This window comes from Lemur catta, chromosome 7 (genome assembly GCF_020740605.2).
Source record: "Lemur catta isolate mLemCat1 chromosome 7, mLemCat1.pri, whole genome shotgun sequence".
Taxonomy (NCBI): domain Eukaryota; kingdom Metazoa; phylum Chordata; class Mammalia; order Primates; family Lemuridae; genus Lemur; species Lemur catta.
The window spans coordinates 83,213,307-83,273,646 of NC_059134.1; the positions used below are offsets into that span (position 1 = coordinate 83,213,307).

The following is a 60,340-nucleotide window of genomic DNA, read 5'->3' on the forward strand; positions in this document are numbered from 1 at the left end:
TAAATGCTAATGGATTACTTTCTGTAATCCTCATTAAAAAAACCAAAAAAACACTCCGTGAAGCGAGTACCAACACTACTCCCACGTCAAGGTGAGGACACTGAGGACAGAGCTGTTAAGCAGCTGCGGGGTCCTAAAACTAATCCTCGGTGGGACGCGGCTTGAACCCAGCTGGTCTGCGTCGCAGGCCGCATGGGTGCTGGCGCGGACTCGCAGGGCCCGGCCCAGTGAAGTGCTTTCTACCCGGCCACCCATCGTGTCGCGACGCGCCTGAAGAATCTTGGAGCGTAGGGGCAGCCGGGTCCACGCGGCCCTGGGGGACACGTGACCGGGGCGGGCGTGGCCCGCGGGAGCCCCGCCCCCAGCCGGTTAACCGGCCCGCGCGGCGCGGGCGCTCAGTTCGCGGCGAGGTGGTGGGAGGAGGCGGTGTCCGGGCAACGAGGGCAATGGCCACAGTGCGGGAGAAGGCGGCCGCGCTGAACCTCTCGGCTTTCCACAGCCCCGCGCAGAGGCCTCCCGGTAGGTGCTGAGGACCCCACTAGGGGCGGCGCGAGGCGGACGGCGGGGCGCGGGCTGTGGGCTTGGCGCGAGGCGGGCGGGCGAGGCGTGGGGCGTTCGGCCACCCCCGCCGGGACAGCTGCCGAGCCCCGCACAGCTGTGACCGCGCGGCCGACGCCCCCGCCGTGCCGCGGGCGGCTCGGGCTCCTCTCTCGCTGGTGGGCTGCGGCCCACGGACCCCCGCCGCCCGCATAGCCCGGCTTTTTTACCAAGTTACCGAAAGTTCACCTTCACCGCGCGTTTGTGCGCCCGCTCTGTGCCAGGCGCTCGCCGTAGGTCTCGATAGGCTCTACCTGGTTACACCTGGTTACTGGTGACAAGCATGATGCTACCTGGATTGTGTGTAGGTCTTCGCCCCCCTGCCTCACCCACAGACCTTGCCTGCGCCATATGGCCGGGGGCCCAGTGCCTCCCTCGCCCACTTTGTCCTCCAAACTGGTGGAAATCGAGTCACGCTTGTCTCCCCAGACATTTACAGGGAGAGACGAGAGGTTTTTCTTATATAAGTTCTACTGGCAGGAACTTGGCCTAACAGTTATTTATTAACTGTTTCTGTATAAGCAGTATTTCAGTGAATATAAGTTTTTACTTTTTTTTGAAAAATATATAGTTACATGACATTAGGAGAGAAGTTAGTGAACTCTGCCACCAGCTTAATCATATCTTTTGGGAGCAGTTTGTTTAGGATCTTGGTCTCTTCAGATGTTCAAACAAAATGAACAGAATCGGGTGATTGGTTCTAAAATGCTGATTCTAGCATCTCTACTACTCAGTAAATAGGGGTGACTCAGATAACTGTTAAGATATCCAGATAACACTTGGCCTTTTTTTTCTTTTGGATAAGTTAACTTTTTCCTCTTTCTGGAGCTCCAAAGTGGGGTGTTACAGGAATTGGTTCCCTATCTGACAAAAGCCTTTCATTTGTAAAATGCCAACTGGTGAAACTGACTCCTTCCTCCAGGTCAAATGGGTGCATCTCAGTGGCCCACTCTTGTGTTTAACTTACTAATTAATGCTCCTTTTAATCTTCAAAATGCTAGTGATAAATTGTGATAGAGAATCATTTCTCCTTTGTACTTTTCTAAGAAACATCATGATATTGACCTTAGTCTAGTCTGCTCCCATTTAAAGGTTTCAGATAAGCACATAATGGCCACAGAGTATCTCCCTGATTTACTTTGAAAAGAGAAGAAAAACACTAAAACATTTAGGAATTTAAAACCAAATGATACTGAAAACAGTCTTGAGAAACCTTTGGGGTCACTTTCTGAGTGAAGGAAATCCCCATATTTCACCTGGTTAAAAACCGTGGTATCCTGTCTTCTCTAACACCTGAAATACCAATTCTGGGCTTTGGGGATTTGTGAACAGGTTACTAGATGGTGTAAGGGAATATGTATTCAAAAATTAAGTAGCTGGCTCTCAGAGGGAAGAGTTGTAATGCTGGTTATCTAGATTTGAATCAAAGGAAAAGACCACTGTCCTCAGCCTACCAGCTGCTGTGGGCTGAGAAGGGCCCCCTGGTGTGCTCAGTTGCCTTGCTTACTACTGCTGTAGTCCCTACCTGTTGGCATTTGTTAACCCCTCTTCCACCTTTTAGTTGCCTTGTCACAGTCCTAGTGAGCAAGGTAATGGGAGCCAACAGTTCTTGGTATCTTGCCATTCCTTTTCTGTGTGCTCTGGCAGGCATCTTTGTACTTTTGTTTCTCCACGGATTAGTAACTCTCTCATATTTTAAAGGGGCTGTAACAATCTTTAAGGGACCTGATTTATGTGGAAGAAATAAGGTCTATATATTAACCTTCTCCCAGTACTTCAAAGACACTTGTCTTTTAATGTGATTAACAGGAAAGTGGTATGCTATCCTGTTATCCCTTTATACTGTAACCTAATTCTTTGAGTTTGCCTGGTGTCACTTTTCCAGGGAGCTCAAAGTACTTCCCATTTGCCGTCTCATTAATGTGTGTGAATTAAAGCAGGGACCAATGCCTGCTTTTGTTGATAGTTCTCTTCACATATTTTAAAATTGTTCTTGTTAGTAGAGACTTATTTTACATATTTTACCTTCCTGCAGCTTTCTTTTCAGAGGCAATCTCAGCCTTCAGCATGACATCTCTAATGCCATACAGGAAAATAAACTTTGGACTACCAAAACCAATATCAGTAAAAGTGTTGCAATCTTGCTGTCAATAATACAGGAATTTTTTCCATTCCATCACAGCGCTCCAGTTTTAAAACGACAAACAAAATTCTCTTTCAATTTATCTATTTTCATGAGGTTTTGGTTACTGTCCAACAAATGTCCTTTTCCTCTGTCTTGACAATTCTGTAATGTTTTAAAACTGCCTTTGAAAAAATACTTTTTAAAATTTTCTTAAATCCTAAATGATTTAGGATTTAAAGATTTGTTATTTTCTGATGAAAAGTTAAATCCTCTGATATGTGTCACATCTTGTCTTCTCATCTAGTGGGCTTTATTTGATTGAATATGGTTCAGAGCTTGTCATTATCATCCAGGTGGTAGGAGTAGATAAAGGCTAAACTCCCAAGGGTGGAGACTGTCTTCTGAGTTCAGAGGAAGAAAGATACCTCTCTTTTCTTTCTACTTTTTAAAAACACTTAAAATTTTAGAATAGAGTTACTAAAAAGTCATGAAGTTAGTATATAGAGTTTCCATATGCCCTACACTCAGTTTCTCTTATATTAGTATGGTCTATTTGTCATAATTATTTATTTATTTATTTATTCATTTATTTTTGAGACAAGAGTCTCACTCTGTTGCCCTGAATAGAGTTCTGAAGCCTCAGCCTAGCTCATAGCAACCTCAAACTCCTGGGCTTAAGCAATCCTGCCTCAGCCTCCCAAGTAGCTGGGACTACAGGCATACACCACGATATCTGGCTAATTTTTCTATTTTTAGTAGAGACAGGGTCTCATTCTTGCTCAGGCTGGCTGCCAACTCCTGAGCTCAAGCAATGCTCCCACCTCGGCCTCCCTAAGTGCTAGGATGGCAGGCATGAACCACTGCACTTGGTCTATTTGTCATTATTAATGAACCAATATTGATACATGATTATTAACTAAAGTCCATACTTAGATTTCCTTGGTTTTTTGCCTAATGTTCTTTTTCTGTTTCAGGATCCTATCCAGGATGTTACATTTCATTGAGTTGTCATGTCTCATTAGACTCTTCTAGACTGTGACAGTTTCCCCCTTTTGTTTTTAGTTATACATCTGCTAATTGCTGGGCACTGTGCTAGCCACAATAACATATATTATCTCATGATCCTCAAAATAAGTGAGAGAAGTGGAGTTAGCTCTATTTTACAACAGAAAAGTTAGGCAGTTTGTCCAAGGTTGCATTATTAGTAAATGATGGACCCAGGAACGAAAAACTCGGGTCTCTGGGACTCCAAAGTCCATGCTGGTCCAACTCTTTGTATTCACAGTACCTAGCACTGTGTCTAGCATTAGCACAAGTTTCCATGTTAAAAAAGTATTCTGTCTACCTGAGGTTTCTTAACCTCAGTGCTATTGACATTTTCTTTGTTGTGGGGGCTGTCTGTGCACTGCAGGATATTTAGCAGCATCCCTGGCCTCTATCCACTAGATGACAATAGCACCCCCCACCCCACCCAGTTGTGACAACCAAAAACATCTCCAGACATGTCCTTTGGGGTGTAAAGTCCACCTACTGAGAACTACTGGGGCTAACCCTTTAAAAATATTTTATAGTAGTTAGCAATAATCAACAACTAACAGACATAGACTAACCAACTATATTATGTTGAGACAATCTATGAGACAATAAAATAATTTGAACCTCTGTAAACTATAAGGAAATTTGAAAGAAATAAGACATTAACTCACCGTTTCTTAGTTTTATGGAAAATCATCAGCTATCTGAATTCTTTTTTTTTTTTCAGTCTAAAGTCTGAGAATGAAAACAAAATTGTTATATGTTCATTTAGAGGTAGTGTGTTTTAGTAATTTTGTGTGTATGCCTGCCTTACATTGGGATCCATTTCTATAATGTGTATATCGGCCGGATGCAGTGGCTCACGCCTGTAATCCTAGCACTCTGGGAGGCCGAGGCAGGAGGATCGCTTGAGTTCAGGAGTTTGAGACCAGCCTGAGCAACAGCGAGACCCCATGTCTACTAAAAATAGAAAAAATTAGCCTGGCGTGGTGGCAGCTGCCTGCAGTCCTAGCTACTTGGGAGGCTGAGGTAGGAAGATCACTTGAGCCCAGGAGTTTGAGGTTGCTGTGAGCTAGGCTGACACCAGGACACTCTAGCCAGGGCAACAGAGCGAGACTCTCAAAAAAAAAAAAAAAATGTGTATATTGATCCACCTCCAAGGATTTGATATAATCTTACTCTTTGAAGTGATTATAGACTTAGAAATTATAAAGTTAGAGATTATAGAATATAGAAAACCTTTAAAAAGGTTTTCACTGTGGGACTAGAGTTGGCTGGCTGCATGGGTTGTGGTTGATGCTGGTTATTCCCTTGTAACTTTTGAGTAAATGAAATTTCTTGACATGTCTACTTTATGACTTGATTATTAAGGAATTTTTAAAGGAATTTTTGTTATAAATTAGTGTGAATTTTTAGAAGTGAAGATGATTATTAGTATTACAAATATTTATGTGTGTTCAATATTTGAAGTTTAACTTTTTTATTGTTGGTAAACTTTTTTTGGTAGAGTTCAAACACATGTGAAGGGAAGCTTTTGAAAAATAGTTATTTTCAAGCAAATAAGGTTGAGACTGTTTGAAAAATGAATGTTAACCTATATTTGTGTAATGCCTAAGAGCGTATGTAGTAAGTTACAGATCTAGTCTAAAATAATTCCTGAGCCTCTTGTTAGGCAACCTTCCAAAAAGTTTTGTATCTGATAGGGTCAAATTTGTCTCTTTGCTTCATTTCTTACTTAAAGGTCTGCCATATTCTATTTGGTGTTAAATGTCTACATCTAAAGGGAGGAGATATAACTTTAGTCTTTAAATTCCTATGATCAGCAGTTTAGACCTGAAACTAAACACAGTGTTCAACTGTTGTATCAGTAGATGAAGAAACCAATTTACAGAGTTTAAGTCTCTTATCCAGGGTTATCGTAGCTGGTCTCTAGACTCTTTGATTCCTTTGGTCATGATGCTTTTAGTAAATGCTTGACCAAGTGTATATCAGGAAGCACATGACGTAGATAGTGATGAATTTTAAAGAGTTGTTCAGCTTATATGCAAGTCAGGTTTGCGGACAGGCTGAAGCTTTAATTTTGATTGCTAGACTTACAGAGCTTTCATTGTATACTTCTGTTCTCTTGAATCCTGTTCAGAAATCACAAGAAATCATCTTACTGGGCTATAATCTGCTATACTAGTATTCATTTCAGCTGATGAGGAATAAATAGATGAGGAATAAATAAGTTTCAAATCAGCATGTGGGGAATATGTGTTTGACTGGTTAAGTCAGCATTAAAAAAACATGTTATCCTGGCGTGGGTTTTGGCACATTTACTTGTCAATTGCAGGGTACTTTATGTATTAAAGTATCTGTATGAACATGAGTTAGTTTGGGTCTGTGGGTGGTGATGCTTGAGGGGAAATATCCCAGGATGCAGTGGTTGGGAATTAATGGTCAGTGAGAACAGAGGGAACCTGAAAGTGCTGGATTGTATTATGGCTGGAGGATTCTGGAAACATGGTGTGGCTCACAGGTGCCTACTATCCTGCTTTAACCTGTTCCTTAATCTTTTTTTACAGTGTTACCCAACCTGCAAAACATCCTGATTTCCCACATTTAAGCAGCAAGTTAATATGGGGAAGTTTATTCTTTTTAATTCCCCTGTGAAGATTAGCCTTTTTCACGTCATTGAGGCTGTATATCCCCTCCCTCTCCCCCACCTTCAATTGTCTTATTGATCTCAAATTAATAAGTGACCTGGCCTTATCATTTAGGTTTTGTATGTTGACCCACTTATAGCTCAAGTGTTATATGTTTTTAATGTTATCACTAGCCTATAAATCTATTTCACTAGTACTTAAAAGGCAGTCTTATCTCTGCAAGTTTAAATCTTGCTTGTCTTCCTTTCCTGTCTTACCCCTGTGTACTGTGGCTAGTATTTATTATAGAATTTATGATATCCTACCGTATTTTAGGAGTAGTGACTACTATTTTTAAATAGGTTGGTTAAGGGTTCACAAATCTTAAGAGTTCATTTTGTTTCTTCTCATTGGCTCTCTTAAAGCTATGTCACTTAATCCAGGTCTCCAGTGAAAGGTTAATACTAAAACTACTTATCTGGTGGCTGACTTTTAATATATTTATATGTAAGTACTAGGAAAAACTCGTATATATTTATTAGCCATGTAACTGAGGGCAAGTTTGTTTAACTCACTGAGCCTCAATTTCCTCAAAATAGGATTATTGGTAACTATTTCAAGGTTTATCAGGATTAAATGAGAAGATAGAGCCTGTCCTAGTTTAGGTACTCACATGTCAGCTGTTACAAATAGAACAATGAAGATTTGAAAAAAATTAAAGAGCAGGCATTAAGTTCATTTAAATCTCATTTATAATCTCTGGTGTTTTAGAAAGTTAAGAGTATTAGCTACTAATACTCATTAGCTAGGTGTTGTGGCTAAAATTACTCCTGCGATCTGAATACCAGAAATGACCTGGACTTATTGATATTTTGAGATGCCATCAAATGCCTGATTTTGGCTCTAATGAATAGAGACTAGATACTGTACCAGTAATACCACTTTATTTATCTAGTGAATTCTCCGTAATTCAATTTTTGAAACTGCTCACATGATATTTGGAAGACTGGCAACAATTACTTCCTTCTTTATTTAGTACTGCCTTATGAGATAGCGTCAATTTTAAAATACAATTAGGATAATTTAAAAAAATCTTATTGATCATTTTAAACTAACATAATAATGGGTAGGAGGTAAGTTACTCATCTACTTTCAGTATGGGAAATATACAAATAAACAGTAAAGGTCTTTGTATGTGTGCTATTAATTTTTCATGATAAAGATGTTAAAATTGCTAATAGCTACAAAATTATGCTAAGTGAATACAACGTGGTGGTTCAGTGCACTCCTTATGTTTTCATCTTACATGTTCTATATTGGCTAAAAAAGTAGGAAGGCAATTTCAAGTAGCAGTTTCTTTAATTATAATTCCGCTTGTTCCTTACCATTGTACTGATGCATATTGTTTTCCTTTTTAGACTATCTTAAAGGAAGTGATAATTTTTCAACTTCTCTGCCAAAATATCCTAAAAATAAAGGAAGTAATATACTTCCTTTATTTTTAAAATGAGGGCTTAAATTAGGACTACTGAATTTTCAGAGGATCACTGAAAAGTATAACACATAAAAGGGCACACTCTGTGTTTATGAAAAGAGACAGCCACCAAGCAGATGATTAGCTAGACTCAGTTCCATCAGTTTACCAAAACCTAAGGCCCATTTTCTTTCCATTTGATTGCCAAATATCAGTTTATTACAATGAGGAAAAATAGGAAATTTTTGAAAGCTTATTTTCCTTATTTCGTGTTTGGCTAAAATCTTACTTTATTTCTGTGCCCACTCTATCTTGGCAATAGGTCCATAACCTCCTTCTGGGCAGGAACTAAATTGTTACTTTGCTTGCAAAGTGCTTAACTCATAAGCCTATGTGATAGGAAGCTTTAAAAATATTAGTTTATTCCTGTAACCTCTGTGTGTATGTGTGTGGGGTGTGTGTGTGTGTGTGTGTGTATACAGTCATATGTTGCTTAATGACAGGGGGTACATTCTGAGAAATGAATAATTGTCAGGTGATTTTGTCATTGTGTTAACATGATAAGAGTGTACTTACACAAACCTAGGCGGTATGGCCTACTGCAACCCCTAGGCTATATGGTATAGAGGCTATAGCCTGCTCCTAGGCTACAAATGTTACTAGTACAGCATGTTACTGTACTAAATACTATAAGCAGTTGTAATACAGTGGTATCTAAACATATCTAAATGTAGAAAAGGTACAGGAATAGATAGGATAGGAATTCCCAGTTTATGGGACCACTGTCATATATCTGGTCCGTTGCTGACCATAATTTTATTTTACAACATATGACTATGTGTGCACATGTGTGACTGATAAGTGTTTCAAAGTCATATAAACCACAAGCCAAATCCCAGTACTACCTCTTTCAATGTCCTGTCTGGAAGTTACATGTAATCTCTGTGGATCTGTTTTCCATCATCTCCAATAGAGATGACACTACCTCATAGGTAGGTTGTTATTGAAGATTAGATAATTTATATAAGTCACTTAATTGAGTTCCTTGCACATAACTGGTAACTGTCACAAGGTCCTACTTGATGTGTCCCCTGACCCACCCTCCCCACCCCCGGCTCCAACCCCAGCTCCATTCCCCTTTCGCTCTAACTTCCTGCTCTTCTCATGCAACCTTGGCCATGCTGGCCTCCTTCCTGTTCTGGCAGAGCACACTCCCACTTCAGGGCCTTGGCTCTTTCTGTTCTCCCTGTTCTTTTCCCAGTTACCTGCACAGATTGCTTCCTGGTTTGATTTAAGTTCTGCTCAGATATGGCCTTATCAGACAGGTTTTTCCTGACATACCATTTAAAATAGTATTCTTTTCCTTACTGTGCTTTATTTTCTTCTCAACACTGATCTAACAGGTATATATTGTCTGTATCTTCCCACAAAGTCTAAGTTCATGAGAACAGGGACTTTATTTTGTTTTCTGTTGTATCTTGGCACATAGAACAGTGGTTGTTAGCACATAGTAGGTACCGAATTTTTTAATATATTGGTACTAATAACAGTATTTCAATAAGCTGCTCTCATAATTGCTCCTTATCAATGACTTTAGAATTCCCACTGTTTGCCTAGGATTGTTTAGACCTTATTACAAATGACAAGGTACTAAATCTCTACTTCTCTGTGATTTTCCTCTTTCTAGGTTTCAGTGTGGCCCAGAAGCCATTTGGAGCTACATATGTATGGAGCAGCATTATAAACACTCTTCAAACACAAGTGGAAGTGAAAAAACGGAGGCACCATTTAAAACGACACAATGACTGCTTTGTTGGTTCAGAAGCTGTGGATGTCATTTTTTCTCATCTAATTCAGAATAAGTATTTTGGTGATGTAGATATTCCTCGGGCCAAAGTGGTGAGAGTGTGTCAAGCACTTATGGACTACAAAGTATTTGAAGCAGTTCCAACCAAAGTCTTTGGAAAAGACAAAAAACCTACATTTGAAGATAGTAGTTGCAGCCTTTATAGATTCACAACAATACCTAACCAAAACAGTCAATTAGGCAAGGAGAACAAACTATGTTCACCTTCCAGGTTAGTATATAATGTTAGATTATCTATCATGGGGATATTGGCAGGATTTTGTCTACTTTTTTATGAGATGCTGACTTTTTTATATATATATAGGATAATACCAGTGTTGGAGCACCAGACGCCATTAGCTTTTTCGATGAATATTCGGTTTTGGACCATGTTTCAGCACTTCATCTTTATCTAACCATTGTGCTGAATGCTTGAGGTTATCAGAAAGAATCCATTTTTCATCACATGTAACAATACAGTGTAGAAATGGTTCGCCTTCATGTTGTGACAGCAAAGAAAGGCAAGCTTTGAGATGATTTCTCTTCTGATACTCGTTTAATTCATGCGGAATCCATCTATCCAGCTTCTTTACCTTGCCCATTTGTTTCAAATGGTCCAATATTATTGAAATACATCAAACCCTGTGCTAATTCATGTGGAGGTTGAAATGGATTCGCTTCCACTACAGCTTTCAGTTCATCATAATCCACCTTGGTCTCAGGTTGCCCACATGGCTCATTTTCAAGATTCAAATCACCAGAACAGAACTTCTCAAACCATCAACATACTGTGCATTCATTAGCCACATCCTTCCCAAACACTTCATTGATATTTTGAGCTGTCTGCGTTGCATTGGTTCCATGATGGAACTCATATTCGAAAATAACATGAATTTTTGACTTACCCATGGTTTCACAAAAATTGCTCCAAAAAATTTTTGAAAAATAATCACAAGCCAAAGGGTGCGTTTGAAGGACTGAGGATGTATCTTCACAATAAAAACAAAACAGGATGTGTCAAAGTGAAATGTCAGAGATATCAACTGTAAACTTAGTACTTAAGGAAATTGGACATTTCATACTTAATAACCTGATACAGTTAGCAGAAACAACAAACTGATTTTTCTGTTTCAAGTTACAGTGTTAAACATGTTAAGAGAATTTATATACCAGTGATATGAGAACAGAGAGAAGGTGAAGGCAGGCAGGGAGAAATCCAGGTTGCAGGGTATCATTGGAATCCAAAAAGTGGCAGATGTGACGTGCAAAAGGCTTGCAGGAGGCAGAGTTTGCACTTGATCATACAGTTGTTGGGGAGATCACAGAAAGATTTTAAGCATGATGAGATTGTATTTTAGAAAGGTCATCCTGGTAACTCTATGGCAGCCTATTAGGGAGAGCTAGTTAGGAATCTATTGTAATATTGTAGTCTACAGAAGATGAGCGCTGACCCGAGTAGCAGTAGGGGGAGAAGAGGGAATCATTTAAAGAAAGACTGGGGACACAGTGACTGGATGGATGTGGGTGATGAGTACATCATGAACTTAGTTAACTATTTGTAATGAAATAAAGCAATTTTGTCTTCCCCTTTATTACCCTCAGCTAAACTATGCAGTGGTGACACAGAGGTGTAATTGAAACTCTTATAATTCAGATCTGACCTAAAGTCAGAGTTTTAGTGTATTGGCTTTCAAATACCTTTTAACTCTTTATCTAAAACATAAAATTTACCTCTATATGTGGGAAGGAAATAGGATAAGGTAGGACACAGTCGGCACTTTTCAGATGCAGGTCCATATGCTTTATCTGAAACCCTTGAGACCAGACACATATAATTAGGAATTTGGAACTCTGGAGATTTTAGAAAGGTCATTTTGTACATATGTGTTTAATACCACTAGATCTGGGACAGCATCTGGCGATCGAGCGTATTAATATTTCTGCAGTGAATAAAAGGTTCATATTAACTGGGATAAATGAAGGCTATGATAGTCTTAGGACAGGTTTTGCCACCATGTGTGTTCTAACTAAACATTTGATTTTCAAAGCTCTTTGGGTTTCAGAATTTCAGGTCAAGGAACTTAGATCTGTATTTGGAAAATGATAAGCACTATCCACCAAAGAATGCCCCAGAAATGGAGATAATTGATGAAAACAGAATGAAGTGCGATTATGTTTGATTACTTTTTTAAATTGGTGACTACAACTTTAGTCATTGAATTACTTTAAATGGTTTTTATATTCTACTCTTAGAACTTGCATTTGTCGTGTTTTTGCTCTCACATACTCAAATATTTCTGTGGACTTACTAATAAACATTAACTTATGAAATAAATTCATTTTAGGTATGCAGATGCATTATTTAAGTCATCTGATTTCAAATCGGCCAGTTTAGAGGACCTGTGGGAAAATCTGAGTTTAAAGCCTACCACTTCCCCTCATGATGTAAATATCTCTGCAACCTTATCTCCACAAGGTAGGCTAAAAGTGATGCAAAGTAAGAAATAGAAGACTAACTTCAGATACAGTTATTTAAAATTTTTCAATCTTAACATTTATTAGAATTTAAATGTTCAAAGCACAGAGAAAGAGCACACTATGTATTAAAGCTATTTATATTAAGTTTTAACAGAAGTCTATTATCTTTAACAAATAGTTCAGTGTTACAACTCTTGAACACTGACTTTTGTCCTATTAGCTGGCAGAAGTTCAAATCTGAGATGTTTTGCATGCAGATTTTTATTTAAAATATGCTCTTAGATATTTCTTTCCCTAAGATTTTATTAGGTCAAATAAAATTTGAAAGTTACATTAAACCACTAACAGAATTCTTATGTTTTTCCTTATCTGTGGCCGTGGAATGTAGTTTAATGACTTTGATTTCCACTCTCCTTCCCCATCCCAGTTATGGAAACCCTGAGTGGAATAATCTGCAGCCAATAGTTTCAAACCAGTTTTTAGGTTGAATGAGTCATTCTTCCAGGGTCCTTATTAACATGTTATATGACTTGATCTCTTATCTCTGACAGATTGCTTTTACAGTACAGAGAATGAAAAGAATTCCTGTTGTCCAAAGTCTGTTCTACACTCTAAACAAATCTTGGATTGTTTTATTTTGGTATAAGAAAGCATTTCATAAGGTTGACTTTTTCTTATTTATATTTTGGCCACAACTTTATTAGCTTAGACCTGCCTAGACAAATATTGTGGTGAGCATATAGTAACTAATTGTTAACTTTTCACCTTGCATTTTTCCTGTGTAGTTATTAATGAAGTATGGCAAGAAGAAACAATTGGGCGTCTACTACAACTTGTAGATCTTCCACTTCTTGACTCCTTACTCAGACAGCAAGAGGTTGTACCTAAAGTTTCTCAACCTAAGAGGCAGCCTGACATGGTCAACACCAGTAACTATCTGGATCGAGGGATTCTCAAGGCTTATAGTGACTCTCAGTACGTGGAAATACATATAATAAATTGAATGTGTTTGTAGATAGATTATAGATAATGGTTTTAGGATAATCTTTTGAATTCTGTTTTCCATAGGATTAGATATGTATTATAAGTTGATATTATCAGTATTTGAGAAACTGAAGAACAAAATTATATTATTCAAAATTGGAAAAAGATTTTAAATTTCATTTTTCGTATTCATTTTTGTTTCACATGTAACTTGCACATTAAGTGAAGAAAATGATTATGGTCTATTTTCTTTGTTAAAATGTAGGGCTCTCTATTCTCTTAAAATTCCTTTAAAGGGACTTGAACAAAATAAACATTTGACAAATTCTTGGAATCCTTTGACTACATATACTTTTATATTCCTAGAATGCCTATTATGTATTTTTGGCTGGGCATGGTGGCTCATACCTTCATTCCCAGCACTTTGGGAGGCTGAGGCTGGAGGATTGCTTGAGGCCAGGAATTTGAGACCAGCTTGGGCAACATAGCAAGACCCTCATCTCTACAAAAAATTTAAAAATTAGCTGGGCAGGGTGGTGCACACCTACAATCTCAGCTACTCAGGATGCTGAGGCAGGAGGGTCACTTGAGCCCAGGAGCTTGCGGTTACAGTGAGCTATGATTGGGCCACTGCACTCTAGCCTGAGCAACAGAGCAAGACCCTGTCTTTTTAAAAAATATATATATGTGTATATTTTTTAGTTAACTAGTTGTATTGAAGAAATACAAGAAAGTAATGCTCTCTCTCTCATCTCTAATTACCATTCTCCTGAATGTAAAATCTTAAGGTTTGAAGGCTTAACTTAAGGTGCTAAGGGAATTAAGATTTTTTTCCTTAAGAATTCTATTAATATATTCCTTATAACTTTGAAACTCCTGTAAAAATTATTAAAGGTTAAAATAAGTTATTTTTTTAGCTTAATTTTAATTATTTTGCCTTAGCAGATAGTGTTCTAGTCCCATTGAGATGGAAATGTTTGAAAGGGATACAACTTAAATTCCAGTACTTCACTAGTTCTATATTCCAGTGAAAATATAAACATTTGAACATCAAAAAGTAGCTTAAGACTGTATGTGAAAAGCTTAATCCCAACATACTGGTTACTGAACTCTACAGATATGATAGGAAGCTTATTTTACAAGAGTTTAAATTACATTTATACAACCTAAAGTAACATGAGAAACATTGTATAATTAATTTTAATTTTTACATACAAAATCAGAATTTGTGCTACAAGCAACCTTAAAGATCATCTAGCTACATCTTATTATAAACTTGATGAAGGTGATATCCAGAGAGGTAAAATGACCTACCTGAGATAACTTAACCTAGGTCATGGCATAGTTAGTCGTCCTGAGACCATGGCAATAAAAAGGACATGATTTTTTTTTAACTATATATATTAACAAATTGAATATTAAAAGTTAGCCATGTTATTTCTTGAAATGTAACATTTTTCTGAAGTTTTGCAGCTGGCATTTTACTGTACATGGTAATTTATATTTAATTATTTTGAAACTTTATCTTCCTCTGTTCTGTTCTAGCCAAAGTGAGAGATGGTAGATCATACACAGAGCTCTGAAGTAAGCAACATTGTATTGGAGACATATTGGTCTCAGGTCTGAGATCTACTCTTGCATAGGGCCTGAGCAAGTAACTTTAGAGTTTCTGGATCTCCATTGTAAATGTAAAGTACTAGTAGAGTTTGAATTTTGATGTCCTTTCACCTCTGTGTTGTAGTGGATAGTTTCTGTTTTTGCAAAAAAGAAAAGATAAAAGGAAAACACATTAAGCTGAATTTTTTAAATCTGTGATACATGATCTAGCTGTATATTAAAAAGGATTACACATATCTTTAGGCATGTAGAAATTTATCCTGAGGGCAAGCTTGAAATAGGTAGTGAATTAGGTACCATGTGTATATTTGGTATTCTTTGCTTTTAAAATAATCTTTCCCCCTGTCCCCCACATAGGGAAGATGAGTGGCTCTCTGCAGCAATTGACTGCTTGGAATACCTTCCAGACCAGATGGTGGTAGACATAAGCAGAAACTTCCCTGAGCAACCAGACAGAGCAGACTTAGTGAAAGAACTTCTGTTTGATGCCATTGGCAGATATTACAATAGTAGGGAACCTCTGTTAAATCACTTATCTGATGTTCATAATGGAATTGCAGAGCTCTTAGGTAAGTAAAATCTTACTGGATACTGGAATTTATCTTTGAGGAAACAGGAAAAAGTTAATTGTCCTGAAAATTAACCAAAATAGTACTACTACAACCTGGGGGTAGATCTGGATTAATCCATAGAAAGTATGTTTATTCTAAAACTTCTAGGACTCATTTGGAAAGAGGCTTTAACAAGCTCTAAAGTTATGCAGAAACTTCCGGTTGCCCCAGGAGCATGATGTTGCTCTCATTCACTGGAAGCTTAAGCATAAAGCAGCGAGGGAGCGATTCCCTCCTTTAGAAGAATTATCAGCACCACCACTATACTTCCCCTTCAGTCTATTCAAAATGGCAGACGCTCTGCTTTGTCCTCCTATCAGTGAGCCAGACTGTTGGACGTAGTATGTTTAAAACAAATTGGGAGGTTCAGAGAATCCCTCCTATTTTTCTCAGGTAGAGTTGGATACATGATTATTGTACACATAGTATACCCCAAAATGTGTTGAATTAATGAAAAACATAGGCTGGGAATTTATCTACAAAGCTAAGAATTAGATTTAATGCCCTATGATATTACATGACAAGGACTTAGGGTATTAGTTGCCAATTTGAGAACAAGCTGCCTTTATGGTATTGGTCATTCATTATAACTCCCAGTCTTATTTTGCTTTTTGAAATAATTTTGAATAAATGTACTTTTTAGCTTAAACTGTAACTTGAAATTTTGTTTCCTTTAATTAAGTCATATTTGGTCAATTAAAAAGCAATTTTTTTCCTTTTGGCTACAGTGAATGGAAAGACTGAAACAGCATTAGAAGCTACTCAGCTCTTTCTAAAACTTTTGGATCCCCAAAATAGAGAAGAATTTAGAAGACTATTGTATTTCATGGCTGTTGCAGCCCATCCTTCTGAATTTAAATTACAGAAAGAAGTAAGTCTTTTGTTTAAATGTTAATTGTATTCATTATCCTTAATACTTATGGGACCCATGTGTCAGATTATTCCACCTTCAGCATCAATTATGTTGAAATGAATAACTATTAATATTTAATATTCCCTTTTATATTAAACTTAGTCTTTTAAATATACACTATGGGATGTGTTTTGTCTTATTTTTATAGAGTGACAACCGAATGGTTGTGAAAAGGATATTCTCAAAAGCTATTGTTGACAATAAAAATTTATCCAAAGGCAAATCTGATCTTCTGGTACTCTTCTTAATGGATCATCAAAAAGATGTTTTTAAGGTAAAACTCTGAAAGTAGTTAAAGTGAATTTATGTGTAATGGATCACTAGATTAAAACTCATTTGAATAATGTCTTATGTCCCTTCTTTTTCTTAAGATTCCTGGAATTCTACATAAAATCGTCAGTGTTAAGCTTATGGCCATACAGAAGGGAAGAGATCCAAATACACATGCAGGTAATCTGAGAAGTATTACTTTCATCATCTTCCAAAGACAGATTTCTAGTGTTTGTTTAAAAGTGTTTCACTCTAAGTAGTTGGACATTATTTCAGCTAAATTCAAAACATTTTCCTCAGAGTTATCCAGACTTTGCAGAGAGCCTCCTTTGTCAAAAAGTAACTTGATCAGGGTTAGAATGTTAGCAGTGCTTATCATCTTCAATGCATTTTACAAAATGGAGAAGAAAAGAATATTTTTAAATGTAAAAATGTTGCTTGATTTTTCTAGTTAGATCTGAGGAATAGAGTCATTAACTGAACTTTTTACTTTTAAACTTTAAGGATATATTTATTGCCAGAGAATTGATCAAAGTGACTATTCCAGCAGTACACAGAAGACAACCAAAGATGAGTTGTTGAATTTACTAAAAACTATTGATGAAGATTCAAAACTGTCTGCCAAAGAGAAGAAAAAACTGCTAGGTCACTTCTATAAGTGTCACCCAGACATCTTTATTGAGTATTTTGGAGACTGAATTTTTAATGTCTGTATGTAAGTTGTGTATTTTAAGAATAAATTATGTATCCTAAAGGTCCAATCACATTTGTAAGCTTGGAAGTTCCAAATATGAAACTGTACTTAATAAAATTTTTTTTTGTATAAACTTGTGTGTCAGAAACTGAGCATTAGATGGTGTATTGCTGTTAAATTTTTTTTGTTTGTTTTTTGAGACAGAGTCTCTGTTGCCCTGAGTAGAGTGCCGTGGCATTAGCCTAGCTCACAGCAACCTCAAACTCCTGGGCTCGGCCGGGCGCGGTGGCTCACGCCTGTAATCCTAGCCCTCTGGGAGGCCGAGGCAGGTGGATCGCTCGAGGTCAGGAGTTCGAGACCAGCCTGAGTGAGACCCCGTCTCTACTAAAAATAGAAACAAACTATCTGGACAACTAAAAATATATATAGAAAAAATTAGCCGGGCATGGTGGCACATGCCTGTAGTCCCAGCTACTTGGGAGGCTGAGGCAGTAGGATCGCTTAAGCCCAGGAGTTTGAGGTTGCTGTGAGCGAGGCTGACGCCACAGCACTCACTCTAGCCTGGGCAACAAAGTGACACTCTGTCTCAAAAAAAAAAAAAAAAAAAACTCCTGGGCTCAAGCCATCCTCCTGCCTCAGCCTCCCGAGTAGCTGGGACTACAAGTGCTCACCACCACGCCCAGCTAATTTTTTCTATTTTTAGTAGAGACGGGGGGTCTCACTCTTATTCAGGTCTTGACCTCCTGAGCTCAAGCAATCCTCCCACCTCAGCCTCCAGGGTGCTAGGATTATAGGTGTGAGCTACCGTGCCTGGTCTGGTTTTAAGTATTGACCTCTTTTAGGTGAGTTGAATTATAATTATGCTCAATGCTTTATAGAACATCACAGGAATTTAGATGATACAACAGTGTAGTGTTTATGTAAGAAAGCATTAAACAGTAAGGCAGTCTATAATTATATATTAATAGGAGTATGGTTTGTATTTTGGAAGGTACTCCTTAAAGGTGCAAGATAGAAACTTAGGCTATGATAAAATGAATTTGCTAATTACCATAAGTCATAGACAAGTCAGAAATCAGACCGTTTTAATGCTTCTGAGGACTTCATCTTTCTAAGCTCATTGTGGGAAATTTCAAACATACATAAAAGTAGGGGAAGATAGAATAATGAACTCTCCCATGTGTCCATTAACCAATATTGACAATTGTCAACTCATGGCCTGTCTTGTTTATCCCTCCCATTCCTTGCTCCCCCCTCAGCAAATTTCAGACATTATATCACTTCCTTTATAAAATTTCAGTATGTATGGCCAAAAGATAAGGACATTAAAAACAACCACAATAATCATCACTCAAATAAACCCAGAATTCCTTAATATCATTAGATATGCAGTTAGTGTTCAAACTTTCTGATCTCAAATGATTTTTACAAGTTTATTCAAATAGGACTCCAAATAATACCCATAAGTTACAATTGGTTAATATGCTTCTTAAGTGTCTTTTAAAAAATCCATGAGTTCTCTTTTCTCCTTCCACCCCTCTTGTCTCTGTGTTTGTCTCTATTGTGGAATAAGCCAGGTCAGTTGTCCTTGAGTTTTCCATAGTCTGAATTTTGCTGATTACAAGTCTGGGCTGGCCTTTATCACGTTCTTTTGTGTCCTATATTTCTTGTAAATTGGTCATTAGAGGGAAAGTTTTGAGCAACTTTTTAACCAAGTTAATGATTATTTTGGAACAACTGCACTGTCAAGATATACAGGTGACCTTTGAACAACACAGATTTGAACTGCACAGGCTCCATTTATACTCGGATTTTTAAACATTAAGTTTTAGCCCAGTGGGGTGGCTCATGCCTGTAATCCTACCACTCTGGGAGGCCAAGGTGGGAGAACTGCTGGAGGTCAGGAGTTCAAGACCAGCCTGAGTAAGAGTGAGACCCTGTCTCTACTAAAAATAGAAAAAATGAGCTGATTAGCTGGATGTGGTGGTGAGCACCTATAGTCCCAGGTACTTAGGAGGCTGAAGCAGGAGGATTGCTTTAGCCCAAGAGGTTGCAGTGAGCCATGATGATGCCTCTGCACTCTAAGCCAGGGCCACAGAGTGAGACTTAAAAAAAAAAACAAAAACAAAAACCCACTAAATTTTATTTTAACTTAGACTTTTACAGAGGTAGAGAAAAATGATGCACCAATATGCTAGCATGTCAGTAATTTTTTATTTTCTAGGGTACAACTGATACTCGTTAGTCTTTAAATGGGTGAAGGTTGAAGACTAATATTTATAATGTATCTGTAATACCAATCCTAATAAAGCGGAATAAACTCAGTTTTTTTTTTTTGCATAGGGAAGAAGGGAGGACTGCTGTCTTTACAATGAGGTGAAAGAAGTTCATGATTTAAATGTGAGAGGAAGTTTTCAGAAACATGCTACTGGAACTGTGGGGAGAACAACATGGTTGGCAGAGCAACTGTATATGCTATCTGATTTGCAACCTTTATTTTGCACATAACTGAGTAGCATAATTATTTGGGAACCAAAACAAACACCTTCAGGGGAAGGCAGAACTACTTATTTTCATCCTTCTAGAAGAAGCAACATTCTAATAGAATGGTTTTTTTTTTTTTTTTTCTTTTTTTGAGACAGTCTTGCTTTGTTGCCCGGGCTAGAGTGAGTGCCGTGGCATCAGCCTAGCTCACAGCAACCTCAAACTCCTGGGCTTAAGCCATCCTACTGCCTCAGCCTCCCGAGTAGCTGGGACTACAGGCATGAGCCACCATGCCCAGCTAATTTTTTCTATACATGTTTTTAGTTGGCCAGATAATTTCTTTCTATTTTTAGTAGAGACGGGGTCTCGCTCTTACTCAGGCTGGTCTCGAATTCCTGACCTCGAGCGATCCACCCGCCTCGGCCTCCTAGAGTGCTAGGATTACAGGCGTGAGCCACCACGCCTGGCCCTCTAATACAATGTTAATTTCATGGAAAATACACTAGTAAAACAAACCTCAAACTTCATAACAATACAATAAAATTTTAAGAAAAATTGGTCATGTTTGCTGCAATCATTGTTAAAGTTTTAAACCATAGGTCCAGTGCCACCCTGAAAGCTTTAGGCAACCCTCCTGAGACATTAGAACCGTCAGTTACCTTTTGATGTGTGCCCTCATTCATCCTTGATGCCTTCCATCCCCACATACACACCTGATACCTAGGTGACTGAGTCTTGCTGTCGTCCTAGCAGAGTAGACCCTGGCTGAGCACCTGATCCAAGACAGCCTCTGTGGAGGTTGAGACTGACTTTGCACAAAAATCAGCTTTGCCAAGCAAATTCTATATACGTACATCTAAATTTTGAGGGAGCAGCAACTAAGTAAATAGAGAAACCAGCCTGTAGCATAGAAAGTGGAATAGACTACAGCAAGGAGCAGCGATAGATGGGAGCTCCTTGTGTGTTCCAGGAGAGCAGCTGCCACTTTTCTCCTTCCAAGCCCTATGTAGCCTTGCAGTGAACTCCCTTTACCTTGAAGTAATCTGAGTTTCCAGTCCTAGCTGCCAAAGACCAAACTGGAACATGTGTCAATTTTTTTTTTAATTTAAAGGAAACACTTCAAAATATATCAAATGATTACAGGTAAACCATCTCAAATTAAATCAGTGTGGTTTTGGTATTGCTCCAGTGCTCTCTCCAAGTGAAACTGGTTACATTCATTCACTTGCTCCTAACCAAGTGAAAGTTGGTTATGTTAATCTTTCAAGGAAGGTAGTGGAGGTAGCTCTAGCCTGGCTGCACATTAGGATCACGTGGGAAGCTCTGAGAAGATTTTTGCCTGGCATCACCCCCAGAGTTTTGTCTGATAGTGTTAGAACCCCTACCCCCAAGATTCTAAGGTGTATTCAGGGTTGAGAAACACTCACCTAGAGAGTTTATGGTATATCAGTCTGGACTCAGAAGTGAGAAGTGCGTGTTTTCTTTGTGAATTTTAACAGTTCCTTAGTTAAGATTAAGGGTTTTTGGTGGTTTGTGATTTTTTTTCCTTCTAAAGTGAATCTGAGAACTTGTTTTTGGCGTTTTTTTTTAAACAAAAATAATATGCTAGTTAGTAAATGGTTTGAGGGTCCTATATTGCACTCAGGCTTCAATACTTTAGGAATAACTACCTACATGTGATCTATTTAAAAGTAGCGTTTGAAGGCACTATTTCCACCCATCTGCTTTGTTCTAGTTTAAATTAAACCTGTTTTATAGTCTACAGGTAGGAGACATTACCTTCATTTTGCTTAAGGCATGAAATTAACAGTTAAGAGTCACATGCCTTTTATTTTTTAATACTGAGCACAATAACATACTTCCTACGCACGTGGCTTGCTATTTTGCTGCAGCAGGTTGAGAAGTGTGGTTTTCCTGGAGCAGCGCCGCGATAGTCTTAGCCACCACCTGGGACCGAGGGAGACGAGGCTTCACAATAGGCTTTTCTTAACGTGATACACCGGTAGAAAGTGTTTTTCCTTTCTGGAACACAGACTAAGCATAAAATGCTCCCCGCGCTTAACGTGCTTAGGAACTACCTACACCAAGCTGAGCCCTGAAGGAAACCGTTTGTCCCGTCTTCCATCTTCAGAGCTGAAGTGTCTCTCTTCCCACCCACAACATGCAGCAGCCACTTAGGCAGAGAGGACTCTCAAAAACCGAACATTTGCCATTGAGATTTGGCTGTCTAGGTGGTGGGCGTAACTTTTTTAACAGCCAAAATAAGAGAAGGGGAATAAACTTTGAGCAGCTACAAAGATGACTATTTAAATTTCAAAGCCGGAGAAGTTGTGAATGCGGTTGCTCCTGGGAGACCTCCTTTTCCTTCACTGACTGATTCGGCGCCTTCAGCGCCTCACTTTCCTCTCGCGTCGCCCACCCCCTCGGGGGGCAGCCGGCCGCGCCTCTGCCGTTCCGTACGGAAACGTGGCGCCTCCCTGTGCGGGGCGGACGACTCCCGGCCCGGAGCTACTGCCCGCTGAGCTTTCTTGGCGGGCACCTGGCCTCGCCTTCCGCCCTTTCCTACAGAAATATGGCGCCGCCCAGATCCGAGCCACCGCTTCTCGGGCCCCTTGGCAAGCAGGGGAAAGAGCCGCCCGCCTTTCCGTACAAAATATGGCGCCGCCCTGCGTTGAGCCGGCGCCTCGCGGATACGAGCAGCCTCCTCCTTCCCGACGCTGAGGGGCGGCCGCTCTGGCCGCTGCCCACCAGAGCCGGGCCGGGAGGACCGCCCGCAGCGCGGCGAGGGATGCGGCCTCGGAGGGGCAGAGGCTGAACCGCCCCTGCCGCCTGCGCGTCGCCCCCGCCTGCCCCGCGGCGCCTCCCCCCGCCTGACGCACGGCGGGAGCGGCTGGAGCGAGAACGCCGGCTCCGCGGCAGGTGAGGAGAGCGGGCGCAGAGGCTGGCGGGGCCCGCATGGGAGGCGCGAGGTCGAAATCGCAGGCATTTCTTTGCCTTTCCCCGTCAGGTTTGGCGAAGGCGAGGAAGAGGCATGGGCAGTGGGCGGGTGGAGGCCCACCCCTCGAGGCCGCCCTGCGGGCGCGCCCCGCTTCCGTCGCTTGCTCCCGGCCCTGCCACTCCCTCGCTGGCCCAAACAGTTGTTTACAACGGAATCTGGACGCCGGGAGTGAGTGGCACTGAGTGCCAGAGGAAGTGACTCTGGAGGACAGAGCCCCCCTTTTTTTGCTGAAAGACCCCTTCTGCTGGGGAGTCTCCTGCGTCCAGCTTAGGCCCCGCGTGCAGCCCCGACGGATGACAGTCTTCATGGCAAGTGCGAAGATCCTCCTACCCCCGGTTCCCCTTTTAGGCATCGCTGGGTTGATGATTGTTGAATGAATTAGCGCACTGTAAGCATTGAAATGGTTTCTGGATGCCTCCTATAGCCTTTTAATTATAGTTAACATTTGTGGAAAGTCTGTCGTGTGCCAACCTCAGTTATGCTCAATCTCTCGCGTAATCCTCCCCCAGACCGAGGAAGTAGGTAGCTCCATTTCACAGACGAGGAAACAATTAACAGACATGGCAAAGAGCCAAAATTGGAACTCAGGTATGTCTGAGACCAACACCCAGCCCTCCCGAAGACACTGACATCGCGGAGATGACACAGGGATTCATCTCTGTCAACACATAACTTAGTGGGTATCTATTTGGGGGCATATATCTGTACGTGTGGAGCATGTGTGAGGAATATGGTTGGTCCTGACTCTTAAGAAGTTCAAAATCTAGGTGAAGAGTTTTTTAAAAAAATAAACACTAGCACTTTTGCCATCTGGCCCCAACGCATCTTTCCATCATCCTCACTTGCCACTTCCTCGTCTCATCTTCGTGTGCCTTGGCTTCGGCCCTCTGAGTGAAATACTCCCTTTTTCACCTCCTCTCCCCCTCCAGACATTTTCTAACGGGGAGAAATCGTTTTAAAGATCAGTTCAAATGCCACCTTTTCTAGGAGTATTTTCCCAACCTTCTCCCAGACAGAATTAGTTTCTTCCTCTGCTGTATTCCCTGGGCAATTTCATAATGCCACTAAGGCTTAAGTTTCATTATGGTTCCTTGTAACCATGTCTGTTTCCTTCTCTAGATTATGTATCTTCATCTTTCTATTCCTATTTAAATAAGCATATTTTAAATTGAATTTAAGGCAGTGATGAATGCCAGATGTCTAGTAACCAGGCCTACAGGAGTTCAGAGAAAGGAGCAAACACTGGTGAGGTCCAGGAAGTGTCCTGAGAGGAGATAGGACTTGAGCTGAATCTTAAAAGGATGGGGTTAGTTTACTAAGCTGCGCATTAGAGACCTAGAAATCCTGCCTTTCCTCCTCACTGCACAGAATGAATTACTTCATCTTTTCTGGGCTCCTTTTCAGCATGTGAAGAGGATAAAATTAGAAGTGTTTTTGTTTGTCCTTTCTTATAGAATATACTGGTAATGTTATCCTTTGGATCATAGAGCATTTCCAAGCCCTGATAGGATTTAGGACAGAGAAGAGATGGGCGTTGGAAGCTAAAGTGGGACTTGAAAGAGGGAATACATAGCACAAAGGAAAAACCACCTTTGTACTAATAATACAGGACTGAAAATTTCAATTCCAGTAACATCATTCTGTTCAATGGAGTTCTCTGAAATTTCAGATAATTATATCAAGTGATTCTTCTCTCTCTAATGTGGAGAAGACAGTCTGCCAACCCCCCCCCCAAGGCAGTCTACATTTCTTTTGATCCCTTGATTACCTTCCAGGTGTGTAATAAAGTCTACTTAGTGTTTATGAAAATTTTTTGTGATCTTCAAGTGCTAATGATACAAATGTTAATTATTTTCAGTAAATGCAGAAACATTGTATCTTTCTTCTCCCTTAATTAGAAACATCCTAGGAATACAGAACCCTAGGCAGGGAGAAAACATGGCAAAACGTTTTAGTGTAATTAAAACACAAGCACAAGCCAAAGTGTCAGGTGTTCCTATTTTAATCAGCAACTAAAAAAATGAAAACCCCAACCCAACAGCATACATTATGGTTGGCTGTTAACTTTCTGTTGTATTCACCATCTTTTCCTACTTACTGGCAAGGAGGTTAATAAAAATATTTGCCCTACACATTCCTCCTAAATACTTTATGAGATTCTATCTTCTGTCATCCCCAGGTATCTTATCCACATGATAAGAACAGGGAATCAACTCCTCATCCCAGTGGATTCACTTGAAGCCTGATTAAAAGCAATATTTCCAAGGAGTTTTCCTATCTGCTCTCAGGAATGAAAGTAAAGAATTTAAGATTGAATCACTCTCTTTGATTAAAAAAACCAAGCAGTTTATAGTGTGTCTTCTAATAGTTTAAGGCCCTGTCTTGTGACATGCTACTCAGGAGTGGAACAAAAATATTCTGACTTATTACCGTCTGAGGTCCATAAATTTGATAAATTACAAGTGTCATTTTACAAATATCTGTTTAATCATTGAAGTGGAATATTATAGCTGGATAAGATCTTAGCAAGCCCATTTATTTTACAGATGAGAAAACTGAAACCCAAAGAGGTTAAATGATTTGCCTAGTAGAGTCACATTGCTAGTTGGTAACAGAGCTAGGACACTTTTGGTTCATTTTTTTCTTGTCTTTCTTAGGAAAGTGAATAAACTTAATTGAGAATGTCTGAAAACCTTGACAAGTCCAATATAAACGAAGCAGGAAAATCAAAATCAAATGATTCTGAGCAAGGCCTTGAAGATGCTGTGGAAAGTTCTGATGAAGCTTTACAGAAAAAAATAAAGTCGGGCTCTCCCAGCCCCCAAAGAGTACAAAGACCTCACTGTAAGTAAATTGACTTTCGTGAAGCTATAATATTGTTTTCAGGTGATAGTTTTATTAGGCCTTCTTGTGCATGTGGCTCTGAACTAGGTTCTAATAGCAAGCTAACATTGCCAATAATTAGCATTTAAGAATAGCAGCAGTTTCTCATCTGGCAGCCTAATTACTTGTGGGTTTTCAATTGCATGGGAAATTAAAATTTTAGAATAATGTCTGGAATATCTCTATCTTTCTCCAGCCTCAGTTCCATTCCAGTTCCTCTGAGGTGCTTTGAGAAATAGGAGGGTGGAGTGCAAACTGCAGCTTTAATTAAAAGAGTGTTTGAAAGTCTGAGGCTGATTCCAGCCAGGACTGTGCTTGTGCAGGTTAAAAAAAAAATGTGAGTTTACCACACCCTAACTTCACTGCCTGGGGGCTCAGTTCCCACAAGGTTGAGGGGATTAAGTTTGCTGAAATGTGTGTGGTGAAGTCATTTCGGATCCCTGGCAGGGAACAAACCTTGTAGATGAAAGGGTGGTAATTTCTGCATGTATTCCCAACAGTTGCTTCTACTCATGTCTTTTATTAGGAATACTTAAGCTTTTTGAAGTGAGTCCAAAAATGAAAGTTTTAAGAGGGAATGTCACAGTCTAAGAATGTCAGTATTGTTGTTATCTCTTTAAAGTGTAGATGATCAGTAATTGTACATATTTGGAAGAAGTACAGACATTTTTGGGTTTTGAGGTGTGTTTTTTCTAAAATGATCAAAGCCCTTCCCAGACAATTTATTAGTCAACATAGTATTCTTATAGCAAACAATAGTGAATCCTATTTTATCATGGTTTATTATCACATAGATTTTGATAAATAAACTATTAGGTCAAATTGTGTCTAGGGAAACATGCTGTTAATAGCACAGTCTTCTATCTCTAGTTTAGGAATGTTAAAAAAAAATAGTGCGGTCTATCATGCATGTGTTAGGTATCGTCTCAAATATATATAGTTAGAGAGCTTTTGTTTTCCCATCTTTTTTTTTTTTTTTTGAGACAGAGTCTCGCTTTGTTGCCCAGGCTAGAGTGAGTGCCGTGGCGTCAGCCTAGCTCACAGCAGCCTCAAACTCCTGGGCTCAAACAATCCTTCTGCCTCAGCCTCCCAAGTAGCTGGGACTACAGGCATGTGCCACCATGCCCGGCTATTTTTTTTTTATATATATATTTTTAGTTGGCCAGATAATTTCTTTCTATTTTTAGTAGAGACGAGGTCTCGCTCTTGCTCAGTCTGGTCTCGAACTCCTGACCTCGAGCAATCCACCCGCCTTGGCCTCCCAGAGTGCTAGGATTACAGGCGTGAGGCACCACGCCTGGCCTTCCCATCTTTAAAATAAGGAAAATACACCTATCTTAGGGTGATTGCTTTATAGGAATTCATTTAATCTTTACACTTAGTGTTTGGCACATGACACATGCTCAGTAAACAGTAGTTGTTACAATTACTAACCTTATGTCATCTGTTGCATTTGAAGATGCTAGGATTGATTGCTGTGATGTGGATATGTACTGCTAACATGATAGTTTTACCACCTGAAGTTTCTGATAAAGGAGAACTTTTGGTTTAGGTCTTCATTCTTTGATCAGTGGCTTCGCCTTTGGCATCCTGTCAGTCTGATGCATGACTCCAAATTAATGTCCCGAACCAGTACTAGGCTACATTACCTGCAATTGTGTGTAGTTGTGTCCTTAAGGCAAGAATATTTATCCTGGGACCTTTGATCAGTTTTAGGGGATCCAGAAACAGCCGAAAAGGTACATCAACATTTGTATGTATATGCATTTTTTTTAACAGGAAGGTCATGGGAGCTTTCATTAAATTCTCATAGACGTCCGTACCAAAATAAGGTTCAAAATCAATGCCCTAGGCTTCATTGCTATTTATCTTGGTAATAATAGGTAGGTACAGGACTATGAAAAGGTAAAGCTAAGACCTCATCATTTGGGGACCAAGTAAGGAGGCATCATTGCCCACATAAAGTGTAAATAAGAATTAACAATATGAAATTAACTATTTGCAGACATTTTTTCCCAAACTCTATAAATGTGTAGTTGCTGAGTTTAACTCTAAAATCACATCTGGAATTCTACAAATTAAAATGTAAATAGCAAAAAGATAACATTTATTTGCAGATTATACCACAGAGTAATGTTTTAAGGGTGGAATTGTTGTTGGTAACTGATGCAGAATACTGAAAAAGGAAAAATGGCTGGCTTGTAAGAACTGGTTGGCACTAATCTGAGGTGGTGATTTGATTCTAAAAGATGATTTGCTCTTTAAACATAGAGATCCTTAGAATAAGGATCAATCAACTGTAACTTAACAATGTTTCCTCTAAGATCCTCTACTTCCATACACTTTAATCCTCTGCTCACAAAGCAACTTCTGTTCTAACTTTTAATTACCTAGTTGACCAGTAAAAGATGCCATATTCAGATGACACACATCAATTGTTATATTCCAGTTAATGTTTCCCACTTAGTACTTTGGTTTATTAAATCAGGTCCTTGTGAGTTTAATTAGTAGATCCCAGTAATCTTAGTTGAATGGAAGACATGAGTTCTTACATTTGTAAAGCTCATGACTAAATTTTGAATTATGGTGTCTCCATATTTATCAAGTGTGTACTTTGTATTGGAGATTCAGTAGCGAACCAGACACGTGTTGTCTCTGTCCTCATGGAGCTTGCAGTGTACTGAGGAAGACAAATTAACAAGCAGTTTCCATCCAGTGTAATAAAGTTATATGGATAATCTTTACCCTGGCCTTAATATACTATAGTAGTTGTTTTGGTGACAGTTGTCATCTGCCCTCTATAAATGTCTATCCACTTATGTGACTAAAAGCATCTTTTTAGAGTGTATAGACTCCTCAGATCCCAGGACACCTTAGTAAAGAAAGGTAGAGACTACAACTGTTCTAAATCAGAACTTCTTTTTACTTTGGAGTCTGTCTGACAGCCTCCCAAAGGCCATATTTAACTTAATGTGATTTTCAGTTTCTCTAACAGGAAACCAATGCACAAACCTGTAACAAAATTTAGTAACAGCTTTAGCTTTATATCGCATAATAAGATAAAATTCAGGGTAGGATATATGTAACTTTACTTTTTTTTTTTTTAAGGACACAGGGCCTCGCTGTGTTGCCCAGGCTGGCCTTCTTGAATGCCTGGGCTCAAGCGATCCTCCCACCTCAGCATCCTGAGTAGCTGGGACTACAGGCCACCATGTCCAGTTTAACCTTACTGTTTTTCATGGCTCTTATTCCAACTCAGGCTCTTTTCATAAGTTGAGGTAAAGCTGTGTTGTTCATTAAATTGCATCTTTAAAAGTTTTCATTTATGAAATTGGTAAATTTGAGAACTCTCAAAAAACAAAAAAACTCCACAACCCTGTAATTTGTATGCAATGAATGTAATTCCTCTGTGCATAGATCTGTAACATCCTGATCATGTCTTAGAATTACAGCTTTTTTCTTTCTTGATCAGATACCCTTCATTAATCAGTTTGATTTTGAGTAGTATCTAACTTGGACAGCTCCTGAAAACTTTCTTCTAGTTGTCTGATGTTCTCTCAGTACTTAGTACAAATTGTTTTGTCCCAGGTATGCCCAAAACACTTGAGAATATACTTGCCTAGAATTTAAAGGATTCTTATTTTCATAAAACACCCTTAAGTCTCATTTCTCTCTTTTTTTTTTAAGAGTCTCACTTGTTGCCTTGCCCCAGCTAGAGTGCAGTGGTCTCATTGTAGCTCATTGCAACCTCCAACTGCAGGGCTCAAGCGATCCTCCTACCTCAGCCTCCTGAGTAGCTGGGACTACAGGCGCACCCCACCATGCCTGGCTGATTTTTTCTATTTTTAGTAGAGACAGGGTCTCACTCTTGGTCAGGCATGTCTCACACTCCTGAGCTCAAGGGATCCTCCCACTTTGGCCTCCTAGAGTTCTAGGATTACAGGTGCGAGCTACTGTGCCTGGCTGATTATCTTCTTTTTGCATGTGAAGAAACAAAGACTCTGGGAAATTTAAGTGATTTGTTCAAGGTCATACCCAACAGAGTCTAGAGGAAGTTGAATTTCTTCCTGATTTGCTCTGTCCATTGTGTTTCATGACTAAGTAGCATGGTAACAATGTCCATTATTACCAAGATGCCTAAAATTGTTGAAAAATAGCAAATTTACTGAAAGAACTTGATGCGTTTCTGTTACTTTCATAAATTTAAGATGAGCCTTTGATTATTTTTAATAAAACCAAGGTTAAAAACTTGGAAGCCCTAATGATAATCTCTGAATTTCTTTTTAAGAGATAAGAGTTTGGTGGTGTTTAATAATGATATTCACATACCCACAGTGGAAGTTCCATTTTCTGATAACCAGTAACAGAAAATACGAAATTGAAGGAATTTAATAATCAGTATATATGTATGTGCCTTAGAAATTTTAAATCTTTATTAAGGCATAATTTATATATAATAAAACACACCAATTTTAAGTGTACAGTTTGATGGCGTTTAACAAATACATTTACAGTTGCGTGACTACCACCATAATCATGAGCTGCTAGAACATTTCTATCACCCCCCCAAAATTTTCCTGTGCCTTTTGCCAGTGAGTTTTTTCCCTCCCAATCCCCAGCCCTTGCAACGACTGGTCTGCTTTCTGTCACTATAATCTTGCCCTTTGTATAACTTCATATAACTGGAGTCATACTGAATGTACTCTTCTGTATTTGGCTTCTTTCACTTTGGGTAATGCTTTTGAGATTCATCCACATTTTTGCATATATTAGTATGTTACTTTTTTATTGCTGAGTAGCATTCCATTGTATGGTTATACTATAATTTGTTTATTCTGCAGTTGATAGACATTTGGATTATTTCCAGGTTTTGGCTGTTGTGAATAAAGCTCCTGTTAACATTTGAGTACAAGTCTTTGCGTGCCATATGCTTTCGGTTTTCTTGGGGTAAAGATCTAGGAATGGGGTTGCTGGGTCATGTCATAAGTATATGTTTTATAAGAAACCTCTGGACTGGTTTCCAAAGTAACTGTATAGTTTTACATTGCCACTATCCAAGTGTGAGAGTTACATTACTCCACATCTATGCCAGAACTTGATATGATCAGTCTTTTTAATTTTGGCCATTCTAATGGGTATATAGTGGTATCTATGTGGTTTTAATGTATATTTCCCTAACAATTAATGATGTTGAGTATCTTTTCCTGTGCTTACTGGCCATTTGTATATTATCTTTGGAGAAATGTCTGTTTGAATCTTTTGTCCATTTTTTGTTGGTTCTTTATCTTGTATTTGAATTGTTATATTCTGAATATAAGTCCTTTATTATATTTATGCTTTGGAGACATTTTCTCCTGTGGAATAGGAGAAAAGGCATTAAGCAAATGCCTTTTCATTTTCTTAATAGTCTTTCACAGAGCAAAACTTTTCAATTTTGAAAAAGTCCAATTTAACAATTTCTTCTTTTGTAGTTTGAACTTTTGGTATCTTGGCTAATCCAAGATCACAAAGATTTTTGTCTATGTTTTCTTCTAGAAGTTTTATAGTCTTAGCTCTTACATTTAGGACTATGATGCATTTGGAGTTTTTGTTTATCATGTGAGGATAATTCTTTTGCATACAGAAATCTAATTGTTCTAGTACCATTTGATTTTAAAAAAAACCTGTCCTTGCCTGTTGACCACATATATACATATATACATATGTGTGTCTATATGTGTATATATACCAATTTCTGGATTTTCTGCCTTGTTCAATTGATCTGTATATCTGTCCACATGCCAAAAATACACTGTTTTGATTACTGTAGTTTTATAGTAAGTCTTGAAATCAGTTAGTGTAAGTTCTCTGTTTTTCTTTTTCAAAATTGTTTTCTCTTTTCTAGATCTTTTGCATTTCCATATAAATTTTAGAATCAGTTTGGCAATTTCAACTAAAAAGCCTGCTGGGGCTTTGATGGGATTGTGTTCAATCAATAGATTTATTTGCAGAAAATTGATATCTTGAGAATTAAAAAGATCTTTATGAGCTTTGATTTGGGATATTTATTATATTTTACCAATATCTATGAAGCTAGATTTATTCTATTTATTAATATTCTCTGAAAATGCTGAGAAGAATTTTGCGAGGAGGAATTTTGAGAGTTTTCCCAACTTCCCCTTAAGTGACCAAATAAAGATTTTTACCAGACAGGATATGACCAGCTCTTAGATTTGGTTCCTTTTTTCCCTTTCACTGAAAGTGAGCAAAAGAGAAGGAAAATAACTTTGCACTAACCTAAGAAGATCTTTACTTTTTTTTTTTTTTTTGAGAAAGTCTCGCTTTGTCGCCTGGCCTAAAGTGCAGTGTTGTCATCATAGCTCACTGCAACCTCAAACTCCTTGGGCTCAAGTGATTCTCCTGCCTCAGCCTCCTGAGTTGCTGGGGCTACAGTCACATGCCATGAAGCCTGGCTAGTTTTTGTATTTTTTGTAGAGATGGGGTCTCAGAATGTTGCCCAGGTGATCTCAAAACTCTTGGTCTCAAGCCGTCCTCCTTCCTCGACCTCCCAAAGTACTAGGATTACAGGCATGAGCCACCACACCCAGCCCAAAGATGACTTTTTTCCAAAGTTTTTGATTCAGTGTGCCTGCATTCTACAAAATTTTTGTGTCAAAATTTTGTGACAGTTCTGATCTGTTCATTGGTCAGCTTCAGAGCTCTCGTATTCTGTCTCAGTATGCTGTACAAGGTGGTGGTTTTAGCTTTGTTTAAACAGCACCCGGCACGCTGTAGGACTTGATGCTAATTTAATTTGGGGATATTCATTCATGGCACAGTGTTAGTGGTAGTGCAGAAGTAAACTGATGAGAGCAAAAGAGAAGATCTTAAATCTACTTTTTATTTCTTTTAGGGTAGACAGGAGGCAAAAGGACTAGAAAATAAATCCTCATTTTATTGGGAAGATGATAATCTGTAACTTGCTTTTTTCAAAGTGTCAATTTACCATAATTATTTTCCACTGCCCAGTCTTAGTAAAAACCAGATGTTTTGAGTATCATAAATGGTCTCTGCTTTTAGGATTCTAGGTTAAAAGAAAAAATGAATATGAAATAAGTAAAATTCTGTTGCTGTTTGAAAATGCCAGAACATTTTAATAGAGGCATAACTGAAATTATTGCCTGGTATCAGAACCACTGCCTTCTCCTTATTTTAATAGAAATTCTAATCTTGAAAAGCAAATCTCATGCTCTTTTTTTTTTTTTTTTTTTTTTTACAGCTAGTCCTCCTCGATTTGTGACAGTAGAAGAACTTCTAGAGACAGCGAAAGGAGTCACTAACATGGCTCTAGCCCATGAAATTGTAGTAAATGGAGACTTTGAGATTAAACCAGTTGAATTACCAGAAGACAGGTAAGGTAGTTACTAAGTTATATTGTTTAGTAAAACACTGTCATTTCCCAGTTTTGGAAATGTTTCCTTCAATTGATGCTAATATATTCAAATATATTTTTCTTTTGTACATTATTGCTAAAAAATATTCCCATACTAACAATTACTGGAGTTCAAAAGTGGATCTCAGAAACACTGATCTTTCAAAATGCAAATAAAGAAGGATTTCACAGGAAATCTCCTGTGAAAGTCTTTCGTGTCAGCTTCTCCCTGCTCAACAGGATTTAGCTGCCTCATTTTGTGTTTTCACTGCATTGTTTCTTTCATTTCTTTGCAGCTATCACATTGTACTGTAGTTGTTGGTTTACTTGCATTCTTCACCAGATTATAAATGCCACGAAAGCAGGGACTGTGGCTTATTCTCTGTGTCCCTAGTGCCTGGCACATATCATTTTTTTTAATTGAACCTAAGACTCTAATGATCATAAGGTGCATCTTTAAAAAAATGTACCATCACAAGAAAGAAAATACACTGCCCATTATAATTGTAAGATTGTCATTTGTTTTAAGAAAGATTCAAGTTTCAGAGACATTAAAATGTGAGAAAAAAAAGTTTTAGAATCAAGTATATACAGGTGTACATGCCCTGTTGGCAACAGTTCACTGATGTCAGGACTCTGGATTGGTATCTGATTCTCATGGCCTGTCCCTCATGGTTGCAGGATGAATGCTGCAGCTCCAAGCATCTCATCATACACCAGCATTGCAGGCAAGAGGGAAAATGTTAGGTGAACTAGCGCTGTTTTGTTGGTGAGGAACATCTTTCCCTGGAGTCACAGAGCAGATATCCCCTAATGTTTTGTTAATTAGAATTTGGTCACATGCTACCCCAGCTATACATGACTCTGGAAAACTTAAATCTGGCAAAGGGGAATAGAACTGTCATGATATGCTTTATTGGATCAGTTATGATTTATTTTCATGGAGTATATTGCTGCTCTGAAAAACACTGGGTTTCTGTTAACAAAGAAGGAGGAATGGCTACTGGGTTGGCAAGCTATGGTGTCTCCCATGGGAAGCTTCTAAATATGACTTTATAGATATTTCTTATATGTCTGCAAAGATAGTACTTTTTCACATTAATAATGAAGAATTATTTGTTTTACTCTCAAGACATGAAGACTGGTTTTAATGAAATGTTATGTATAAGTTGTTATAGTTTGGTACCCAGTTATGCAGTTGTCCCATATATCACATAGTAATAGAATAATTTTAGGAAATAAGTCCTTCAACCTGTTGCTTGCTAAATTGCTATCCTAACTACTTAATTAAATATCTTAGGAAACTTGCTAGTATCAGGGAAGTAAAAACTAACAGGTCTGAACTTTTCAGTATTCTTTTATTATATGGCACTGTTATGTGCTGTTAGTTGGATTAATGTTGGCTACCAAATTAGTTGAAAGATGTTCTTTCCTATGAAATACTCACTGGAAAAAATCACTAACTAAAATAAAGTATGTCATTGGTTTAAGTATGTTTGGGAAATCTTTCTTTGATCCAAATTATTTTTAAGATTTCTTACCCTAAACCCATAGAATTAGTACCTTTGAAAGTGATTTGAGACTCATATATTTTGCTTTTTGCCTTTTTTTTTTTTCATTGCCCCCAGCTTGCAGAAGAGAGTAAAGGAGATTGTACATAAAGCTTTTTGGGATTGCTTGAGTGTCCAGCTGAGTGAAGACCCCCCAACGTATGACCATGCTATCAAACTTTTAGGAGAAATCAAAGAGGTGAGGCAAAGAGCATATTGTGCTTTTCTGGTGTGTGAGGAATCTTTAATCAACCTTTGTGTTACTTTAGCAGAAGACTTTGAAGAAATTGAAGGATGAAGAAGATAAATTACTTGCTGAAATGTAGATCTAGTATTTGTTTTTTTGAGACAGGGTCTCACTCTATTGCCTGGGATAGAGTGCAGTGGCATGATCATAGCTCACTGCAACCTCACACTCCTGGGCTCAAGCAATCCTCCTGCCTCAGCCTCCCAAGTAACTGGGACTACAGGCACATGCCACTGCACCCAGCCAACTTTTCTATTTTTCGTAGAGATGGGGTCTTGCTCTTGCTCTGGCTGGTCTCGAACTCCTGTCCTCAAGCGATCCTCCTACCTCGGCCTCACAGAATGCTAGGATTGCAGGCGTGAGCCACTGAGCCTGGCCTCGAGTATTTTTGGCTTAATGCCCCTCCTCCCCCTTTTTAAATTTCAAGCAATCCATGATAACCTGAAGGCATTAAAGACAACAAGAGTTATTTTACAATATCTAGGGTTTATTTATGAGACAGGATCTTGCTCTGTTGCCCAGGCTGGAAAGCAGTGGCACTATCATAGTTGACTGCAGCCTTGGACTCCAGTGATCCTCCTGCTTCATCCTCCCTAGCAGCTAGGACTACAGGCATACTCCATCACCCCCAACTAATTTTTTTTTTTTTTTTGTAGAGACAGGGTCTCACTGTATTTCCCAGGCTTGTCTCAAACTCCTGGGCTTAAGCAATCCTCCTGCCTCAGCCTCCCAAAGTGCTGAGATTACAGGTGTGAACCACTGCACCACACTCAGCCTCTCAGTTATTTATAAATTTTAATAGGTATGAACACTAATGGAGCATTTGGGATAGAGAAGGCTTTAGGTAAAAGGACTGTTTTTGCAATGCCTTGAACAATAGTGTCAAAGGTGATAGGTTTCCATGGAAATTGGCATCTGTGGTTGGGTCATAGGCGCATATTAATAAATGTGTTTTCCTTTTCTCGTCATTAACAGTTTTTTCTTGTGTCCATTTAATTGCTACCTAGAGCTTAAATGGAAGCTTAGATAGCTATTCTAAATGATTTGTAAACATATTTTTCTGTAGATTTGTTGAATAAGAGGTTAAAATATGTGCAACATTACAGTAGCAGTTGGTAAGCCCTTATATGGATAGTTATAAATCCATATATATATAATAAATGGTGTGTAAGAAACTTTGATTAAACTTAGCTGTGTTCTCTTGTAGACTCTCTTATCTTTCTTGCTGCCTGGTCACACTAGACTGAGAAACCAGATAATAGAAGTCTTGGATCTGGATCTGATAAAGCAGGAAGCAGAGAATGGGGCCCTGGACATTTCCAAGCTGGCAGAGTTCATCACTGGTATGATGGGGACACTGTGTGCACCTGCTCGAGATGAGGAAGTTAAGAAACTAAAGGACATTAAGGAAATAGTGCCCCTTTTCAGGTATGGAAATATGTTAATCACACTCAATGCACCTAAAATTTAGAGCTACTTTCAAATTTGAGCTTTCTAAAATCTAAATATTCCTGCATTAAAAAAGTTTTTTTAAGGAAACATTTTGTAAAATGCAGAAAGGTAAAAGGAAGAAATTCACTCATAACTTTACCATTCAGAGGCACAGTTGCTTATCATTTTATATATATATTTTTATATATCAAATTCCCTCAACATTTTATTTTGAAAAATTCCAAACCTAAAGAAAATTAGCAAAAACAATTCAGTCATCACTCATATATCATTCACATAGATCCACCGGTTTTTAATATTTGGTCACATTTACTTTATCTTTTTACATATATGTGTGAGTATGTATGTATGTACTTTTTTCCGCCTGAACTTTCTGCGGGTTAGTGGCAGACATGACATTTTACCCTTAAATAGTTACACAGCTACCTCCTAAGAATTTGGGCATTCACCTACGTAATCAAAATACAACCAAGAAATTCAAGAAATTTAGCATTGATATAATCCTATTAACTAACATATAGTATATATTAACTACTTTCAGTCTTTTGAATATTTAATTTTAAATTATGATCAAATTTATATAATTTTATGCTAATACAGATAAAGGAGTGACATGATGCTGCCTGAGAATTTGACTTTTGGTTAGCTCCCTAGCTCTGTTTTCCTGTAAACAAATAAAGGTGTTATGCATCAAAATGGTATTAGATAACATTGCTTACGGGGAAAGTGACCTCTGATTGGTAAATTGCATCTGAACTGAAAGGAATGATAATGAACTATAAATACTAAATGGGACGGGCACCACACATTGGACTTTCTGAGTGAAATAACTTTAATAACTGAGCGTGTCTATCATGGGGATTCTAGAAGTTATGCTATAGAGTTGTTGCAAAATATATTGATGCTTTTGATACATGAGGCTCTTAAGCCAGGTGGCTTCAGCATACTTCTGATGTGGCTGTCCTCACATCTGAGCTGTCTGCTGGTGGCTGTAACTGGAACTCTTGCTGAAAGGGAATGAGTGGTGCTGCCCTGCTGGCAAGCCGTGTGAATAGATGATGCCGAACATGTGGCTTGTGGGAGTCTTGTCAGCCTGAATGTTCAGTTGAACCTAAGTAGGCCCCTGTTAACCTTATACCCTAATCACTTCACTTATTTTTTAATTGAAAGTTCTATTGATATAATTGTATATTCACATGGCATTGTAAGAAGTAATACAGTATGCTTTATCCCCAATGGTGACGTTTTGCAAAGCTGTAGTAATAATATCACAACCAGGCTACTGATAATTGATAGAAGTCACTGATCTTAGATTTCCTGTTTTACTTGTACTCATTTGTGTGTATGTATATTAAGTTTTACACAATTTTATCACTTGTATAATTTGTGTATGTCCCCCTGCAGTCAAGATTCTGAGCAGTTCCAACACCACAAGGATCTCTTGCACTGCCCTTTGGAACTAACTTATTTTTTAAAACTCCCCATAAGCATTTTCAATGACTGCAAAACATTCATTTGCATAGATAAAATTAACTATTTCTCTCTTAAGAAGGACAATTAGATTATTTATAATTATTTACTATTTAACCCTGCAATGAACATCTTTATGCATAAACTTTTTTCTGTATTTTAGGTTATTTCTAAAGGTAGGTTCTTTTTCACTTATTTGAAAATATTAAGGGGGTACAAATGTTTTTGTTACATGGATAGCTTTTATAAGGCTTAAGTCAGGGTTATCAGTGTGCTCATCACCTGAATAGTGTTCATTGGACCTGTTAGATAAGTTTTTATCCCTCCCCTAAAGGTAGGTTTTTAAAATGGGATTACTGTATAAAAGGGTATGAACAGTGTTAAGATTCTCATTGCATGTTACCAAGTTGCTTTCCAAATGTTTTAAGCAAAAAAAAAAAGAAAAGTCTTTCATTTCCAGCTTTCTTGACATCATTTATGAAAGAGAGAGAACAGATGTCATAGCCTGTCTCATTTCTTCCATATGTACAGTAATGCCCTGCCTTGTAAGGTTACCTCAGGGTTTAGAAAGAGTGTTTATGTTGTGAAGTGTCCCCAGAAAAAAGAAAAAAGAAAGCATTGAAAAGACTTCTTAAAAATAGTTATCGATTTGTTCATTTAATAATAGGCTTTTATCAAGCACCTCTTGTGCTAGGTGTGGAGCTGGACATCAGAAATAAAATAGTATGAGCTTACCATCTCGCCAAGTTAAATGAGGAATTCCCTGGAAGAGAGTCCTCTGGGGAAATATAGCAAGCTTGAATTTCTACTGTAAAAAGAGAAGGGACCGGGGAGACTGTGGCAAACGGGGGAGAACATGCCCCATCTAAAGGAGGTAGCAGTGCCTCTTAGCTCCAGCTGATTGTGGCCATGATGGAACATGGGCCCATGTGGCCAGATCTTATGATTTTTCAGGAAAAGCCAGAAGCCTAGGTTTTAAAAAACATCGTGTGAGCATAAAACATGTTTTTGGGTTACTTCCAGTCAGTGGGCTGCCAGTTGGCAGTCTCTTGATGGCCTCTGGTTTCCTTTAACTCAGTTTTGGGAGCTGTTGGGAATGTTCTCTAGGGAGAGGCAGAATGCCTTCCAGGAAGAGCGGACTGCCCCATGTGTTTGGGACATGGACGGAATTCAGCAAAAGATTTAATTATTTCTCAGACTGTATATCCTTTCCATACGTCATTACCTTATGTGTACGTGAGATTATTCTGTCGTATAATGTACAGTCAGTTCCAAAGGGCATCGGGACATCAGAGGACATGTGGTCTTTTCCTGCTTCTGTGCAGGGCCACACTTAAACCTGTATCTTGGGCCCTTAGCCACCTTCTGCAAGTAGCACTTGGCAGCTCTTGATATATGGCAGGAGTGGTTATGGCACGTGGCAGACAGAGTCAAAGGCATCTGTGGCATCAGGCCAAGTCAGGTCTGCCCACTCGGTATGTTCAGAGTGAGGACTAGCAATTATGCCACTAGAACTAGAGCATAAACATGCCCTAAAACTAAGAGATACTGGGTAAGAGGGTAGGAGAAAGGAGGGAGTTAATTTTCTTTGTTTCCTAGGAAAATGAGTTAACCTATATGAGAACAGAGACTGGGGTGGTAGGCTTCCTGCCCTAACCTCGTGTGGTGGGCTCTCTCCTTCCTCTGTGCTACCATGAGGGCTGACCCAGAGTCAAGGAATGAGTTCTGGGCTGGAAAGGCAAGGTGGGGGAAAGATTAGCTTAAAAATTTACAGGCCAGGCACAGTGGCTCACACCTGTAATCCCAGCACTTTGGGAGGCTGAGGTGGGAGGATCACTTGAAGCCAAGAGTTCAGGACCAGTCTGGGCAACATAGCAAGACGTTGTCTCTACAAAAAATTTAAAAATCAGCTGGGCATGGTGGCATGTGCCTGTAGTCCCAGCTGCTCAGGAGGCTGAGGTAGGAGGATCACTTGAGCCCAATGAGGTTGTAGTGTGCTATGATCATGTCACTCCAACCTGGGTGACAGAGCAAGAACTTATCTCAAAAAAAAAAAGATTTAGTCTTTCACGCCATTATTTGAGTGTTTGCATTTTCTAAATTTATTTTTCTTAATCTCCTTTTCTCATGATTTTTCAAACTTTTCTTACTACCCTTTCTGAGATGAAAAAGACTACCCCAAAAAAGCTCGCGTCTTTTTCTTTAAAAGTATGTTTGCTTTGTAAGTGCTTAGTTCTAAATCCCTTTATCTCTTTTCTTTCAGAGCAATTTTTTCTGTATTGGACCTAATGAAGGTGGACATGGCAAACTTTGCTGTCAGTAGCATTAGACCTCATCTCATGCAGCAGTCAGTTGAATATGAAAGGAAGAAGTTTCAAGAGCTTTTGGAGAAGCAGCCAAGTATGTTTAATGTTTTGTGGTGGTTTATTTTTTGTGTTTTTCATTTTAGTTGCTATAGCTTGTTGTCTAATGATATTTTCAGAACAAAACTGAAATGTAGTATGATGATAGTTTGAAGAAAGAAAAATACAAAATGTTAGGATTATATCTTGAGTTGTTAAGCATCGAAAAGAAAACTTAATTGCCAGGTGTGGTGGTGCATGCCTGTAGTCTCAGCTATTCTGGAGGCCGAGATGAGAAAATCGCTGGAGCCTGGAGTTCATGACCAGCCTGAGCAACACATATCTTAAAAAAACAAAACTAAAATAAAATAAACAAATTTTTTAAAAAGAAAACTTAATTGACAAGAGAAATGTGAGTAGAGTATAAGACTAGAAATTGAAGGGAATGAAGAAGTCTTAAATAGTTTTTTAATGAAGACACCAATTTGAAGCAAATCATTTTCCTGGTCTTGATTTTTTGAAACGTGACAAACTTCTTATGAATGTTAATTCACTTTTTTCTCCTCTCTGTGTGGTACAGCAGGAAGTTTCCATTTGCTTCTGTTCTACATGCGTAATCCTCTGGTTTCACACCCAGGAAAAGTCTCATTTTTATGAACCTCTTGGATGATTGCAGGAAAACAGATGGCTATTAGAATTTAAAACTATGTGATAGTTCTAGAGTGCTTTTTTTGGTCTATACGTTAGCAGCTGATGTTCTTGGTAAATTTCAGTCTTCAGATCCAATTTATTATGAATTCTGTTGTTACTTTGCTGGTAACAAGATGAAAATGGCAATGTCTAGATAGATTGTGTTGCCTGACCAGATTAGTTAACTCAGTGCCCCAAGCAGCTGATTCATCCAGCCCCAGACAGAGAAGTCTGAGGGGGTGTTGGGGACAAGCGGAGTCAGGAAAGGGCCGATGAGAGGTAGGAATGGTGGAAGAAGACAACTGGCTGACGTTTACTAGTACTAGGCTTGTGCCAAGGGATGTCTATGCATTATATATAATCCTCACAGTAAGCCTATGAGCTAGGCACTATTTTTTTTTTTTTTTTAGACAGAGTCTCGCTTTGTTGCCTGGGCTAGAGTGAGTGCCGTGGTGTCAGCCTAGCTGACAGCAACCCCAAACTCCTGGGCTTAAACGATCCTACTGCCTCAGCCTCCCGAGTAGCTGGGACTACAGGCATGAGCCACCATGCCCGGCTAATTTTTTTTGTATATATATATTTTAGTTGGCCAGATAATTTCTTTCTATTTTTTAGTAGAGACGGGGTCTCACTCTTGCTCAGGCTGGTCTCAAACTCCTGACCTTGAGCGATCCACCCGCCTCAGCCTCCCAGAGCTAGGATTACAGGCGTGAGCCACCACGCCCGGCCTAGGCACTATTTTTTAACTTCATTTTACAGATGTTAAAAACAGGTTTTGAGAGATTTTTGACCAGAATTGATTGACCATAAGCTCACACTCTCACCAGTATTGTAGTGCCCCTCAAGAGGCACCCAGGGATAAAGTGTGTGTGTGTGTGTGTGTGTGTGTGTGTGTGTGTGTGTGTGTGTGTGTGTTTTAATAGAGAAGGGGTCTCTGTGTTGCCCAGGTTGGTCTCAAACTCCTGGTCTCAAACAATCCTCCTATCTTGGCCTCCCAAAGTGCTGGGATTACAGGTGTCAGCCACTGTGCCCAGGTCCCTGAGAGGGGGTGGGGCATGAGGGTGGGTGGAGGGTAGGTGGGTGCAGTTTTATAGGCTGAAGAGCCTCTGTAATAGAGCCAGGCCATGGAAGGCCGGGCACAGTGAAGGACTCACTGCTGGAGTGGAAGCATAGCTATAATCCCTGCATCAGAATCGAGTACATATTCACAGCATAAAAGCCAATGTTTTTTAAAGCTTGGCAGGCTGCAGAGAATGCTGTCTGCCGAAAGCTAAAGGAAAAGTGAAGCTAGACGGTCTAGCAGTCAGAACTGAGAGCTCAAGTCAACAGTGTGTTGACAGAGGACCAGAGGTGCATCCTCTTGCCCCAGTGAAAGAGTAGACTATAGCAGTGACCTTGGCAGCCCACTTGGTGTTAAGGAGGCCTCCACTGGCAGATCCGCAACACCTCCCAGGACCTGGCAGACAGACGTGTGTTTTGTTCAAACAGTGGGGACAACGTCCTCATATTCTCTCTCTGATTGTCTGTGTCTCTGAGAGTGCCTGCTGCATTACTCAGCTTAGAAAAATAGGGGGAATGTGATGGTTGCTGAAAGCCAGCTGAGGGCTTCCCCTGACAGTGCTCCAAAGGCGCTGAATTTTATACCAAACACTTCCCCCGAGGCCGAAAGTTAACCAGATTGACGGGAGGTTAAGATCTAGACAAAGGAAAAGCCTCATCATCAGTGTAGAGGATCCTTTACACAGAGAAACTCTAGTCCGTGTCTCATCCCATCTGTCTCTGGGCAAGAATTTTTGTCATCCCACAGAGCTAGAGTCATCAGAGCTTTCAGCCACATCTCATGCAGCGTCAGGATGGGAAGGAGAAGAGAAAAAAGGTTTGTTGAACACCTGCTGGGTAGCAAGGCCTGGCTAGGTGCTATATATTCATTGTCTTGCTTAGTCCTCACAAGAACCTGTGAGGTGGGTGTTTAAATTTTTTTATATGAGGAATCTGATATTCAGACAGATTATGACTTGCCTGAGATCACTCCCTAGTAACTGGCAGTACTGTGATTTCAGCCGAGTTCTGTTTGCTTCATAAGTTCATACTCTATAGCATACCACACTGCCAGGACAGTCTTCTCTATAATTCCGAGAAGCATGCTTCCTCAATGTCATGGTAATGTTCATGGCTTTGTTTTTCACAGATTCCTTGGACTTTGTCACCCAGTGGCTAGAGGAAGCCTCAGGTGACCTTATGAATCAGAAGTATAAGCATGCCCTGCCAGCTGCGGGAGGGGCTACTGGCTGTGGGGACACTCCCAGGCTGAGTCCTGTTGCCGTCCAGAATTACGCGTACCTGAAGCTTCTGAAATGGGACCACCTCCAGAGACCTTTCCCTGAAGTAGGTGCTCCTGAGCAGTCTAACTGCTCATATTTCTTTGTATGCCGAACTTTAAAAAAAAAAAAAAGAATAACTTCATTCTGTTATAATTCACATATCAGAAAATTCCCCCTTTTAAAGTGTACAACTCTGGTTTTTAGTATATTCACAGAATTCTTCATCTACTACCACTATTTAATTTAGGACATTTTCATCACCCCTAAAAGAATCCCCTACCCATTGGCAGTCACTACCCTTTACCCCCTCACTACAACCCCTGGCAACGGATAGTTTGTGTTCTGTCTCTATGGCTTTGACTAATCTAAACATTTTATACAAATGAAATCATACAGTATCAGCCTTTTGTACCTGGTTTCTTCCACTAAGCATAATGTTCATGTACTTTATTACTTTTTTTATTGTGGTAAAATATACATAGCATAAAATTTACCATTTTAACCATTTCTAAGTGATACAGTTCAGTGGCATTAAGTACATTCACATTGTTGTGCAACCATCACCACTATTCATCCCCAGAGCATTTCCATCTTCCCAAACTGTAAAGCTCTCTTCTGGTCAAACAATTATTTCCCATTCCCCTCACTACTCCGGCCTGTGGCAGCCACCATTCTACTTTGAATTTCACTACTCTGGGTACTGCATGTAAGTGGAATTATACAATGTTTGTCGTTTTGTGTCTGGCTTATTTTACTTAGCATAAAGTCTTCAAGGTTCATTTATGTTGTAGTATCAGTATTTCCTTCCTTTTTAAGGCTGAATAATGTATTCTACTGTATGGATATACTGTATTTTGTTTATTCATTTATCAGTTGAAGAACATTTGAGTTGTTTCCATTTTTTGGCTATCATGCTTCTGTGAACATTCATGTATGAGTTTTTGCATGGACACATGTTTTCAGTTCTCTTGGTTATGTACCCAGAATTAGATTTGCTGGGTTATATGGTAACTCTAAGTTTAACATTTTGAGGAGCTGCCAAACTGTTTTCCAGAGCAGCTGCATCATTTTACATTCCCACCAGCAATGCATGAGGCTTCCAATTTGTGCTGCTGAACTTTTATCCTGTTTTTACTCGTCCTGATCAAAACCATAATCGTGGTGTTATTTACAGCTTCATGTAAGGAAACTTCTTCCCCTTCCATGCTGAGCAATATTTCTTCCTGTTATGTTTTTCACAATAAATACTTCCAACTGCAGTACTTCTTTAAAGGAATGACTAAGAAAAGAAGGGATTCTCCATTTTGTCTGTAAATAGCTGATTTGGTGTGCAGACTCTTCTCTCTTTTTTGAGGGCATGTGGGCTTCTAATCTCTAGCCGCAGATCCTGCTACTTCTCTAAATACCTCTCATAACTTTCTTATTTGTCCTTTCTAGAAGTTATAAGCTTAAGGTTTCACCTCTTGCCTCTGAGTTCTCTGTTTTGTGCTGGAGGAGGAGTTAAAGAGGGTATTGAATTGAGGAGGAAAGTGTTCCTTTTTGAATAGTGGCATGTTCTTTTCTGGAGGGAAGTTCTCAGCCTAACATGTCTTTTATAAAATAGCTATGGGGAAGACGGTGGTTTTTATTGGGGACAGATATCTACTCTTGAAATTGATCCTCAGAAATCTTTTGCATCCTAAACTCACATATTGCATACTATTGGGAAGCACAAAGCAAAGTCAAGTCACAAGGATGCTGCTGATAAGCCCATTCATGCCCATTTATGCCCATTGGTCTAACAAAAGGATGCTCAGTCTTCAGAGATAGTTTTTACTTCTTGAGAAGAATTCGGGGCTATGACCCCAGTTGTTCATGTCTTGATTTGGCATATCTCATTTTCTTACAGCAAGATGAGTCCTTAAAGTTCATTTGATTAACCTGTAAAAACTTATATCAGAAGCTGTATCTGCTCAGCCTTTCTGCTGTTTCCCTCACCCGACTCGGGGGACTCTAGCATGGTAGGTCCCAGGACTGTCTTTAACATTGGAGAAGCAGTCATGGAAATTCACTCAGTGAATGCTTTCTGGTCCAAGCAGCTCTGTGTTGTTACCAGTCAATCCTACTCTGTGTATTTACCATTTCTTTATTCACTTACCAGTTTTGGGGAGCCTTGTTTGTGCTGGGTGCTTAGGGGGTACCAAGATGAATAAGTATAAGGTTCTGCACTCAAGGAATGCCTCACTTCTGTTGCTCTGTATAGAATGACCAGCTGTCATGGTGTGCCAGGGATTGAGAATTCATAGGACTTGGGAGTTTCTGGGGGATTTCTTTCTTTCTTTCTTTTTTGTTTTTGAGACAGTCTTGCTCTATTGCCCCAGCTAGAGTGCCATGGCTAGCTCACAGCAACCTCAAACTCCTGGTCTCAAGCAATCTTCCTGCCTCAGCCTCCCAAGTAGATGGGACTACAGGCATGTGCCACCATGCTCTGCTAATTTTTTATGTTTTAGTAGAGATGGGGTCTCGTTCTTGCTCAGGTTGGTTTCAAACTCCTGACCTCATGCTATCCTCCCACCTCAACCTCCCAGAATGCTAGGATTATAGGCATGAGCCACCTTGCCCCACCAGGATTTTGTTTTTTTAATGTTTTGTTTTTTTTTTTTGAGATAGGGTTTACTCTGTCACTCAGGCTGCAGTGCAATCATAGCTTACTGTAACCTCGAACCTCCTGGCCTCAAGCAGTCCTCCCACCTCAGCCTCCCAAAGTGCTGGGATTACAGGAATGAGCTGCGGTACCTGGCCCAAGTTTTTGTTTTAAAACTGGGGCAGTCCTGGACAAACTGGGATGAGTTGGTCACCCTAGCTCTGTACCTCATTAGTCCTTCCTTTCTAATGATGTAACTCCTATTTATTGAGTGCTGGCTCTGACAGCCACTTTATGTACAGCATCTTTTTTCATCTTTAAAACAGCCCTGCAAAGTAGGAATCCCCATTTTGTATAGACCTCAGAGAGCTGAAAAGCTGGCATGATGTCGTGCTGCGGTTAAGTGTGGAGCCTGGATTTACCCCCAGGTCTGTCTCAGTGAGTGCTTCATACTGCATCCTTTCTCAGGGAGAAAGGGGCTCTGAGATGGAAGGATAATCCACACATGGCTGACTCCCTCGTGGCTCTGAAAAACTCTAGAAAATCATGAGGGAAACTGCAGAGGCAAGTGAGGTCTGTGGCCCCACCGCCCTCTGCTGGCCAGCCCGAATCTCAGCTCAGCTCTGACTTCTCTTGTGTTTATTACAGACAGTTTTGATGGACCAGTCCCGCTTCCAAGAGCTCCAGCTGCAGCTGGAGCAACTGACCATCCTGGGGGCCGTGTTGCTGGTCACATTCAGCATGGCAGCCCCTGGAATTTCCAGCCATGCCGACTTTGCTGAGAAACTCAAGATGATGGTGAAGATTTTGCTTACAGATATGCATCTCCCGTAAGTGGCTGGACCTTTAACGGATGGATGGGAGGCAGTGTGTGGCTGAGAGCAGATGGGAGTCTCCCAGTGCAAGGCAGAATTCAGGGCCACTTTCTAGGAACTGAGAAGAAACCTTGCTCTCTACCTTTGTTCACTTGGTGAAGACCCTAGCAGAATTTATTCAGGGCCATGGGGTCAAAGTTAGAATCAGCTGCAGGTTTAACAAAGCTCTAGGATAGAGCTTTAAGATGTTTGTGACTAGCCTGCAGGGCCTTAGAGGCCCCACCGTAGGAGGATGTGGGTCATTATCCTTAGAGAAAGAGGGAGCCATGAAGGGTTTGAAGCAAGAGGGGGACATAATTAGATTTATGAGGCAGGTATTCTTTTTGTTTTGTTTTGTTTTTTTTTTTAGAGACAGAATCTCACTGTGTCACCTAGGCTGGAGTGCAGTGGCATGATCACAGCTCACTGCATCCTTGAATTCCTAGGCTCAAGCAGTCCTCCTGCCTCAGCCTTCTGAGTAGCTGGGACTACAGGTGCACCCACCCACCCTGCCTGGCTAATTTATGCTCTTAATTTTAAATTTTGGCTGGCGAGGGGCATAGTAGATTTGAAGGAGCATTTAGGAAGTGAGAGAAGAGGTGGCTTTGGCTGGGTGTCAGCCATGGACAGAGTGAGGAGCTGGTATCAATGGTTGCTTAGCCAGATGAGTCTGAAATCCTGGGCTTTTGGGGATTCTGTGGCCCTCCGTTCACTTCCAGCACACTCCTCTCTGACTAATTTACTCTCCCTCCTCAGGGAGAAGTGTGCTGTCTGACCCCTTCCTCCTTTAATGGGGCTATCTTTGTCTCCTCACCTCTAAGGCTTCTGGTTTTTTTTTTTTGTTGTTTTTGTTTTTTTGAGACAGAGTCTCACTCTGTTGCCTGGGCTAGAGTGTGTGGTGTCAGCCTAGCTCACAGCAACCTCAAACTCCTGGGCTCAAGTGATCCTTCTGCCTCAGCCTCCTGAGTAGCTGGTACTACAAGCATGTGCCACCATGCCCAGCTAAATTTTTCTATATATTTTTAGTTGTCCAGCTAATTTCTTTCTATTTTTATTAGAGAGAGGATCTTGCTCTTGCTCAGGCTGGTCTCGAACTGAGCTCAAATGATCCTCCTACCTTGGCCTCCCAGAGTGCTAGGATTATAGGCGTGAGCTGCCCGGCCCAAGGCTTCTGTTTTTGATGTTTGTTGAGTGCTTTCTTTCCTTCCCAAAACCTTTCAAATCCATTAAATTCTTGCTAGAGCCCATGAGGAAACTGAGGCCCCAGAGACATTGAATGGGAAAAAAATTAGTGTGACTAGGATCCACAGTAAGAAATTTATTTTTAGGCCGGGCGCGGTGGCTCATGCCTGTAATCCTAGCACTCTGGGAGGCCGAGGTGGGTGGATCGCTCAAGGTCAGGAGTTTGAGACCAGCCTGAGCAAAAGTGAGACCCCGTCTCTACTAAAAATAGAAAGAAATTATCTGGCCAACTAAAAGTATATATAGAAAAAAATTAGCCGGGCATGGTGGCGCATGCCTGTAGTCCCAGCTACTCGGGAGGCTGAGGCAGTAGGATCGCTTGAGCCCAGGAGTTAGAGGTTGCTGTGAGCTAGGCTGACGCCATGGCACTCTAGCCTGAGCAACAAAGCGAGACTCTGTCTCAAAAAAAAAAAAGAAAGAAAGAAAGAAAGAAATTCATTTTTGGCCAGGCACAGTGGCTCACGCCTGTCATCCTAGCACTCTGGGAGGCTGAGGTGGGAGGATTGCTTGAGGCCAGGCGTCCAAGACCAACCTGAGCAAGAGTGAGACCTCGGCTCTACTAAAAATAGAAAAATTAGCTGGATGTGGTGGTGCACACTTGTAGTCCCAGCTACTTGGGAGGCTGAGGCAGGGATTGTTTGAGCCCAGGAGTTTGAGGTTGCCGTGAGCTATGATGACACCACTGCATTCTAGCCCAGGCAACAGAGTGAGACTCTGTCTCAACAACTACAACAGAAAGTTCATTTTCCATTGTGATCTAGTAGACACTTAATACACGTATGTAACTAAAATGAAAACCCCCTAACTATGCTTAATGCATGCTGATATTTTCTACTTTATTTCTATTCCATTAAAAAAAAATACTGGTTACTACCAGCTGAATTGCTTTCACAATCAACTAACAGTGAAAAAACACAGCCCTAGAGAAAGGTCATAAAAGAAACAAGCTGTAGTTCTCCAGAATTGCATGTTATGATTAAAGTTTTTAAAGTTTTCTGCCCTTTGCACATTCCTTGTAGACATTCTGTGCTCCATATAAACGTATCATTTTATCGCCCAGCACCAACCCATATCTGTGCGTGTACAGGCTTCTGTAACTTCTGTAGTGAAGTCCTGTTCGAGGATTTACATGGTTTACAGCATATAGAATATTTTTGAATGGTTGCAAGTAAGCACTGTATCTGATAAGTCCAATTCAGAGGATTCTTCAAGGGAAGTATACCCCAAACATTCTCATCCTTACAAAATGAGTTTGCACAAAGCATGGCTGTGTTCAGTGCAGTGTGGGGCGTGTCTGCTTGTTGTGACTAGGGGTTCAACAGTCCTGACTTAGGCCAGGAGGCTGTTTGCTTAGGTGAGGCCTAGCCTGAGGCCCTTGCACAGGCGCAGCTCTGAGCTGTCACTTAGATCCCCTACCAGTAGAACTGCTGTGTCAAAACTACCAGTGAAGGGGATCCCAGCCCAACACTTCCTCGGGAGTCCAGCCCTGCACTCCCACAACCAGCCTGGCAGCCAGGGGGTGGGCACGGAGTTGGTACCAGCAGTGAGTCCCAGGGCTCGCTTCCAGTCTCCCCAGTAACCCTGTATATAGGAGCTAGACCCAGAACGAAGGCAAGTGCCTTCTCATAGAAAACCCACCAGCAGGAGGGCTTCCCGTAGGTACCCTCGGAGAGCCTGGGGGCCCCCGGAAATCAAGGCACTAATTTTTTTATCCTTTGGGTTTTATTTTTATCTATTCTTTTAAAAAGAGCTAATACATACATGTATTTCAAAAATCAAAAGGCACAAAAGGGTATCCAGTGAAAAGTTTCTCTCCCACTCCTGCCCCACAGCTGCCAGATTTCTGGTGTCTTGCATATTCCTCCAGAGGTATCTCAAGACATTCTTAAGTCAGTTCCAGGCTTACTTCATCACACAGATGCTTAGCAGAAAGTTGTGCTTTGGATTGTTGGTCCTGGTATACTCCGAGACCCTCCCTTTCCTACTGTCCTTTCTAGTGGAGGGAGAGAAAGAACGTCCTCCCCTGTCAGGTGTGCACAGCCTGGGAGGTAAGGGAGCAGGGAGGAGAGCCACAAATTGTCCCTTGAACACACAAATCCATTCATCGGTGTTTCAGCCCTTGCCAGGGCACAGGGCGTTGGAGCTGGTTAGATGGCACTTTACTCACAGGCCCTTTCCTCCCCTGGCTTTTCCTTTCCCTTCTCTGCTCAAGCTCCTTCCGTCTGAAGGAAGCCCTGACTGCCGTTGGAGAGAAAGTGTGCTTGGAGGTGAGCAGCTGCCTTTCCCTGTGTGGGTCCTGCCCCCTCACCACGGACAAGGAGACCGTGCTCAAGGGCCAGATCCGGGCCATCGCCAGTCCCGACGACCCCATCCGCAGGATCATGGGTGCGTTTTGGGGAGGCAGGCAGCAGGGGGGCTGGGGAACAAGCCCCTCTGAAGAGATCTAAGAGGGTTTTGGTGGGATTAAGAATGCTGATGAGTGAGGAAAGAATGTGATTAATCACCACAGTGTGATCAGGGCCACCCAAAGGATGGGCAAATGGCTGCCATCATTGTTCTGAGGGCTCTGACTTTGGAATCACAGGCCTTGGTTCATAGGCCTTGCTCTGGCCCTTGCCCTATAGCTTGGGCAAGTGACTGGACACTTGAGTTTCCTCAGCTCTAAAAAGGGGATAATACCGACAACCTTACATGAGAGGACCTGGGATGAGATATGTAAAGTGCTTTCCAGACTGCCTGGCAGCACATAGTAAGTACTCAATAAATAGTAGCTAGTATTAAAAAGCTGAACATTAATACTAAATTGTTATTTTAAAAATAAAAATCAAAAATACTATTAAATATTAGTATTTAATGGTAAAATATAATAAAGCTATTAAAATGGTAATGTTAAAGTATTGCTATTAAAATTTATAATACACTTAAAGTATTAAAATGTATATATTTTTTTCCTTTTTAGAGACAGGGTCTTGCTCTGTCCCCCAGGGTGGAGTCCAGTGGCATGATCATGGCTCACTGTAACCTTGAACCTCATGGGCTCAAGCGATCTTCCTGCCTCAGCCTCCCAAGTAGCTGGGACTACAGGCGAGCACCACCATGCCTGGCTGATTTATTATTTTTTTTTATAGAGATGGGGTCTTGCTATGTTGCTTAGGCTGATGTTAAACTCCTGGCCTCAAGCAATCCTCCCGCCTCAGCCTCCCAAAGTATTGGGATTACAGGCATGAGCCACTGCGCCCAGCTGTATTAAACTATTTTTAATAACTTCTATAAAATATTAAAAATATTCTATATTAGCTATTACTTTTCACCATCAGCAGTTTCACGACGAAAAGTTCTGTTAATTAGCTTGATTTAATCACTTCACAGTGTACATGTATGTGAAAACACGTACACTGTAAATATATACAGTTTTATATGTCAGCTGGGGGGGGAGAAAAATTCTCTTCTTTCGTTAATCAAGGAATACAATATTTTAAAAACTCAGGTTAAAATCTTTAATCTGATTTAATTAATTTTCAAGCTCTTAAATTCTTTGAAAGCAAATAGGTGTTAAAGAAATAATGGGAAATTAGTAGGCTTCACTTCAGGCAGGAGCTGAATGATCATGGTTGTCACATTTCAGGCTGGGGTAGAAGGCAGGATCAGTGACATGGGGTGCTTCTAATACTATAACTATTTATTCTTAAGTAAATTTCATGAAAAAAGGATAGCATCAGTAGTTTTTTAGAAAAATTAAAAAAAAATTTTTTTTTTAAAAACCATGTCATCCTAGCCTTGTATTGGTCACAGTTTAATCTGTGGGTCACCTAGGAGGAAGCTTTTACAGATCTTGCAGGGCACTCAGATCATTAAGATTTATACTCTCAGCGTTTAATAGAGGGGCAGGAAAGTGCCAGTAACTAGACCTGGCTAATAAGCTGCTTCATGAACTGTCATCTTGGTTGTTTCTTAATAGCTAGTTACAGACATGAGGATTAAAAACCAGCCTATGGGTAGGAACAAAGGCTTTCACCTCTGGGAACCTTAGAGAACCAAACTAATTCAGGAATAGGGGTGAAAGGGCCCATCCCATCAATGTGTTTTTGGGTTCAGAATATATAAATTGTTTGTACCTGAGAGGATACCCCAGGGCAAGGGGCAGGGCGTGTAGTTTGAAAAAGCCCATTCAATATAAATGTCCTTATTGTTTTTGTAATAAAATCTGCAAGAAGTATGGCTTAATCAGATCTTTTTTGACTGATGAGGATACTCAGGAGAGTAAAAGCATTGTAGAGGGGAATGGGCTAAGAAAGTGTCAAACTGGATTATTCCTCAGAGTAGGACAAGTTTACAAAGGCCCACAACTTCATGGCCTTCCACAGTAGGCATCAGAGAAGGAAGCTCATGCTTCTTTCTTGTGAGTTTGGTAGGAAAAGATAGATCACAAGCCAGTGGTGCTGGGATTTTCTTTTTTCTCTTTTCTTTTTTGAACTTGTAATTCCTACCTCCTCTTTATATCTTCAGCAATGGCTAATGTTGGTCTTAGTATGTCTCGCTCTTATGAGAGCAGAACATTTCTTCAGTCTGTCTGTATTTATCCATGCATTCATTCTCGTATTCCAAATGTGTTTTGAGCTTCTCCTGGGAGTCGGGTCTCATGCCAGGCCTGCCACTGTGTGATGAGGAGAGGTGATGAACAAGATAAGCATGGTTCCTACCTTCATGAAACTAACCATCCAGAGGGGGTGGGAAAACATTACAAGTGGGATGACTGTTCAGAAGTGCAAGGTGCTATGGGTATCTGGTCTAGGAGGGGTGACTGGGGAAGACTTCCCCTAAGAGGTGATGGGAAAGCTAAGAACTGAAGCATAATCAGATTCATAAGGTCACCCTGAACAAGAAACAACTAACCACTTTCTTTTTCATCACAGAATCTCGAATCCTGACCTTCTTAGAAACCTACCTTGCCTCGGGTCATCAGAAGCCATTGCCCACAGTACCTGGGGGATTGGGTCCAGTTCAGAGAGAGCTGGAGGAAGTTGCTATTAAATTTGTTCGCCTGGTCAACTATAACAAGATGGTCTTCTGTCCCTATTATGATGCAATCCTCAGTAAGATCCTCAGCGGATCTTAACTTGTATGTACCCTACAGCAGCAGTATTATTCACTCGCCTCAGAGTATCTGTTCTCGACTGTAATGTTGCTTTGGAAAATGGCTATGTAGTACATTTCTATTTAACAGCACTGATTCCAAAGGGAAGAATATTGTATATCACAGTTGAAAAGAGTTGTTGAAAAATGCACTGAATTCTATTTTGAGAGATTGTATTTATGAGTGAGTACAAGTTTACAAATCAAAGAAGCTTTTTGTTCTCTTGAGTTTTATAGGTTACACTCAGCTTTTAAACATTTGACTGCCAGTGTCTTCAGTCGTACTCCATCATGACTGTAGCAGCTGTGTCCTTCCAAGGAGGCTGGGACCTCTCTCCTCTGCAATCCGGGTAGTTCTTTCAGGTACCCCGGCTGACAGCCATCCAGGAGTAAAAGAGACCAAGCCATGACTTCCCCTCTTGCCCCTCCTTTGTACAGCGTCCCCCACGCCTCCTCCCAGGTATTTTGTGTTAGAAGGACTACATGAAGTCTTACTGCTGTTTTTTTTTTTTTCCCCTTTTCCCTATTTATTATTCCTCCCTGCCTGGCCCAGCTACGGCGCCAGAGCCCTTTTGTTCTAGAGAAGGGTTATTTGATTTTAAAAAGCTTGTTGTTTTATAGAAAATTACTCCTGACCTTGGGTGATGACTTATGAGATCTAGAGAATGGAAATTCTTTGACTTTCAAGCCTTGAAAGTTTGGAGGAAATTAAAAAAATAATAATTTAGTTTAATGTGAAAGAAGAGAAATATCTGGGGTTTTTACTGAAAAATTCAGTCTAATACAATACAGTGTTTTAATAAAATACCTCAAGCTCACTAATCTCTGAGATAAGGAAGTGACAGAAAATCCCTGGGTTTTGAACAGTATTTTTCAAGGAACTTTAGTGACTACAATTCCTGACATGTCCTAAGATTGTGAGAATAATTTGGGTCTCACAGATGGTCTGTTCTGTTAAAAAAAAAAAAAAAAAGTGTGTATGTATTTTAGACAGGGACACTATATTAGAAGCAGAGCCATGAAGTTGGAATGATCTCCAACTGCCAGAACAGCAAGGGGTAAAATAATGTAAGGCAGCGGTCCCCAACCTTTTTGGCACCAGGGACTGGTTTCATGGAAGACAATTTTTCCACTGACGGGGGCGAGGTGGGGGGAGGCGGGAGGCAGAGCCAGTGTGGCCCAGTTTCTAACAGGCCACAGACCCCAGGGATTGGGGACCACAGATGTAAGGAACTCCTTTATTGAAGCTGGGGGGCTGGTGCAGACAGGGTTTGAAGGGTCAAGGGGAGCATTCACTCCAGTGGTACAGGCTTCATGAGAGTGAGTGGTTACGTTGGGTGGATGTGATTTTTCCAAATGCACACTACAAACTGTGCTCTACTGTTGTGTTTTACTTGCAGTCAGAAATGTACGTTGCATTATACGGTCAGTGTCATTAATGTTTAGACTCAAGGACAAATTTTCCCTGGTTTCTTTATAAGGATAAAGTTTAGTAAGTAGAACATAAAAGTAATCCAGTAGTATCAGCACATAAAGACTTTTGGACAATAAGCTCAAAGAAACCATTCCAGAAAGGCCCCCTGAAGGCCAGCAGCTATTCCTGAGCACCCCGGGGAAAAGGCCGCATTTCATGGGAAGCAGTTGTTTTCTCTGATCCTTCTGTGTAAGGAAAGGTGGTGATTTAAGACAGACTTAAAGAAGCAGTTGGGTTGTCCTTTAGAGGGTAGGTATGACAACACTACTGATGGAGGGAGGAAAGCACGTACTTCAGGAGAAGGATATCAGACCAAGTAGTGTCAGAATAAATTCCGTTTGTGGTGTTTTTGAGTTTGTGGATGGTCCCAGGGTTTATACAAAGGATGTGGGTCTGGCCTTAGAAACTCGGGTGGAAATGACATGTAAGCAGATCAGCACTGAAGTCAGTTCTAATCTGTGATGATATGGTAGATAAAAAATGTAGAGCCAGCTGTATCTTTAGGCAGTAGACTCTGGAGAATCTGGGGTCACTGTAAACTGGTGACTGGTCACATTTTATGTGAGAGTGCTTTTAAAGAACAAAGTCACATCCTTTATAGTATTCAGTGAGGTCCTTTGAGGCTAAGGTTGCTCTCTGGCAACCGTACCTTTTGGTTGTATGATACCAGATTCTGGGCTTGAGAAGCCCTGAGCACCCAGGGGCAGCACCCTGATGCCTCAGCCTCAGAGTGTTGGGGGGCTTTTCCTCCCCCTCTGAGGATGAGGGAGAGGAGCTTTTCCCCCGCCAGCACAGGATCAGTTATTGCTTCCTGAAGTCTTTCTTCCTAAATCTCAAAAACTCTTCTTTTGTAAGACTTAACTCTTACCAGATATTTTTTCCTGTCATGGGTTGCCAAATTGGCAGAGTTAAGTCTGTGCAGTTTGAAATCTTGATGCATATATAATACGGGACTTTACAGACTCGCCTGGGCCCCGCTACCTCAGCGTCCGCTGGTGGAGTTCTGCAGCTGGCAAAAGCCAAGAATGAAGGAAGCGAACTTCAGAATCACAGTATTCATATTGAATCATTTTGTTGTTGCTCTGTGAAGATAAGTGAGCTAATTTTCTTCCTGGAAACTCATAGGATTATTACTAAGGGCCAGGAAAATCCATTTAGTTCATTTAGTTACTCAGGAAACATTACTAAGCATCTGTGTGTAGCTCCCCCTTACAGCTCTCCCTTTAAAACAAAACATCCTTGGAGTATACGTTGTCCTTCTTCAGCATTGAATTGATTCTGTATGCTGTGTTAAGTAACAGGTTTGTGACGATAAGTGTCTTTTCCTGAAATTGCTAAGTTTTTGGTGGTAGTCCTTTACCACAGGATAAAAGCCTTGAGAGTGAGGTCAGTATCACCAAGGCTCTTAAATCTGTTTGATAGTCGAATGAGTGAATGGATGAATGGTCCAGAGCATTTGTTGGCTCTTGGTTGGATGGCTGGATGGATTCTCTGTCCAGGTGTTTTTGTTTTTGGGTTTTCTTTTTTAGAGACAGGGTCTTGCACTATTGCCCAGGGTAGTACAGTGGTGCACTCATAGTTCTGTAACCTAGAACTCCTGGGCTCAAGTAATCTTCCCACCTTAGCTTTCTGAGTAACTATGACTACTACCAGCCTGTGCCACCATGCATGGCTAATTTTTTAAAAAAATTTTGTTTAGAAATAGGATCTTGCTGTGTTGCCAGGCTGGTCTCAAACCCCTGCCCTCAAGATCCTCCCACCTTGGCCTCCCAGAGTGCTGGGATTACAGGCGTGAGCTGTGTCTAGCCCTAGTCCAGGTGTTTTTTAAAATCTCATTCCTTTTAAAATAAGCCGTAAAATGTTATAACCCAACTATAAATGTACTTCAGGTAAGAACAACACTGATATGATGTCTTACTGATTAAATGCGGTAGGTAGGTATACAAGAACTTTTTCTCTGTGAAGAAAAGTTACTAGTAGTTTAATAGGTATATAATATGCACACAGTGGCCAGTGATCCTGAATGGATTATACAGCAGTTCAGTTTTTGTGGAGGTACTTATTTTCATTTCTCCAAAGCCTTACAATTCCTGGGAATAGGGGAGGTTTTGCTGCCACCAACTTTCCTAGTGAGTTTCATAGCGAATAGGTGTTTGCTGTTTGATTTTCAGTGACCTTTTGGTGTGCCCTGATTTATATGTATAACATTTGTGTTTAATTTTGAGGCATAGTGGTAGAGTAGAAAGACTAGGAGCTGGCAAAAAACAGGATTTCTCCACTCTGTTATGTACTAGCTGGGGCAAATCAGGGCCCATTTCCAACACCTATAAAATGAAAGGACTACGCTTGATCTTTAAGCTGCATTCCAATTCTAACATTTGGTGATGGTGGAATTGTGCATAAAGCCACAGATCTAGAGGAAGGATCTGGGTTTGAGTCTTTTTTTCCTCTGTTCTTTCTTACTGGTTGTATGATACTGGGCTAGTCATTCTCCGTTAGGCTTCAGTATTTTCATCTGTAAAATGGGAACGCTACTAACTCACACCATTGCTGTGAGGATTAAGTTTGGTAATGAATATTAGAATGACTGGTACATGGAAAAGGATTATAATAAATTACTTTATTAACAATAAAGAGCATATAACCCTCTACCTGTAGGTACACATCTGCTATTGTGTTAGATCTGCTAGTGTACCCAGCCTCCCTTGAGTCAAGCACGTTATAGGCCTATAAGGGAAGGTTTTCTTCCTGTCCTCTCCCAAAACTGTTGTTTACTTTCATCATCTCTTCTGTACCACAGCTGCAGCCTTACCTTTGCTTGGTCCCGACATCCACCTCCACTCCAGTGATTTCTCCCTGTCTCCATTTCTGTGTTGTTAGAACTAAATGAATCCATGAAGGAACAAATAAATGGATGAATGAATGGTAATGGGTGATGGGCTATGAAGTCATATTTAAAGGCACTATCTCATTTAAAAATAGTCTAAATAAATAACTATAATGGTATTTGCAGTTGTGTATTTATGTTGGATTTTGTATTACATAATTTAATGGATAGCCTTTTTATTCATAGTATTCAAAGTGGGGGAGGGGATAAACTTTAAGCCCAATAAGCTCTATTTATATTAACCTATCCAGTGTTCACTGGTATTTTCAGAAATAGCCAGAGTTCTAGAAAATACGTATCAGAAGCCTAAACAATTTTACTTAAACTGTTCCTTGTGTGGGTTTCTGTCACACCTGACTTAAATATATTGCCTTCTGAACCTAGGAACTAGAACTAGGCTGTAGGCCTGGTTTGATGTTGTGTCACTTGTTTGATTTCGAAATCAAATGTGTCTGGTGTTAGTAGCACTAGTCAAATTTCACTTCCCTTAAACCTATTTTTAAGTTTGATTTATATGAACTAAACATTGAGAACTTTTAATTGCAATGTCTGAATTAAAAGTAACCTTAAAATTAAAGTAAGTAGTGTTTTTTTCTCTTTCTTATTCATGTTGCCACTGCTTTTTAATGCACAGTTTTCTTTATACTCAAAGCAGAACTTTGGTCAGTGCTCAGGGAAGAAGTTTAGTAAGTGGCTGAATTGTTTTTAGTGACTCTCATTCTCAAAGCTTAGTAAGCTGACCTTTCTGTTGAGTATTTAAGATTTTACTTAAATCAATAACATGGTACCTGAATTTTGTTATTTGATATGAATTCCCTTGCAAGATTTCTGAATTTTATATTAAGTAAAACATAAGTTTGCTCAATGTCACAGTCAAAGAAGAACTACCAACTTTAATGAAGTTTTGCCTTGGGAATTAAAATGTAAAAACACTATTTATGAATATGGTAATTATACCTTACTATAAGTAAACTCTTAACATTTACATATTAACTATAGGTCCATAGAAGCTTATGAAATTACCAAATAAATTTATAATTATTGACCAAGGTAAATATACTGACAAAAATGGTATGTTTTTTTCATTCTTTTAGAGTGGTACAAAATTTGGCTGTTCAGAGAGCTGTGTTTACTAGTAGCTTCTATAACCTTTTACTTCACGTGGCCAACATAGATACAACCTCTTGTTTAAAGTTTAGTGGTATACCAGGATCAAAGGAGTCTGTAAAAAAAATAAATAAATAATAAAATAAAGTTTAGTGGTAAAGGCCAGAGTTTGACTAATTTTTGTTTAGGAAAGACAGTCCTTGGAAATTTTGTCTAGTTCTAGAATCTTGAGCTGCTGTAATTGCTTTTATAAAAAGGAAAAATACGGCTATCTTCTGGCAATTTCTCTGGGTCCAGCAAAACTGATATATGAGTCGTTGAAGATGTAGGACTGACGATACCATGAATCTGCACATTAGATTTCCAAAGGTAAGTTCAGATGTCTCACGTCATACTGTTTGTTAAAGTATGTTTAACAAGAGGAATTTTCAAATATTCAAGCAGAATCACTTTAAAAACTAAAAATTCATAAATATATAGTAGTTTGAACATTAGAAAATATTTGCTTCTAATGAGAAATCCTTTTTATGTCTGAAGAACAGATCATTCCTAGGGGGAAAAAGTCTTGGAAATAAATGCAATGGGAACAATTATAATATACATAATGGCCTTAACACTGATTTAGCGGCACTTTTCACCAGGTGTATGTGTATATATGAAATGTTTTCATTACAATGTTAGAATCATTTTTCATGCATGTTCACATGGTTTTGTTTAGTCATCTATGGCACTACTATTATAAACCACTTACAGGTATTTGAAACCGTTTTGTCTTCTTCAAAACATTAACCACCGAAGATGACAGACACTTCAGGAGAGTCTACACCTCTGTATTTTAAAGTCTATGCCATACAGTATTACTTGTGCCTTTTAAGATTGTTTTGTTGGCTGGGCGTGGTGGTGTGCGCCTGTAGTTCCAGCTACTTGGGAGGCTGAGGCAGAAGGATCGTTTTAGCCTAGGAATTTGAGGTTGCACTGAGCTATAATGATGCCACTGTACTGGAGCCAGGATGACAGAGTGAGCCTATCTTAAAAAAAAAAAAAAAAGATTGTTTTGTTGATAATTGTGATATTAAAAAATAACTGCTTGCAACTTGAAAGTGATACTTGGGAGGATAACAAAATCTGAGTTAAAGACAGCTGACTTTGTTTTGAGGCAATTTTAGATTTAATGGGAAAATACTGGAAACTAAACATGTGACCAATTTCTATAAATATAACCTTGCTACATATAAATTTATATGAGAAAATCATTCAAGATAACTTTTTTGCATTACAAGTGGGTTTTATTGAAAATTTGAAGCTGATTTTTAATTGTAAGATTAATAACATCTGAATTCAAATTCTAAATTGTCTGAATTATTTCCAATATGTAAGATAGTTTATAACCATAATACTTTTCTTCCTCTTTTGTTTCCTGATTTTTAGTTTTTAACTAGTAATGAGTTAAGAGGAGGTAATGTTGTTACCAAAGAACAAAACCTAGTTCTTTGGACTTAATTTGCATGACAAATTTTTGCTCACTGTAATTATAATTCAGTTAAGTGGCTGTGATTTTCTTTAATGTTACCTATGTTTAGCTCATGAAAAAAATGTTCTTGAGCATTGAGCACCTTTCAAAAGGTTAGGTTGAGTATCCCTAATTTGAAAATCTGAACTCCGAAATGCTCTAAAATCTGAAATGTTTTGGGCACTGACATGATGGTACACAAAGGAAATGCTCAGTGTAGCTTTTCAGATTTTGGACTTTCGGATTAGGGACGCTGCATTGATAAATATAATGCAAATATTCAAAAATCCAAAACACTTCTGGTCCCAAGCATTTTGGATAAGGGATACTCAACCTGTCACTATATGCTAACAAGACAGTGGATGGTTAAATGAATTTCCACACTCATGTT

General features: G+C 39.8%; 2 protein-coding genes across 4 annotated transcripts; both read left to right on the forward strand.

Annotated features, from left to right (window-relative positions):
- The first annotated feature begins 404 nt into the window (after positions 1-404).
- DEPDC7 (DEP domain containing 7) lies at positions 405-17,404 on the forward strand. The gene is made up of 9 exons (XM_045557749.1): positions 405-519; positions 9,546-9,936; positions 12,050-12,180; positions 12,968-13,157; positions 15,141-15,352; positions 16,123-16,265; positions 16,456-16,581; positions 16,679-16,757; positions 17,082-17,404. Exons 1-9 carry the CDS (start codon positions 447-449, stop codon positions 17,273-17,275), a joined length of 1,539 nt encoding a protein of 512 aa, XP_045413705.1. The 5' UTR covers positions 405-446; the 3' UTR covers positions 17,276-17,404.
- Positions 17,405-22,322: 4,918 nt separating this feature from the next.
- Positions 22,323-53,120, forward strand: TCP11L1 (t-complex 11 like 1). Of its 3 annotated transcripts, none has more exons than XM_045557754.1 (10): positions 22,323-22,674; positions 25,411-25,597; positions 32,895-33,027; positions 34,676-34,796; positions 36,052-36,272; positions 40,030-40,166; positions 42,987-43,183; positions 46,391-46,572; positions 50,051-50,223; positions 52,752-53,120. In XM_045557754.1, exons 2-10 carry the CDS (start codon positions 25,435-25,437, stop codon positions 52,952-52,954), a joined length of 1,530 nt encoding a protein of 509 aa, XP_045413710.1. In that variant the 5' UTR covers positions 22,323-22,674; positions 25,411-25,434; the 3' UTR covers positions 52,955-53,120. The 3 variants fall into 3 exon arrangements, with proteins under 3 accessions (XP_045413710.1, XP_045413709.1, XP_045413711.1); XM_045557753.1 differs by lacking the exon at positions 22,323-22,674 and adding an exon at positions 22,763-23,065; XM_045557755.1 differs by lacking the exon at positions 22,323-22,674 and adding an exon at positions 23,119-23,141.
- Positions 53,121-60,340: the final 7,220 nt, after the last annotated feature.

Bases quoted from the DNA above. Each gene is read 5' to 3' on its own strand.
- DEPDC7 (XM_045557749.1), top strand. From the start codon at position 447: ATGGCCACAGTGCGGGAGAAGGCGGCCGCGCTGAACCTCTCGGCTTTC. The intron at 12,181-12,967 runs GTAGGCTAAAAG...TTTCCTGTGTAG, and splicing joins TGCAACCTTATCTCCACAAG to TTATTAATGAAGTATGGCAA. The intron at 16,266-16,455 runs GTAAGTCTTTTG...TTATTTTTATAG, and splicing joins AATTTAAATTACAGAAAGAA to AGTGACAACCGAATGGTTGT.
- TCP11L1 (XM_045557754.1), top strand. From the start codon at position 25,435: ATGTCTGAAAACCTTGACAAGTCCAATATAAACGAAGCAGGAAAATCA. The intron at 25,598-32,894 runs GTAAGTAAATTG...TTTTTTTTACAG, and splicing joins AAGAGTACAAAGACCTCACT to CTAGTCCTCCTCGATTTGTG. The intron at 50,224-52,751 runs GTGCGTTTTGGG...TTTTCATCACAG, and splicing joins CCCCATCCGCAGGATCATGG to AATCTCGAATCCTGACCTTC.